Source organism: Lactuca virosa, chromosome 8, assembly GCF_052849685.1.
Source record: "Lactuca virosa cultivar CGN04683 chromosome 8, Lactuca_virosa_CGN04683_v6, whole genome shotgun sequence".
NCBI lineage: Eukaryota > Viridiplantae > Streptophyta > Magnoliopsida > Asterales > Asteraceae > Lactuca > Lactuca virosa.
This window is the reverse complement of record NC_136433.1, coordinates 159,932,242-160,004,330: the sequence shown is the minus strand read 5'-3', so window position 1 is coordinate 160,004,330 and position 72,089 is coordinate 159,932,242.

Sequence of the window (72,089 nt, the reverse complement as noted above, 5' to 3'; positions counted from 1 at the left end):
CCCCTCCACTACCTTCCTCTTCTGGATGTGCTCCAGATCAATCTCCCTCTCCCTAGCCCTGGCAATCATGGAATCCAAGGTAGGGCAAGCTGAAAAACTAACATGCTCCCGAATGTTAGCTCGTAGCATGTCATGGTAGCGGGTCCTCCTCATATCCTCATCTCCCGCATACTGGGGCACCAACAATGCCCTCTCCCGGAACTTGGCGGTGATCTCCGCCACAGTCTCCGTAGTCTGCCTCATGTCCAAAAACTCCCTAGCCAGATGTTGAAGCTCAACAGCTGGCGCAAACTCCGCCCTGAATCTAGTCACAAAGTCTGACCAGGTCATAGCCTCAATAGCCAAGGCTCCCAACGAGTCACCAACCGACTCCCACCAATCTCTGGCCCTGTCTCGCAAGCATCCTGCTGCATATCTCACCTTCGACCCCTCCGGGCAGAAGCTCGTCAGCTGCACAGACTCGATGTCTGCGATCCATCTCCTGGCAGCAATGGGGTCTTTCACCCCATGGAAATCTGGTGCACCACTCCCTCGAAAGTCCTTAAAGGACAGTGTGCATGTACCCACCTGGCTAGACGCCATATCACTCCTGAATGCTCGGAGGCGATCCTCCATCAGCTCAACAATCCCTTCCTTGATCGACCCGAAAATGACAGGGGTCGACTCAAGGATGCCTCTCGTGATCTCAGACGCGATGAACTCGCGCAGCCCGCCATCAACCTGCTCGGATCCTGCACCCGAGCCTGATCCTGATCCTGATCCGGAACCTCCTGCTCCATGTCGCGTGGTCACCATGCTGAAAACACACACATAAATGTCAGGATCATACATACTCCCGAGAGGTCTAACACACTCTCCAAGGTTCCCGGTTCCATCTAGGTCCTCCTTGATTCGAGTACGGGTCCTCTTCTTTCAGTAGTACGGGCCCATACTACCTTCCACATCTACCTGTACTTTCCTCAAGGATTGCTTCGACTTCACCAAGTCCCTTTTACCGACACCCTTTCCACTGACCTCATCCTAGGCTTCCCTAGGGCACTCTCCAACCTACCCTCCGCCATCAGCTGCACCAGGAGTCCCCACTACTTCCCCCTAACTAACTTGCAGATACTGTTACATATCTGCTCCTTAGTTAGTCGAAAATGGCCAGGACCCCCATAGCAAAAAGCAAGCAGCATTCGTGCATTGGGTAACCAAACCAGGCATAACCTATACAGGCCATCCTACTACTGACTAAACAGTCCTAGCATACAGCTCATACAACAGGCATATAAGGCATCCTCCCTAGACCCTTAGCCCTAACTAGCATGCAATTCTCAGAATCATATATCAGGCACACAAGGCATCTTCCTAGATCCTTAGTCCTATTCTAGCATGCAGTTTCTGAATCAAAACCATATAGCATAACATAGCAAGTATGGGTATCTTGGGGAAAACTTACTTGAGCCCGGCCGGTCGCATGCATCACACACCTCGTCTTTCTTAAAATCCTTCCATTTAGATTTTAGAAAACCATTTTTCTTTGTAAAAATCTTTTAGTCCCTCGGTTTGAGTCCAGACACCCCCGAGGGTGTGTCTGAATCCCTCAAACCAGGGCTCTGATACCAACTTGTAACAGCCCAAAATTCAAGCCCAAAAATTTCATTTTTATTTAAATAACTCATAAAAACATCCATTAGAAAATACTGTGAAAACACTTCGTCTCATAAAACAATGTATCATGTCTGAAACCCAAGTCATAAACTAATAACATATCAGAGTACAATCCCAGAAAACTTCTATGCGGAAATCATGTGTGTGTGTGATGCGATGCTACGCCGCCGGCTCCTTCCCCTTAGACGAAGAGGTACCTGAAACCAAAACTGAAACCGTAAGCACAAAGCTTAGTGAGTTCCCCCATCATACCACATACCATACAATATCATCGGTATCTTTCAACCGATAATCTTCGTCGGTATCTTTCAACCGGTAATCATCATCGGTATCTTTCAACCGGTAATCGTCATCGGTATCTTTCAACCGGTAACCATCATCGGAATCTTTCAACCGGTAACTGGGGACTATTCCACCCCTACCACTAGCATACAATAACAAGATATAAGCATACAGTCAGGCATATCCGGGTACTAACCTACCCTTTGGTCCTAAGGACCACTGTCAGGGAAACTATCCCTATCATGCACGTAACATATCATACATATATAACTCATAACCAAACACATAACCAGACCAATATAATTATCACAAAGACAATCATCTTCTAAATACTCCTCATTGGTGGGCCGGCATTGTGGCCTTAGACCCACCCCTACTGGAAGGTAACTCACCTCGTACAAGAAGCTGCTGATAATCTGTGCGGGAAACCTCCGTCCGCTGCTGCTCCAGAAATTCTCCGGCTACAATCCCCACAAACACTCAGTTAGAAACAGATAACTATTCTTAGGGTAAAATGACTATTTTACCCCCAACCAAGTCCAAGTCAAAGTTAACCTCCAGTTGACCCGACTCGCCGAGTTGGGCCGTCAACTCGCCGAGTCCCTCACCCTTTACTCGTCCTCATCCATGACCCCACTCGTCGAGTTGGGCCGTCAACTCGACGAGTTCTTCTCTCATATGAACATCACATGAAAACTCATCCGACTCGCCGAGTTGATGAACAACTCGTCGAGTTCACCTTCATCTGATGAACCAGTTTTGTCCATGACTCGCCGAGTTGATGAACAACTCGTCGAGTTCATCTTCATCCTTAAGAAGATTGCCTTGGACTCGCCGAGTCTGTTCATGCACTCGCCAAGTCCCATGAATTCCAGAACCATAGCTTAGTCCAGAACGTTGGGTCACTCCCCGGGACTCCCTAAAACCTTTCCACACTCAGCTGGGTCCTTTTGACCCTCAACTGATATGGGACAGAACCCCAGGACTCGCCGAGTCCAAGAATGGACTCGTCGAGTTGGTCACATCCTCTCACTAAATCTTCGATTTCTGATGTACAACCCTTGATCAAAAGATAGATCTATGCTTCTACAATCGATCTAGCACGTAAAGTTACAACCTTTACATGCTTGCATGGGACTTTTAGCTCAAAAGGTCCTAAAACAAGCTCTTACAATGCATGGGGCCTTCTTTGAGTGCAAAAGCCACTCCTTTCTGCCTTGTAACCCCTCTAAGGACCTAGATCCGAAACATCAACCCCAAACCATGCTTGCAATCATGGTTGGTGACCAAAATGGCTTAGAAAAGCCCTAGAACTCCACAAAATGGGATCTATCAAAAGAACAAACAAGGTATAGACTTTATACCTTCTGTAGACTGCAAATGATGCTCAAAATCGGATCCTTCTAGCCTCCTCTTGATCCTTCAAGCTTTTCCTTCCTTCCTTGGGTCACAAAAGCACCAAAATCACTCCAAATGCCTTAGATTGCTTCAATAACGGCTAGGGTTTCAATGAGAGGTGTTTGGGAGCATAAAGGGGCGATGGAGGCTGCATAAGGTCGTTTAAATAGGGTGCAAACCCTTGGATTAGGGTTTTTGTCCAGACAGCGTCTACTCGCCGAGTCCGGGACCCGACTCGTCGAGTCCATCACTTAAATCTCGCGTTCCGTCCCGCTTCTACTCGGCGAGTTGGTCCTTCAACTCGCCGAGTCCAAGGCCAAAAGTGCAAAAATATTTAAAGAATTAATAAAAGAATACGTACCAAGAACCATGTGCTACACATTATGACCATCATTACAACTCTGTCCAATCACATTTCACTAAGGAGGTTGGATGTTATAGCAAAAAAATTAATCACAATATCTTTCTATTTCTTGCATTTACCCAAACTTAAAAGGGTTAGGTTTGAGCTAAATGCAAGAAATAACAATGTAGTTTCACTAAATTATTTATTAAGCATTCTACTTTTAACTCTTCGTATCATGACATATTACCTCGAAATCCGCTACTAAAAGATTAAGTGATAAAAACATATATAATTGTGCAAGACCAATGATACATCCTTAATCCTCCACCATGATTGATAGATAAAAACAAACACTTTATGTAATTTGATAAGTTACTACTGATTTATAAAAACTAATTGACAGAAAAAGAAAAAAAATATTAATTTAACAAATAGAGCATGTCTGTAACACAAGATTCAATTGTTTAATTTAATCATATACGTCAAATAAATCATCTATGTATCTTGAATAGACACATTTTAAACTTAATTAATTAAAATCACAAACTTCCATTTCTAGGATTTATAACAATATACTTCCAAATTCATGAAAATGCTTGTTATTATCACTTTATACACTTAGAATAATGTAATTATCACTTTCAATTACTATTACACATGATAATTTCACTACAAACATCTTTTAACACAATTAGGGTTTCAAAACCCCAAATTCGTTTCTGCAATAAATCATAAATTGATTAACACATAGGATTTATTTTGATTCTAGAAGTGATAGATGATACCTTGTTAACCCTTTCTTAATCTCTTCTTGTTCAACCTTTACAACATAGCCAAAATCGCCCTTCTTTCGTGTTTTACAGCTCTGGAACGCAACATGAGAAAATTTAGAGCTGAAAGGAACTTTCGTTCCTTTTATCAGGTTTGAAGTTACCATGTCGCCACGTCGTAGTGATATACTTGCCACGTTGTGGAGTCATTAGCTCTCCACATTGTTGTATTCCAATTACTCGTGACACTTTTGTTTTGTCATCAAAAGTTTTGTCACGTAACAACATAACACTATACTTTCTCACGTCGTGGTATATCCTCACCACATCGTGGCAAACACACAATATATTGACCTCGCTATTCACCTTACGTCAACCAGATTATCGTAGGGCCACCTCGTGGCAACACCATTACCACGTCGTGGTTAGTGGAATTTATCAATTCTTCAAAATTTTCCTATTTTAACCTTATCCACCATATCTCACTCTCATTGAATTAACTCATTTCCATGAAGAACTTATTTACACTTCAGTATCGTATCACTCATTTATCATACCTTTAGAAATGTATTTCAAAGTTATAATTTACTCAAAATGACCAAAATATCCTTTTTGGCCTAAACATTTCTATTACAAAGTTACCTTTAACACATTCACATACAATATTTTACACTATTACTTAGTCATAAATTATAGTTTACTCTAACAAAACAAGTGTCACAATAACGTTAATGTTTAACCACTTCATCTACAAGGAACACATTAAAAGTTTACATACTATCTTCTTTTTTTTGAATAAAACGAATTAAGATGTTTTAGTCATTGAAAATACTATTATAATAACAATTATTTAATTCATCATGGTAAATTCGTAAAATTTAATGTCGTTAGGTCCCGATCAACAAAATTCTCATGGTTGTCCAAGCTGTATAGGTTGAACAATAATCCAACATGTTTATAATGATATTTTTATCCATAGTTTCATCATCATATTGGACTTTTGAAGGTCTTGTCTTCAATTTTAAAATAACTTCTATGCTTTTGGACTTTTGAAGACGTTGTCCTAAATTTGAAAAAATCTTCTATGTTTTTATGTTGTTATGTATGAAAAAAAAAATTATAATATTTTTAAAACATGTGTTGGAACTGCATTAACTTTTCGTTTTCTATTAAGAATAAACTTAATTTTGTTTTGGTTGTAGAGACAAAATTAAATTTCATGTGTTCTCAACTATCTAAATTTTCCGTTCATTTCAACTATATTCTATTGAAAATATTGTTTCACTCGTGATTAGTTACTTTATCTTAAGACATTTCCGGTGAAGACCTTTTTTTTATAGCTTATTACTATTATTTTTTTAATTATTCAATGTCACTGGAGCATATATTTTTATTTTTTTTATTGACCATTATTCTCTCTCTCTCTATATATATATATATATATATATATATATATATATATATATATATATATATATATATATATATATATATATATATATATATATATATATATATATATATATATATATATATATATATGTGTGTGTGTGTATTAAGTTGTCAATATACGTTTATTACTATTAAAAGATGACGCGTGTTTAAAAAAATATTAATTAAATGAGAGGTATTTTATAAAACATTTTATATAGATAATGATAAATTAGTTAAAGAAAATTAAAATCATTCAAAGAGTATATATATATATATATATATATATATATATATATATATATATATATATATATATATATATATATATATATATATTAGCGTGTGTCTAGATTTAGAGTCAGGTTTTTAGTGGCGATCATATTCATCTGAATATTGGAGGCATCAAATTGTATTCTTCTTCTAAGATCAGTCAAAACTTATCGTGTTATTTATGTTATTGTGTTATTAGTTCGTCCCGTATTACAATAATACAAATTGTCATTATTTTCTTGTTTAGTAACTTTTTTTTTCTTATTCTTTCATAATTTATTGAATGTATCTTCTCTTTATATCTTTCTTTTGTTATATTTTTTTTTGTGGAATGACAAGTATAAAATTAAAAATAAAAGAGAGCTAGCAAGGAACTAGCAATAGTATAAAACAAGTTACATTGACAAAGAAGCAATATGATTCCTACACCAATCATCCCAACTTAAATTACTCTTGCTAAACCAGTTCTTGATATATTTAATTAGAAAGATTGAAGATCATCAATTTCTTTTTCTTAGTAAGAATAGACCTTGTCGAAAACCCAAGAATTATGTGTGATCCACAACACCCAAAATGACAAATTTAACTTTAAACATTTGTTGGAAGATGCACACAATAACTTCTTTTGTTATATGCATTTACATTTTCAAAGTTAGTTGATATGAACTTAAATTTGAAACAAGGCCATATTTAATATTGTTAAAAAAAAATTACAATGCCAAAACTACATGAGTTTTAAAGGTGTTTTTCGATTTTGATGAGATAAAATAATAATAATAATAATAATAATAATAATAATAATTATTATTATTATTATTATTATAAGCTTTGTCTTAGTTATTTACTTTGTACAGTTAGATTTGTTCAATATTAATAATCCGATTTATCTGTATTTTACTTTAATTAAGCATTAATATCAAAGTGATATATTTGATTAACCTGCTAAACTTATAATCTAGTTTATTTATCCACCACCGCTGATCATTGTCCATTGAATATTCAAATACTCAAAAGAGAAATGGGATAAATTTGTATGACAAAGTATTATCTATATATTATATAAATATATATTTTGTATAATAAAATAAAATTAATGAGGTAACAATTATCAGCGGAAGGAAACCATAATCGCTAATTTCTGCCCTAACTTGCAATTTTTGTGTATGGTGCAGATGTGTTCGTGCTCGTGTTCGTAAGGTTAAATCTAGCGAGATTGGTGGTCTGGTGTGAGATTGGGTTCTCAGCATCACATTTGAGATATGCCTCCCTCGTCACTTCTGCGACGTCGTTGTTAGAAAGCTCGCCGGTGAAATTAAAGATGAGCACGTCATGAGGTTTGAAGATATGGTGATTTGACCACTTATCATAGAATTTGTGATTTTGTGGCACACCCCAACCGAAGGGACCACCCACCATGAAAATCCATGGATGCAACCACCATGCATGTCATAAGCACAACCAAACTTGACTTTACCTTCCTCATTTTATTTTCCGATCTACAAAAACCTTTTCTATGCCATTTGAGAATAAATTTGGGAATATTTATAGGAAAATATAGTTGATGGTATTTATTGCAGAGATTAATGGTAACTAATTTTAAGTATTCATAGTTTGACTTTCATTGGGTTTTGTAGTTGGAATTATTTATTGCATGATAATGATTTGGTTTCAATTTTTTCCGTTCAGATCTACTCTAATAAATAAATATATTTTTTTGTCACATGTCACATTCTTATTCATTTTGTCACATAATATTTTATGGTTTTTCTATTTTATTAAATTCCACAGTATTCAAATGTAATAATTACAATAAATGTAATAATAAATGAATAGTAATTTCATTAATGAATTTTTCTTTTAATTTCAAATGTAACGTCCCAAAAATTACGAGGTAAAAATTTCATTTTTAAACTTGATCAAAACACTAATTATCTTTTAGTCAAACATTCATTACCCTTTTTCTAATTATTCAAAAGTATTTCATGAGAAAACAATTATCAAAGTACAATCCCAAAATCATCATAATGTGGAAACATGGGTGGATGCGCTGCGATCAAGTCGGGCCTTTCCCTTTCGAACCGGAAGTACCTGAAAACATAACCATAAAACCGTAAGCACAAAGCTTAGTGAGTTCATCAAAATACAACATACCGTACATATCAAACATATAGTGCGCCCCGCTCATCATCGGGCCTCACCTAACATCGATCCCCCTCGGTATATAGATCTGTCAGTCATCAGGCCCCGCCTAGCATCGGCCCCGCCCGGTATACATATAATCATACAACACATGCGATAATCACAAAGATAATAGCATACAGAGTAGTCATCGGGCCCCGCTCGACATCGGGCCTTGCCTGGTAAACATACAAGCATATAACACATGCAAGAGGCACACATACATCTAGTACCCTAACATAATAAACCATGGGCCGGTATTGGTGTTTTCGAGCAGCTAAACACAATGAGGAAACTCACCTCACATTGCTGAATATCACCGATAATAGCTCGAACTACCGATCCGGAAATCCCTACGTTAACATCATCAAAATAATGCCAAATAAATAATTGGTTCTCAACCCAAAGGTGGAAACCTAGTTCGATTTTCCAATACTCAGGAAAAAGTCCAATTTACCCTTTCCCCACTTGACCCAAAAATCCGAAGTCCAAACTAATAACAACAAAATCCCAATATGGCCCAATCTTCCAAATTAGGCCCCAAACCCATCATGGGCCTAAGTCCTAAGGAGCCCAATATACTAGCAAAAGCCCAAAATAAGAAGTCTAATGGCCCAACAAGGCCCAGTCTTCAAAAGTCCAAGCATGGCCCAATAGCGAGAATCGCCAAGCCTAAAAGCCCATCTACTGAGTACGCGAGGCGTACTAAGCTCGTACGCTTAGCGTACTCCCTCCGGGGCCAGTACGCACAACGTACTAACTGGGTACACCCAACATACTCCCCAGATCACCAAACCACTTCATTAAGCACTTATCCGATTAAGACCTTAAGCCAAACTCTCCAGTCTTATTCTAAAGGGTAACTTATCACGCAAAGTTGGAAACTTTACACTCATACATGGCTTAAAGGGACTCAAAAGCTCAAAAAGAGCTTAATAAAGGTCTTAATGCTTGCATGGACCAATATCTTCCATAAAGTTGACATTTTTATGAACATGGGGACTAATTGGAGCCAAGATCAAGCATCCATAGCTTCTGGAGTAGATCAAAAGCTCACCTTTAACTCAAAAGTCTCGAAAAGTGCATAAAATACACCATAACTTGATCTAACACCAAAGACCATCAAGGTGAGAGCTTTTTACCTCAAAATGCTTGCAAAAGAGAAGAAGATCCTGGATCTACAAGCTCAAGCTATCCCCTCAAGTGCTCATCATCGTCATCATCTTCTTCTTCTTCTTCTTCTTTTTCTTTTTCTTCTTCTTCTTCTCCTTCTTCTTCTTCTTCACAATCCACCAACAAACACTCTTTCAAGCTCAAAACACACCAAATCAGTCTAGGGTTTCGATTTCAAGGTAATGGGAGATGGAGGCTGGTCTAAAATGTCCAAAAGATGATATTAATAATGCTTAAATATGGTGCAAACCCTAAAAATTAAGGTTTTCATCTGGCTGGAGTACGCCCCGCGTACTCCCAGTACACCCAACGTACTCCATGAAGTGTCGCAATCCCTTCTACCTGGTACGTCCAACGTACTCCCTTGTACACACTGCGTACACAGCTTAGCCTTTTAAACCATCAACCTCCGGAGGTCATAACTTCTTCGTTCTAAGTCCGATTTCGACGATCCTTATATCAACGGAAAGGTAACAAAAATCTCTACACTTCTATCAACTCATCCTTGACTTAAAACTTCCCGAACTAAAATCCAAAACTTATAAAAAGCCCGAACTGACACTTTACCGATATACCCCTTTTCTCCAGAACACAAACCGAACCCTTTGATCATCTAGATTACATTACCCACACCCAAATGGGTCTAAATCTCTCTTCCCCAAAGGCCCTAAGCCTTGTGATAACTGATCTTCGGGCCACAACCCCGAATTAGGAAACAATTTGGAATAGGGTGTTACATCAAAATTCCTAAATTAAAACCTCATTAGTTTTTTTTATCTAAATTATTTGTTTAAATTTAAAATAGAAAAAAATACTTCAATTTTATTTAATATTTTTTCTCACTTTTCTTATAAATTCAAGCTTTTCAAATGTTTAGACCTTCATATTTAACTTTTCTTTTAAATAAATCGATGTGATACACGGGTATTACAACTAATTTAACCAATAAAGTTACATTAAGTGTTTAAAAGTACCACATCAACGAAGATCACACCATCCTTGCTAAATCAAGAAATAAGATGTAACACCTGACAATCAATACAAAAATACACCAAAAAATTCCGTATTTTTTAATTTATATGTAACGTCCCAAATTCCAGAATAAAATTTTCATTTTTAAAATAGAATAAACACCTATTTTTATAAAAATCTTGGCTAAATGGGGTTCAATTGTTCATTTGGACGACAATATTGGAGAAGATGTGTACAAATCACGTGTTTGTATTCTCACCTCGTGTCTTGATATAATTTCTGAAGTCATCAAAGTTAGTGTTGATTTAGAAGTGTTTCCTATTCTTATTAAAGAAGCTCCAGGTTCGAATCCTTCTTTCACATGGGATTCTAATAATAATTACCAAGGAGGTGCTGAGGCTTTTGACCAATTTGAACAAGAGGGTAGTAATGATTCCATAGTTGGCAACTAAGAAGCTTCACAAGACCCTTTTCGAATTTATGATGCATTGGAAAAGCTGGATAATGAGGAAAAGTTGCATAAATCTCCCAATATGCCCAAGTCGTCTTCTCAGGGGCAATTTTGGAATTTACCTTCAGAAATTGACAAAAATGTGTTGCCATCTTCTCCTCCTGTTATCGTTTCTGTCCCAGTTCCAGCTCCCTCTTTCCATTCGATTCCTGATGGCTGTGTGCAACCCTTGCCGCGTCTTACAGTTCCAGCGACAGCAACCAATGATGCAACTGATTTGGCAGCAACATTGTTGGCTTCTTCAGCGGTTCCAGATGATGTTTTGACAGCTACACCTTTAGATGCGCCTACTCCTCTTGATAATCTATGTAATAAAAAAGAAAATTCAGGGACAAATAAGATTGCTAACAGTGAAGTTGCTCCTTCTAAGGCTCGGGTTCACAATAATATTCTTGGTTTTTCTGGGGGTTTTGGACGGGTATCGGGTATTAATCTTTCTGAAGAAGATCTCTCTCATCCTCCGGGTTTTTCAAATCAGGGTTTTACTGTTTTGGGGGATAATCAAAGTGTCTCAAAGGGTGTTACTAATAATAATTCATTTTTAAATGAATTACAAAAAAAACTATTGAAATGGGAGAATCGTTGGGGTACAATATGGAAGGTTGCTTGGATCGTGTTAGAGAAATCTTAAAAGGGCACGTTGAGTGGCAATTTCCTAAATGAATTGTCTCTCGATAAATATTCAAGGGGGGGCTCGTTAGATAAGAAGAGTTGGATCTGAAAATTATGTGTTCGCTACAAAGTTAATTTTTTGGCAATTCAAGAAAATAAGATGGATTGTGTTGACTTGGGTACGGTTAGATTGTTGTGGGGTGATTCTTCCTTTATGCATGCTTTTTCTCCTTCTCGTGGAGCTTCTGGTGGTATTATTGCTATATGGGACCTAGATTCTATTTCCTAAACGCGGGTTTCGATTCATGATTGGTTTGTGGCTATTCAGGCGGTTTGGGTTCGTTCGAGCCTAGAAGTGCTTTTTATTGTTGTGCAATCCCCTCAAGGATTAAACAATAAAATACTTCTTTGGGATGAAATTTATAATATTGTTTCTAGGTTCTCGGGAGAATGTATTGTTATGGGTGATTTTAATGAAGTTAGAGATGATTCAGAGAGATTAATTTTAATCTACCTTTATCAAGAGTCTTGAATGATTTTATCGAGTCTCTTGATCTTGTGGATATTCTAATGGGTGGTCCTCGTTTCACTTGGAGTGACAAATGGGGCTCCAAATTCAGCAAACTTAACAGATTTTTGGTTACATAGGGGTTGTTGGACTCTTTTCCTCATCTTTCGGGTCTTGTTTTGGAAAAGAATGACCATGATCATCGTCCTATCCTTCTGTTGGAGCACCGGGTTGATTATGGTCCGACACCTTTGTTGGATTAATGTCTAAGTCCATAACTATATTTGGTATGTACTTGACCCGACCCGGCATGGTCCATTTGGGTTGCACTTCACCGGCACAATTTATATGGATAGTCTTTTGAGAATAGTATATTTATGATTTATATTAATATATTATAAGTTCTAATATATTAATATGGAATCATATTATTTAATTAGTATTGATCAAGAATTAATTTAGAATTAATTAAGTGATCAAAAAGAACTAATTAAATATGGACTCTTATATATATGGAATGGGCCAAGTTCATTTAGGTTGGGCTAAGCTTTCATGGATGGTCCATGGAGCTTTTAACCCATGGATCCTATGTAAATGAAAGGTCATGGGTATTAGGGTTTACATGGATATAACCCTAATCCTCCATAATATATAAAGGGGTCCTTGGCTCACAAAATTGGCACAAGTGTGTGAAAATAAGAGTGGGCCGATTTTAGTGTGCATACATATTCTCTCAAGTTCTTCCAAGGTGTTTTGGTGATTTGTGATTCCATTTGAGGCTTCCACACTATTGGGGCTAAGCTCTTAAAGCTTGAAGACATCAAGCTACATCAAAAGGTATGTCATCTAACTAGAACTTTGTAGTATAGGTGCTTCATAATATGCTAGTTAGGATGAAACCTTGGAATAGTTAATATTTGCATGTATAATAGAGAAAACATAGATCCAAGGTTTATAGGGTTGCATGTACACCATAAGAGTGTTAGAATGCTCAAAACCCAACAGTGGTATCAGAGCCATGGGTTGTTTTCTGTTATATTGATGCAAATGTTTTATTTTCAAGTTGGAAAAAAAAAGAAAAAAAAACATGACGTTTGTCAAATTTTAAGATAATTACTTGTTTTGTGAAAAACGAATTATTTGTAAAATTTGAATCATTTGTTATATGAGTGAAATTAGGTCACATTTAGTAAAAGATAAAATGATATGATTATTTTATTAGTTTTAAAAGTTTGATCTAAATGTTTTAAGGAGTTACATATTTTGTCATAAAATTTTGGAGCTCAAAAGTTTTTTTTTAAAAGTTGTGATCTTAAGGGTTTTTGAAACTTCCATAAGTTATGGATATGAAAGTTTTTTTTTAAAAAAAAATAAATTTGTTTCAAAGTTTTTATGGAGTTACAAAATTTGGTGTTAATGCTTTAAAGAATTCCATAATTTGTTCTTAAGTTATGGAACATGGAAAGTTTCATCATAAAACACCATTAATTCCATAAGTTATGGAATCCAAGAATTATAAAACTTGCCCTCAAGTTTTGGAATTTGAGAAAAGTTTTTTTATGAAAAAAAAGAATTGAATTCTAAAACTCTTGGGTTCATAACTTAAACAATTAATTAAATGGTTTTAATTTTGAGTTTAATAATTGGAATTATGATGTTTTGTTGAATAGTTCAAATTAACTCTTATGGACTTTATTAATAGTTAATTAAAGCGTTTAATTAAAAGAGTATTATTAATCCATAAATATATGGTTTGAGTTTAATTAAATTAAAAGTCTAGTTTAATTAATAGATTAAACCACCAAGTATTTTAAATGTCTAAAATACACCCTTATACTATTATAATATTAAAAGTTTAATATATTATATGTATAAGAGCAAGTCGTCTTACCATTAGTAGGCCTCATTCACGAAGCCGGTCTATAAGGGGGGTATAAGGTTACTGCCTATAAAATGGCAGTTTAATGGGTGTCCACTCTCACTCACCGCTTCCTTGACCGGTGGAGGGTCGTTAGCCGAACAGGTAGGACAAAGACTATAATTCTCCCGTCATTATAAGTATAATGATAAATACTAAGTAACTAAACACTTATAAATTCCCAATCTTAGTTACTTAGGAAAATGTGAATAAGGTGCTAATCCATGAAATTACACTTTGCACTTTGTTTAAGCTGTTAGTGGAGCGTGTGTGGTTAACCGGCACACTAACCTGGACTTAACAAGGTAGGCAAAGGGTAACTTAATGTTTATCATAGTATCGTTGGAGTGTGTGTGGTTAACCGGCACATCGATTCAGGGGTAAATATTAAGGGTACCAAGTATATTTGCATGGTTACTTCACACCTTGTTTTATGATCCTCGGCATCCCAGTCACAAAACCTGAAGGGCACACTCGAGATTGAAACATGTCATTGAAAAGTTCAATGAATCTCAAAAGAATCTAGGAGTTTCAAAACCAATTAAAACCTAATAATACATTTCGTTTATCTTGGGGGAAATTGGTGAATCGTCATTCACCTACCTTCAAATATTTTATAGCTTGGATTACGGCATCCCTCTTCCAAGTTATAAAATAGTTTGTTGGGTCCTAGCCTTTATATCATATTGGGTGTTATATTAAGGACTTAAATCAACTTTACGTGAATTTCTCCCATTGTTGATGTCTGGTTTAGACAACAATGATCTTCCCAAACCAAGCTTTCCTAATGAATATGACTTCCCGAGTTTGGCTTATGGAAGTTATACTTCTCTTCCTCCACCTCCTCCAATTATTCTCCTTAACCCACAAGTTCAAGGTCACTCAAGCCCTAATGGCAAGCAAGGTCTATGTGTGATCACATCTTAGAGATGAAGTCACATATTGACAAGCCGAGAGAGTTGGGTGTCAAAGTCTTGAGAAAGTTGGATGTTCAATCACTTTCTAAGTCACATAGTGAGTTCCTTTGGGACTACTATGAAACAGACTATGACATGAACCTTAATGATCATATCTATTTGCTTGGTGCTGCTGAATCAGCAATGATTTGGAACGATAGTAAAGCAAATTTGATTAGAAGATCAACTTCCCGAAAACTTTATGGACAGTGACAATGGTGACACTGGAAATCCAGAAAAAGCATTCTCTTCCCAATGGAAAGGGATTGGCCATAGTCAACCCGGTTGACCAAATGGTAAAGAGAAAGGCTAAGTCTGAGATAGTCCCATTACCAAAGGGTCCATATGTTTATTTTGCCAAAGGAAGGGGCGTTGATTGCAAAGCTGCCAAATTTACCTAAGGATGTTAAAGTCAATAAGTTTGACTCTACATCAGGTAGAGCCCATTATCTAACTCTGTTAAGTTCTATTCTGAGATCCTCATTACATGATGTGACTGGGTCACATGTTGATGTTTTAAGAATCAAAGAATAGAGAGAAATCTTAAAGGAAGTATATGCTGATTCTGATCGCGAAGGTGGATTTCGATCGCATCAGAATTTTGAGCAGTTGCTTAAGAAGTTATGATATATTGCTAAGGAATAGATAACAACAATTTTCCATGTGGATTGTAAGGATAAGTTTTTCCGCAAAGTTTTAAAATAAAAGAAAATTGTTTAATTTTATTTATTTGAAGTATCCTTACAATGGCATTTGTGGAAAATTGTTGCTTATATGATTCCACTGACAGCAATATTGGAAAATGGATTTGATTCTTTCATTTGTGGTAGTGTCTAAATTTACCAAATCAGGAAAGTTCCTCATCACCCAAGTTTCAATTGGACCGAAACTTGGAATCATGCAAGTTGAATAGTATGATGAATGAGAACTTTCAAGCATTGGAAAATCAAGACTAATTACTTGTTCACATGGATGTGTGAGTCAAGTGAAGGACTAAAGGGATCGAGTACACATTCTTGTGCACTGGTCATGTCCACCACAAAGCTCGTTAAGACTATTTGATTTAATAAAGTTTAGTAAATATGGTTATACTTACAAGTTTAAGTATAATTCTGAAACATTGGAAAAGTCTCAATGTATGGCAGAACGAATGGGAAGAATCAAATTAGGCAGAAAGATAAAAGTTTCTCAAATCTGAAAAGATAGGAGAGTACTTTAGTATCATGTTTGTGATCATCTTAATGATTTAGAAATCATATCACAATTAGTCCTCTAAAGGTCATCTTAGTGCATTCTTATGACTAAGAAGAGGAGTCATGAGTTGTTGAAATGGTTAGATCAGGAAGATGAGTCATACTTCATTCCAAAACAATTCTTAGAGTCATACTCCAAGATTGTAACTTGAGTGACATATCTTAAAGAAAGGTTTAAAACACTTGTCAAATGTAAGAGTAAAAGTGTCCTACTCTTGTACATTTGAAATTGGTAAGTTGTGATGTTTTGGATAAAACAAAGACCAACTAAGGCCAATTGTGTGAAGTGTTTGTCTTGATAAAGAATCCGCACTATCTCTTGAATATTTGGCAAGATAGTCTTATATGTCAAGAGGATAGTGGGAGTATTAAAGATCCTAAAAAGAATTTCAAGAACTAATCAAGAATAAAACCTGAGGTTCTTCACTAGCACACGACTTGAGGTTTATAACCTATCGTGTTGACATATTCTGTGCCCATTCCAGTTAAAGTTGGCTTTGCATAGGAGTTCTGAAAGTTCTCAATTGGTTGCATAACAACTTGGAAGCAATGGCAGGCCCTGTACTGCCAGGTGGCAAGAAGTTAAGATTGCATAAGTTCAGTCCATATGAGTTTGGATTTGTCATTATCCTTGTCTTGTGACTATGGTTTTGACGATTCACATGGATAAGAACACATACACCATAAAATCTAAGGGTCATAAGGTTTCTCTCCGATTCATGAAAATGATGGTGAGGAAACACTTCCACCAAGTAGATTTGAAGCAGATGGCAAAAGGTCTAAACAATTGAGACTATGATTACGGCATCCCTTTTCATAGTTCTGAAATTGTTTAGACACACATGCATGCTATCTAAGGAAAGGTGTATGATTTTGATAAAGTTTTATCAAAGCATCTCGTATCAGAAATCTGAACTTTGGTAAGAAAGTCAATAAAGTATTGATTTCTAGAAGTCCAGCTGATTTCTGAGTACATGTCAAAGCTAGTGGGAGCATAAGTGTTATGCTAATAATCATCCTGTTAGTGGGAGCATGATAATTATTGTTAGTGTTGCAAGTTAGCAATGTTAATTATAGAAAACAAAAGTTTCAATTCGTGAGGCTGCAGGGATTGAAAAAGTTGTTTTGCTATAATTAAGGGAGAGGATATACTTCATTTCAGTTCTAAAGGCTTAGATTGAGACCTTAATCATCTTTAGTCAAGAATATATATATGAATTTCATGTGGGATTTGTTCAACTTAAGGAAATTCTATATATTGCGTTCTCAAAATTCGATTATGATTACGGCATCCCTCTTCATAGTCAAATTTTGAAAACATGGCAAATAAAAGTATTGTAGCAAAAGACTGGTCTAGAATCATGTCTTTATGTGAGACATCATGAATCGTGTACCATTTGCTTTGGGTACAGGATCGATTGCATGTGCTATAATATTTGTCATTTCTAAATTTTTCCAAATGCCCAGAGGCATTAAGAAGGGAAAAGGTCCAGAATTGGACATGACTAAAATGATTAAGCAATTGTCGAGGACAATCTGAGGTTTACCAAAGATTGGTTGCTCAGGGACAGTTGCCAGTTAGGTTTTGAAGTCATACTCAATAATAGTTTTAGACTTATCCAAGTGGGAGACTGTTGGATTAATGTCTAAGTCCATAACTATATTTGGTATGTACTTGACCCGACCCGGCATGGTCCATTTGGGTTGCACTTCACCGGCACAATTTATATGGATAGTCTTTTGAGAATAGTATATTTATGATTTATACTAATATATTTTAAGTTCTAATATATTAATATGGAATCATATTATTTAATTAGTATTGATCAAGAATTAATTTAGAATTAATTAAGTGATCAAAAAGAACTAATTAAATATGGACTCTTATATATATGGAATGGGCCAAGTTCATTTAGGTTGGGCTAAGCTTTCATGGATGGTCCATGGAGCTTTTAACCCATGGATCCTATGTAAATGAAAGGTCATGGGTATTAGGGTTTACATGGATGTAACCCTAATCCTCCATAATATATAAAGGGGTCCTTGGCTCACAAAATTGGGACAAGTGTGTGAAAATAAGAGTGGGCCGATTTTAGTGTGCATACATATTCTCTCAAGTTCTTCCAAGGTGTTTTGGTGATTTGTGATTCCATTTGAGGCTTCCACACTATTGGGGCTAAGCTCTTAAAGCTTGAAGACATCAAGCTACATCAAAAGGTATGCCATCTAACTAGAACTTTGTAGTATAGGTGCTTCATAATATGCTAGTTAGGATGAAACCTTGGAATAGTTAATATTTGCATGTATAATAGAGAAAACAGAGATCCAAGGTTTATAGGGTTGCATGTACACCATAAGAGTGTTAGAATGCTCAAAACCCAACAACCTTTTCGTATATTCCATTCGTGGTTTGATATGGATGGGTTTTGATAATGTTGTACGGGAGTCTTGGTCTAATGCTCTATTGGGGACAGATTTGTCTAATCCTTGGGTTAGATTTAAGAAAAAACTTCAGTTTCTTAAATCTAATCTCATGGAGTGGAATTCTAAGAATCCTGACACGATGGCTACTAAAAGAAAGAACCTCCAAATTTTGCTTGAGTCTATTGACAATAGTTTTATGGAGGATGGGTCAGCTACTTTGAGATAGCAGAGAGTTTCCTTATTGAAAGAGATGTTGGATCTTGATCACTTAATTCATATTGATCTTGCTCAGGAAGCTAAAATTCAGTAGAGCATTGAAGGGGATGAGAACTCTAGTTTTTTCCATGGGGTTCTTAACCGTAAAAGGAGACAAATTTCTATTCGAGGTCTCATGATTGATTGAGTGTGGGTGGATAACCCGGCTAGGGTTAAGGAGGGGTTTTATGAATATTATCAGTCTTTATTTTAGGAGTGTCCTTCTTGCAGACCTGCGAGAAATTCTGCTCGTTTTAATACTTTAACTCCCCTGCAAGTTGATTTTTTGTAGTCTCATTTTTCTTATGAGGAGATCAAAATGGCAGTTTGGGATTGTGGCTCTACAAAGGCTCCGGGACCTGATGGTTTTAGTTTTGGGTTTTTCAAGCGTTATTGGGATCTTGTTGCAGTAGATGTTGAAGCGTTTGTTAATCATTTTTTTCTTCACTCTTCTATTCCAAAGGGGTGTAATGCTTATTTTTTCACTATTATTCCAAAAATTAGAGACCCGAAAACCGCTAAATATTATAGACCCATTAGTCTTATCGGATGCCAATATAAAATTATTTTCAAACTCTTAGCTAATCGTCTGGTGGAGGTTATTTATAGTGTTGTCAGCCTTGAGCAATCCGCCTTTATTAAAGGCAGACAGATTCTGGACGGTCCCTTTCTCTTGAATGAAGTGGTTGCTTGGAGTAAGGATTCTAGAAATCCTATGATGCTATTTAAGGTGGATTTCGAGAAAGCCTATGATTCTTTATCATGGGATTATCTAATGGAAATCATGTTGATTATGGGATTTGGTTCCAAGTGGTGTGGGTGGATTAAGGAATCATTGGCCACCGATAGGGATTCAGTTTTGGTTAATAGTTCCCCGACAGATGAATTTCAAAAGCATCGTGGTTTGAGACAAGGTGATCTGTTGTCCCCTTTTCTCTTTATCTTGGCTATGGAAGGTTTACACGTTGCTTTGATGAGGGCCCGGATGGGGAATATTTTCAGGGGAATTTCTATTTCATGAATTGATAACTCTCACCTTCTTTACGTGGATGCGGATGATGTTATGTTGATATCTTCTTGGGATCCTGAAAATGCGAAACGACTTATTTGTATTCTCAGTTGTTTCTATTTGGCGTCAGGTCTGAAAATCAATTTGGAAAAAAGCTAATTGATAAGTGTGGGAGTTCCATATTCCCAAGTTCTTGATGTTGCAGACACTATTGGTTGTGCAACTTCAAATCTCCCATGTTTGCATCTCGGTATTCCTGTGGGTCAGATTATGACTCAGACTTCTGCTTGGGCCTCTGTGATTGATCAGTTTCGGTCTAAGCTTTCCATTTGGAAGACTAAGGTGTTGTTTTTTTTCTAAAAAACCACTTACTGTTGCGCCGTGCAGCACACGCACAACACTTGGCTTTTCACAACTGTTTGTTTTCAGAAGACTTCTGACTTAAAAACTGTTGTGCGTGTGTTGTGTGGCACAACACTTGACCCTCTGCTTCAAACCTCTTCACACCTTATTTTAACTTATTGCAGCAGTCTGCAGAGGTTAAAAAACAAACAAACTTTTTATTACATGCTGCACTCTTTTGGTCCTCCTCTTCTGCTACAGAGGGTTGCAGAGGTGGTCCGCAGACTTCAGACATTTTTGCTTCGAAAAAACAAACGACACCTAAGAGTCTTTCTTTTGGAGGTCGGATTACGCTGGTGAAGTCTGTGTTGGGTTCTTTAGGGAGCTACATGATGTCTTTTTTCCTTAACCCCCCCCCCCCTTGGGTTTTGGAGGATTTTGAGGGATTGAGGGCGAGATTCTTTTGGGGTGCAGATGGGAATGAACGTCGTGTGCATTGGGTTAGGTGGGATAGACTAATAGCTTCCAAGGATGAAGGAGGATTAGGGATTGGAAGTCTTTTCTCTTTCAATAGGGATATGATATTTCATTGGTTGTGGAGGTTTCATTAGAGCCCTGACCTTTTGTGGGTTAGAGTGATAAAAGCTATTTATGGTTCGGATGGTGCTTGTAGTAATTTGATCTCTCCTACCAGTGGACAAGGCCCTTGGGTTGGGGTTATTCGTATGTTCTCTCAGCTAAGACAGAAAGATATTGACCTTCAATATTTTTGCCCCATTAGAGTTGGATGTGGGACAAATACTTCTTTTTGGCATGATGTGTTCAGAGGTGACAAGCCTTTGTCTTCCATTTTCCCTAGAGTCTATCTTCTGGACTTGCACATACACGTTTCAATTAGCGACAGATTTGTTGGATTAATGTCTAAGTCCATAACTATATTTGGTATGTACTTGACCCGACCCGACATGGTCCATTTGGGTTGCACTTCACCGGCACAATTTATATGGATAGTCTTTTGAGAATAGTATATTTATGATTTATATTAATATATTATAAGTTCTAATATATTAATATGGAATCATATTATTTAATTAGTATTGATCAAGAATTAATTTAGAATTAATTAAGTGATCAAAAAGAACTAATTAAATATGGACTCTTATATATATATGGAATGGGCCAAGTTCATTTAGGTTGGGCTAAGCTTTCATGGATGGTCCATGGAGCTTTTAACCCATGGATCCTATGTAAATGAAAGGTCATGGGTATTAAGGTTTACATGGATGTAACCCTAATCCTCTATAATATATAAAGGGGTCCTTGGCTCACAAAATTGGGACAAGTGTGTGAAAATAAGAGTGGGCCGATTTTAGTGTGCATACATATTCTCTCAAGTTCTTCCAAGGTGTTTTGGTGATTTGTGATTCCATTTGAGGCTTCCACACTATTGGGGCTAAGCTCTTAAAGCTTGAAGACATCAAGCTACATCAAAAGGTATGTAATCTAACTAGAACTTTGTAGTATAGGTGCTTCATAATATGCTAGTTAGGATGAAACCTTGGAATAGTTAATATTTTCATGTATAATAGAGAAAACATAGATCCAAGGTTTATAGGGTTGCATGTACACCATAGGAGTGTTAGAATGCTCAAAACCCAACAGTGGTATCAGAGCCATGGGTTGTATTCTGTTATATTGATGCAAATGTTTTATTTTCAAGTTGGAAAAAAAAGGAAAAAAAACATGACGTTTGTCAAATTTTAAGATAATTACTTGTTTTGTGAAAAACGAATTATTTGTAAAATTTGAATCATTTGTTATATGAGTTGAATTAGGTCAAATTTAGTAAAAGATAAAATGATATGATTGTTTTATTAGTTTTAAAAGTTTGATCTAAATGTTTTAAGGAGTTACAAATTTGTCATAAAATTTTGGAGCTCAAAAGTTTTTTTTAAAGTTGTGATCTTAAGGGTTTTTGAAACTTCCATAAGTTATGGATATGAAAGTTTTTTTTTTAAAAAAATTTGATTCAAAGTTTTTATGGAGTTACAAAATTTTGTGTTAATGTTTTAAAGAATTCCATAACTTGTTCTTAAGTTATGGAACATGGAAAGTTTCATCATAAAACACCATTAATTCCATAAGTTATGGAATCCAAAGGTTTTCAAGAATTACAAAACTTGCCCTCAAGTTTTGGAATTTGAGAGAAGTTTTTTATGAAAAAAAGAATTGAATTCTAAAACTCTTGGGTTCATAACTTAAACAATTAATTAAATGGTTTTAATTTTGAGTTTAATAATTGGAATTATGATGTTTTGTTGAATAGTTCAAATTAACTCTTATGGACTTTATTAATAGTTAATTAAAGCGTTTAATTAAAAGAGTATTATTAAATCCATAAATATATGGTTTGAGTTTAATTAAATTAAAAGTCTAGTTTAATTAATAGATTAAACCATCAAGTATTTTAAATGTCTAAAATACACCCTTATACTATTATAATATTAAAAGTTTAATATATTATATGTATAAGAGCAAGTCGTCTTACCATTAGTAGGCCTCATTCACGAAGCCGGTCTATAAGTGGGGTATAAGGTTGTTGCCTATAAAATGGCAGCTTAAGGGGTGTCCACTCTCATCCACCGCTTCCTTGACTGGTGGAGGGTCGTTAGCCGAACAGGTAGGACAAGGACTATAATTCTCCCTTCATTAAAAGTATTAATGATAAATACTAAGTAACTGAACACTTATAAATTCCCAATCTTAGTTACTTAGGAAAATGTGAATAAGGTGCTAATCCATGAAATTACACTTTGCACTTTGCTTAAACCGTTAGTGGAGCGTGTGTGGTTAACCGGCATACTAACCTGGATTTAACAAGGCAGGCAAAGGGTAACTTAATATTTATCATAGTATTGGTGGAGCTCGTGTGGTTAACCGGCACATCGATTGTGGGGTAAATATTAAGGGTACCAAGTATATTTGCATGGTTACTTCACACCTTGTTTTGTGATCCTCGGCATCCCAGTCACAAAACCTGAAGGGCACACTCGAGATTGAAACATGCCATTGAAAAGTTCAATGAATCTCAAAAGATCTAGGAGTTTCAAATCCAATTAAAACTTAATTATATTTCGTTTTTCATGGTGGAAATTGGTAAATCGTCATTTACCTACCTTCAACTATTTTATAACTTGGATTACGGCATCCCTCTTCCAGTTATAAATAGGTTGTTGGATCCTAGCCTTAATATTTCATGTTGGGTGTTATATTAAGGACTTTAAATCAACTATCTTGAATATCTTCCAAAAGATGTCTAGCTCAAACATCTATGATCTTCCCAAATCTCTTGGAACTTCACTTTCTCCACCTCCTCCAATTATTCTCCCTAACCCACAAGTTCAAGGTCACTCAAGCCCTATTGGCAAGGCAAGGTCTAGGTGTGATCACATCTTGGAGATGAAGTCACATATTGACAAGCCGGGAGAGTTGGGTGTCAAAGTCTTGAGAAAGTTGGTGGTTCAATCACTTTCTAAGTCACATAGTGAGTTCCTTTGGGACTCCTAGGAAAAAGACTATGACAAGACCCTTAATGATCTTATCTATTTGCTTGGTACTGCTGAATCAGAAATGATTTGGAAGGCTAGTAAAGCAAATTTGATTAGAAGATCGACTTCCCAAAACTTTATGGACATTGACAATGATGACACTAGAAATCCAGAAAAAGCATTCTCTTCCCAATGGAAATGGATCGGCCATAGCCAACTCGGTTGACCAAATGGTAAAGAGAAAAGCTAAGTCTGTGATAGTCCCATGTACCATTACCAAAGGGTCCATTTGTTAAAATTGCCAAAGGAAGGGGCACTGGTTGCGGAGCTGCCAAATTTACCTAAGGATGTTAAAGTCAATAAGTTTGACTCTACTTCAGGTAAAGTCCATTGTCTAACTCTCTTAAGCTCCTATTTGGAGATTCTTATTACATAATGTGACTGAGTCACATGGTGATGTTATAATAATCAAAGAAAAGAGAGAAAGCTTAAAGGAAGTATATGCTGCTTCTGATCGCGAAGATGGATTTTGATCGCAACAGAATTTTGAAGCTGTTACTTAGGAGTTATGACACATTGCTTAGGAATATATAACAACAAGGTTTTCATATGGATTGTAAGGATAAGTTTTTCCACAAAGTTTTTAAAATAAAAGGAAATTTTTGATTTTATTTATTTTAAGTATCCTTACAATGGCATTTGTGAAAAAATTGTTGTTTACATGTTTCCATTGATAGCAATATTGGAAAATGGATTTGATTCTTTCATTTGTGGTAGTGTCTAAATTTACCAAATAAGGAAAGTTTCTCATCACCCAAGTTTCAATTGGACCGAAACTTGGAATCATGCAAGTTGTATAGTATGATGAATGAGAACTTTCAAGCATTGGAAAATTAAGACTAATTACTTGTTCACATGGATGTGTGAGTCAAGTAAAGGACTAAGGGATCAAGTACACATTCTTGTGCACTGATCAAGCCCACCACAAATAATCGTTAAGACTATTCGTCATGATTTACTAAAGTTTAGTAAATATGGTTATACTTACAGGCTTAAGTGTAATTCTGATACATTGGAAAATTTTATATTGTATAGCAGAACGAATGAGAAGAATCAAATTAGGCAGAAGGATAAAAGTTTCTCAAATCTGAAAAGATGGGAGAGTACTTTAGTATCATGTTATATGATCATCTTAATGATTAAGAGACCTTATCACAGTTCATCCTCTAAGTGCATTCTGATAGCTAAGAAGAGGAGCTATGAATTGTTGAAGTGGTCAAATCAAGAAGATGAGTCATACTTCGTTCCAAAACAAGTCTTAGAGTCATACTCCAAGACTGTAAGTTGAGTGACATATCCTAAAGAAAGGTTTAAAACACTTGTCAAATGTAAGAGTAAAAGTGTCCTACTCTTGTACATTTGAAATTGGCAAGTTGTGATGTTTTGGATAAAACAAAGACCAACTTAGGCCAATTGTGTGAAGCGTTTGTCTTGATAAAGAATCCGCACTATCACTTGAATATTTGACAAGGTAGTCTTATATGTCAAGAGGACAGTGGGAGTCTTAAAGATCCTGAAAAGTATTTCAAGATCTAATCAAGAATAAAAAACCTGTAGTTTAACACTAGCACACAACTTGAGGTTTGTAACCTATTGTGTTGACATATTTTTGTGATTAAGGTTATCACAAATTCACATGGATAGGAACACATACACCATCAAATCTAAGTGTCATAAGGTTTCTCTCCGATTCATGAAAATGATGGTGAGGAAACACTTCCACCAAGTAGATTTGAAGCAGATGGCAAAAGGTCTAAACAATTGAGACTATGATTACGGCATCCCTTTTCATAGTTCTGAAATTGTTTAGACACACATGCATGCTATCTAAGGAAAGGTGTATGATTTTGATAAAGTCTTATCAAGGCAATCTCGTCTCAGAAATCTGAACTTTGGTAAGAATGTCTGTAAAGTATTGACTTCTAGAAGTCCAGCTGATTTCTGACTACGTGTCAAAGCTAGTGGGAGCATAAGTGTTATGCTAATAATCATCATGTTAGTGGGAGCATGATAATTATTGTTAGTGTTGCAAGTTAGCAATGTTAATTATAGAAAACAAAAGTTTCAATTCGGGTTTGAAAAGTTGTTTTGCTATAATTAAGGGAGAGGATTTTATACTTCATTCCAATTCTACAAGCTTAGATTGAGATTTTAATCAACTTTAGTCAAGGATATATATGAATGTTATGTTGGAATGGTTCAACATAAGGAAATTCTATATATTGCATTCTCAAAATTCGATTATGATTACGGCATCCCTCTTCATAGTCAAATTTTGAAAACATGGCAAATAAAAATATTGTAGCAAAAGACTGGTCTAGAATCATGTCTTTATGTGAGACATCATGAATCGTGTACCATTTGCTTTGGGTACAGGATCGATTGCATGTGCTATAATATTTGTCATTTCTAAATTTTTCCAAATGCCCAGAGGCATTAAGAAGGGAAAAGGTCTAGAATTGGATATGACTAAAATGATTAAGCAATTGTCGAGGACAATCTGAGGTTTACCAAAGATTGGTTGCTCAGGGACAGTTGGAAGTATAGTGCTAATTTTGGAAGGACCATATTGACATATTCTGAAAAGAGGCATCTCTTATTCAGAAGTGACAGTCAAAATGAGAATATGGAGTTGTCTCCATAGGTGGAAGTTATCTGTGTAAGATTAGAAAACTTAATGCAAGAAGCATGTCCAAAGCAATGTACTTTGAATATGAGACTTAGTTTCCATGGAGTTGATCTCTATTGGAATACCTTATAATGACTGTTGACAAGTCTTTGTGACTTTGTACATATTCATTACAGGAGGGTCAGTGCATATAAGTTTAAAATCTAAACATATTTCGATAAATGATAGGAATTTGAAATTCTCACATTTTTCGATAAGGATTTGGGAGTGTGAAATTAGAATCATTGAAATTATGTTCAATTGGTTTATTTCACAAAGTAAGGATCATAGACAAACATAGAGTGCATACTTGGTGTATGGCAAAGCTATTGTTTAAGAAAAACATAGTGTACATGCTTGGAGCATGGGACAACTAGTGTTTTTAATTCAAGTATAAAGTTGATAAAACCGAAACAATGAATAATGAGTAATCAGTATGGTGATAAATAAAAGTGTTTATTTATATTCATAGGGTTTGATACCATATTTGATTCATTTATTCTTGTGTTTCACTTTGCATGTTTTGACTTCCAGAATAACTAAGTCGCTCTTCCTGAATGATTAAGTTATTCAAACCATCCACAGTCGGTCATATGTTGGAAGTAGATATGAATCAAGACTGTCATGGGTTGGTTTGTAGAGGTCCAAGTTGGTGGACAAAGTGGTGCTACAACACTCATGAGTGCTCATAAGTTCTGAGTATTGGATTCAACCCGCGCTCATTTGAATCACTTCATGGATTTTATCACGAGTGATCATGAGACGATAATATATTATATTCTTCAAACCTAGAGATATGAGTTGTTACTATGAGTTGGTTATACATTGATTGCACGAAAACGCATTTGGTAACTCGATGTTATAAAACGTGCCTTTGTGTATGATTCAACAAGTAGTATAACAAGCCATATGAGTCGAAGTTTATCCATTCCTTTTACCTTCGGGATAAAAGCGATATCTGTGGGCCCCTCGATGATTTAGCGATGACACATGTGAGTGCTTGGCCAAGCCAGGACTGATTTGATTTGTTCAATCAGTCAGTCATCATAAATCGAAAATTGGGAAACAACAAATGGACAGAGAGAATGATTATAATCCATGTCTCAGTCCATATGATATCTAGAATGGAGGAATATATGATCCCTTATCTAATGGACAAGTCATTGACAAGGTCAGAGTTCGACAACAGCTTTAAGAGCTACGATTGCCAGTTAGGTTTTGAAGTCATACTCAATAAGAGTTTTAGACTTATCCAAGTGGGAGACTGTTGGATTAATGTCTAAGTCCATAACTATATTTGGTATGTACTTGACCCGACCCGGCATGGTCCATTTGGGTTGCACTTCACCGGCACAATTTATATGGATAGTCTTTTGAGAATAGTATATTTATGATTTATATTAATATATTATAAGTTCTAATATATTAATATGGAATCATATTATTTAATTAGTATTGATCAAGAATTAATTTGGAATTAATTAAGTGATCAAAAAGAACTAATTAAATATGGACTCTTATATATATGGAATGGGCCAAGTTCATTTAGGTTGGGCTAAGCTTTCATGGATGGTCCATGGAGCTTTTAACCCATGGATCCTATGTAAATGAAAGGTCATGGGTATTAGGGTTTACATGGATGTAACCCTAATCCTCCATAATATATAAAGGGGTCCTTGGCTCACAAAATTGGCACAAGTGTGTGAAAATAAGAGTGGGCCGATTTTAGTGTGCATACATATTCTCTCAAGTTCTTCCAAGGTGTTTTGGTGATTTGTGATTCCATTTGAGGCTTCCACACTATTGGGGCTAAGCTCTTAAAGCTTGAAGACATCAAGCTACATCAAAAGGTATGTCATCTAACTAGAACTTTGTAGTATAGGTGCTTCATAATATGCTAGTTAGGATGAAACCTTGGAATAGTTAATATTTGCATGTATAATAGAGAAAACATAGATCCAAGGTTTATAGGGTTGCATGTACACCATAGGAGTGTTAGAATGCTCAAAACCCAACAAGATTATCTATGGGTTTGGGGTTTAATACCTTCAGATGTAATCCTAGAGGAGGAGTGGAGCAGGAACAATTGGACAACTTTATTTTACTTCTGTAGGACTTCCGTCTCCAGTTGAATCCAGATAGACTGGGTTGGGTTCTTGATACATCAGACACTTTTTCAGTTTCTTCAGCTCGGAGATATTTGGATGGTTTTATACTCGTGATAGGTGGTCCTGCTACTCGTTGGAATAATTGGATTCCAATTAAGATTAATATTCTTATTTGGAGGATTAGACTTTCTAGCCTCCCTACTAGAGAGCGATTATCTCATAGGGGTATATTAGTGGATTCCATTCTTTGTCCCATCTGTTCTTCTAGGGTGAAGACTATTGATTATATTTTTGCAGAGTGTTTTGATTTGATTGCTTTATGGTCTCGTATTGCTGTTCGGTGGGGTGTTAATCTTCCTTCTTAGATTACAGTGGATTCTCTTATCAACCGGGCGACGTATTTTTCTTGTAGAATCGGTCAGCGTAAAGCTTTCGATGCAGTGATTCTAATCTCGTTTTGGTCCATTTGGAATTTCAGAAATACAATGATTTTTGGAGCGGTTATTCCCAGGAAATCCTTGATTTTTGATGATGTTGTTTATAAGTCTTTTTATTGGATTTCGAATAGGTGTACAAAATCCAATTTTAGTTGGTATTATTGGCTTCATAACCCTATTTCAACAACTATTTTGATGTAATTCTGTTTCTAGCTTCTTGCTAGTTTTAATAATATTCTGCCGTTCCAAAAAAAAACACATATTTTTATAAAGTTACACTAGATGTAATGCATGTGTACTACACGAGTTTATTAAAAAAAAGTTTAATATAAAGGTGCAAGCACTAAGTATTTTTTGAAAGTAATACTTTTATATAAATACAAATTATATAATGAATAAAGTAAGTAATTCAATATAAACTAATAAAATAAATATTTACATATTTTAAAAAATGATGTTGAAAATTAATGTGTAAAAATTAATCATTTTTTAAAGTAAACTTTAGAAATAAATACAAACAAATGATGAATAAGTAGGTAACTAAATATATACTAATAAAAAAACTATTGACATATTTTAAATAATTGTTATGAATTACAAATTTCTTAAGACTTTTTTGAACAAAACATTAGATGTCGTATTGCTAAGTTTACCATCTTTGTCTAAAATTAATATTTTTAATCTATCTTTGCTTTTAACTCTCGACAGTGCAACATACAACTGCCCATGAGTAAACACTGGTTGTCTAAAAAAACTCTTACCTTTGATAATGATTGTCATTGACTCTTGTTTATTGTCATCGCAAAATATATAGCCAATGAAAATTGTGTTCTTTGAAAGGTGAAAGGAATCTTTTTGTCCGAAAGCGTCAAAGATATCCACTTCGTAGTTTGTTTGGCATAATTTTTGAAAATGGCCGAACTGACCAAATTGATACAAATACGTGGTTAACAACACAAAAAAGGAAAATAATGGTCAAAATGGAAATTATGAACATTTTTTTGTATTAAGTGTTTCATATATGCGCATTGTTTTTTTATGTTAAAGTGAGCAAATTACGAAAAATGAAAAAAAAAACGATTAGAATGACTAAATTGGATAAAAAGGTCAAAAAGATGATTTTGACTAAAAAAACTAATTTCTCTTTGTTCTTTCGAGACTGTACAAAAATAACTTGTGTTATTGGCATAGTAACTCATAGAAACTACAAATGGTGTTTGCAGTGACCATTTATGTAATCTTATTAGGCTTAACTTTAAAAAAATTTACAATTCTGCCGCTGCACTTTCAAACTTCAGAGATCAATTTGAATAGCCATCACATAAAACAAATGTACATTGCTAATATTTAATACAAAACAAAATAAAATGAATAAACTTTCAATAAAGTAAACAACCAAAGTTTTTTATTACGAAAATGTCGAATAATGATTAACATAAAAGGAAAGATAAGACAAATACCAAATCAAGAAACTGAATATGCTTGCAAAAAAAAAATCCCAATACGAGAAACATAAAATGATAAATTGTTGGTAATTTTAGAGATAGAATCAATGTTCGACTTTAGGAATCATGAGTTTTGTGGTCCCACCAACTTTTGAATCTCCGATGGAGCATGCAATAAGCTTTGTTGCTGACTCAGGACACGATATCATCGAAATTGTAATCTTCTACAAGTTTATGTTTGGAACTTTTAGGTGGTGAAATGAGCTCTTGGGTGGCATATGTGGTTGATGGACTTGTGTAAATGCTATTCAGAAACTAATTATGTGTATTTGGCTACTAACCAAACTTTAGAATGGAATCTTGGATTCAAGTCCTATCGGATTAACCCGCATGAACCAAACAAACACTCAAACATGCGACACAATTGAACTCTGTATATTTTGGCAGCCAAACATGCCAAGCAGTAGAATCTTGAATTCCGATTACATTGGATTGAGCAGGTATCCTAGAGCTAAACACATCCTTATGAATAGAAATCCATAAAAATATAATAACCAAAACACAATGGAATAGAATCCTTTATGTTTAATTCAATATTTTGTGTTTCTCATGCAAATTATATGAAATGTGTATTTGATACGAAAACTGTCAAATAGCATTTATATTTCAGTTTTTAATGAAATTACCATTTTACCCCTAAAGGAAAATTGTATTTATTAAAAAGAATCTATATATGTTTATATATATATATATATATATATATATATATATATATATATATATATATATATATATATATATATATATATATATATATATGTTATTCAAGACATAAAGACTCAAAATTACTTGACATCACTTAACCAAATACCCTATGCAATCATTCTATTTACCATCATACAAAATGCATAAAAGCTCAAAAGTTAACAAACAAAATTAACATAAATGGTCCCTGCAAGGTTTCAAGATTACCTTTCAAAGGTATAAACAATATGATTATGTAGGAATAAACAATCTAGAAGTAGAGTAAGAACAAAACAATCGGCAAATTAATGGAAAAAACATTCAGAACCACATTGGCATTACATCGAACATGTCGTGGACAAAAGGAAGCGTCTGAATAACATTATACCTCTTTTCCAGGGGTACGACCCCACGCTTAGCGAAAACCAGTCAACTGGAAAGAACTTTTGAAGCAGTGATTATAAACAATTCTATCAACATGCTTCATAAAAATTGGGAATCTATCAACCTAAATCTCCAGGAGCATACATACTGACTAAAGAGCTTCCATTCGTCATACCTACCCCTAGTTCCTGACTAGGGACGTCACTACACCGTGCAAAGCGAACACTCCATCCAGTCCGATCGTGAAGTGAGACCCATCCCAAATATCGAAATCATGCCTAGAAGTTCTCAAATATACACTTAACTTCACGACATGTCATCACCACCCACCGATCATATGGGTGTAATAGTGGTCAATCCAGAATCTCGCATGGCATCCAATATCCCCTAACAGCTTAGGTGCACAATCTTCTGACGATTCATCCATAAGACTTACAATGAGGCCCATCACTGGTAGCTTAACTCACTCGAAACCGCTCTCAAAAAAACCGAAAAAGCATCCACTAAAGAGAAGCTCGACAAGGAACCATTGCTATAAAACCATGACTTTTCCAACAAGTTCATTTCCTACTAAAGCCTGATCCAACCTATCAGATACTAGGCGACCAAGTATTTCCATATTGCTCGAACACTCGACTATGCCAAACAACTAACAACCTAACACACGGGTCTCCACGACACAACTGTCGACCCGACACACAAAAATGAAACCCACGATGGTTTACATCATGTTGTGACGCCATCCAACCATTGGAATGAGAAGCTTACAGTTCCTCACTGTTCTTTCCATCATCCAATCCACATGCATTAAAACTCCCGACCAGCACGCAGTCGGCCTATAGGTACACAACCATCATCCCACCGACCTACGAGAACCCAATCAAAATCCCACTCAACACTTGCCAATACAATAAGATCCATGTAATTCTATAACACACAATCCTCGCATGGTTCAGGATGCCATCGACGCATCCTTTGTAAAAAAAATGGTCATACACAACCATAAAATAAGGTAGACATTTGAATGTTTGTTCCAAATTAAAAGCAATTAATCAGACAAGAACCATCTGAATAAGTCGGACCAAGTGCTCTCATGTTATCCACTTACCCCTTCACAATAATATATGTTGAACTGCCAACATTTCACACTCCTGAGGAGAAAACACGACGCTCCCTAGGCCAACTATGTTCCTTCTACATCATAACCGTACCCAAAAGGTGAATTACTGTCAGATTTAACTAAATGAAAAAAATCAAATAATTAGAAGAAACATCCTTCTAATTTTGGATTATGTGTCTAAGCCCATAATTATAATTGGTATATATACTTGAATTGATAGTAGCACAGTCATTTTGGGTTGCCTTCACTCTTGCAACTTGACATGATGACTTTTGGAGAGAAGTTCAATTTATTATTTGGAATAATAAATTGATATAAATGATTTATTAATATATTATGAGAATGATATATTAATTAGAAGTTGTGACATCCCCATTTTCACGGACAGAAAAGATCGATTTTGTTTATGCTTTATAAAAATCAGAGTACTTCCTTTAATAAAAATGTTGCGGAATTTGTTCCCAGAAAAACATGATAAATGCATTATCAAAGCATTTCCGAAGAAATGTATCTTTATTCATTTTAAAACCTTGGGATGTCATCGTCAATACAGAAACATAAGCATAAACAGAACTTACATTCATTATCACTAGTGATTTATATCTTCTTAATCTCTCAGTGTAATGTGACTTCATATGAACACCTGTGATATAAATAAACTGAGTGGGTCAGGTTGGGAAACCTGGTGAGTACATAGGGTTTTCAACCCACAATAATATAATTATTATGTTTAATCATCAAACAGTTAACCCAATTACCCATCCCCATTATCTTCTTTACTCTTAAGGATCTACCCTAAGAATCAGCTATTTCTCATTCATTCATTACTAAGGATTATCCTAAGGAATAGGTACGAAGTCCATCGTTGCTAATGACACATCTGTCAAGCACAGCTGCTAATATTATCACTTAGGCGTAGCTGCCAGAATTGTGACATTCTTTATGGGGCGCATCTACCGATATAGTCCTTTAGGCGCATCTGCCGGGGTTATGAGGTTCTCTATTAGGCGCTTCTGCCGGTAGAGTCCTTTAGGCGCATCTGCCAGGGTTATCTCGTTTATTGACAGTATCGTTTTCGAGAGTCCACTCGCAATACAGGTCAATGGGTTTTTAGAGTACACCAGTGAACACATCGTTCACAACACCTACAGGTTGCGAGCCTGCTAGTGTTCCACTGGACTGTCTAGAATAGTCTGTGGTTGTCATCCATACTCTGCTAGATGACGGGGCCAACATTTGGAAAAAGGCTTCTCACATCGTCCACCTCTCACCCTTACCTCATGGTCTATATTACCTCTCAACTTATCGTCCAGCTCATATTTCATCTACCCATGTTTTACCCAAAATATTATGTAGATATAAATACATATATAGTTTAAATCATATAAAACTTGTATAAAATCGTTCATCCAGCATAGATAGCATATATACAGATAATATGCACACATAGCACGTAGTTTATATAAAATACTTCATATCTATGTCTAAGATGAAAGGGACTATGCACTCACTTGAAAAGGTGGCGATTCCAAACTCAGACAGTGCTTCGCTTCTTAAAAATAATTTCCTTCGACGAAACCTAGTATTATTACCACTAGAGTTTAGTCTATTATTCGCGGAGACTAATTAATAGTCTAGCTATTATTACTATTATATAAGCAGTAAACAATACTTATATAACCCATAATAATAGCCCAAGTACTCCTTATAAGGTCCTAATAACATTACTATATTGAAACATAAGCTATACTAAAGATAGGGTAGGCATAGGTCACTTACAGCGGGTTTTCTCGAAAACCGGGCTTCGTTGGAGCAGCGTTCCTGAGCCGAAAGGCTCTTTTCTCGGGGCTTCGGGAGCCTCGGGGCTTCCTTCGGGTCCTAGGGGGTTTACCTAGGCTTGGGGGGGGGGGGGGTTTGGGGCTAGAGAGAGAGAGTGTAGAGAGAGAAAGAAGGCTTGAGAGGTGTGAAGAAATGGCAAGACCCGACACATCTATTTATAGTGGAAATATCTGATGGAATCGCCGAGTCTTGACACAAACTTGCCGAGTTGGTGCATGTGGCAGCCTTCTGGTGGTGCCACGTGTCCTCTTTCTGGTGGTGCCACGTCACCCAAACTCGCGTATCAGCCTCCCGACTTAGAAAAATCACAACTCTCGCATACGAGCTCCGTTTTTGACGTTTTTTTTCCACGCGTAGGTAAAATCAAGATATACAACTTTCATTTAGACTCCGTCGGATAATTCTCGACCGATCTTAAATTTAACAGTAGGAGGAGTTTAGACTGTTAAATGACCGTGAAGAATTCGTAACTCCTTCATACAGACTCCGTTTTCGTCTGTCTTTTTACCGTTGAGTTCCTATTAATGAGATCTTCAAATCTCATTTAGGTTGCGTAAGCCAAAAACCGCTCGAACTAAAATTCGAGTTTCGGGTCGTGCACTGCTAAGCCGAATCTTAGAAAAATCATAACTTCCTCATACGAAGTCAGATTTGGGTGTTCTTTTTATGGATGCTCTCGGTTTAACGTATAGTACAACTTTTGTTTAGATCACTATGGCTAAAAAGTCCTTTATCGTAAATTCACTATTTACGTCTCCTGGTGCCGTGCCGGTTTTGCCGTAAAACTTCGATGGGCAATAACTTCTTCCTTATAACTCGGATTTCGGCGTTCTTTATATGTACGGAACCCTTGAGACATATTCTACAACTTGGTTAAGATTATTTATTCTAAATAATCGTTTGTCGAAAAGTCATTTTCGACCCCTATTATCTCTAAATTGACTAGCCCGGATCTGCGGGCGTTACAGAAATCATGTTGTTTAATTAATATTTAATCAAAAATTAATTTGGAATTAATTTTGGGATTAAAGGAATTAGTTAAAAGTATAAGGGGTTGTTTTATAATTTATTGATAGTTGTGAAATTGAGCTAATGGACTCCATGAAAGGAGTGGATGAAAATTATAGGGTAGCCCTATAAATTTCGTCCATGGGCTTAAGAATGGGGGACCATGGGCTGCTTAGGCCCTTAGCTGGAAATTAGGGTTTCTTCCAGCAAACCCTAGCTTTGGGACTAAGCAACCGACAGCTATATAAAGACCCCAACCCTTTGGATTTTCAGCCACTTGCATCTAAGCCTAGCATAGCTGAAATTCTGGTGTATCTCCTCCTCTCTCTTTCTCATCCTCTTGCAAAGAGTGTTTGTAAGCCATTAGAGGTGTCACATTTGAGGCACTTGCTTTCAAGAGTTCAAGATCTACAATGATTAATTGTTATTACTACATAACAATTGAGGTGTGAATCTAAGCCCTGTTATTATCTCGATTTCAATCATTATCGATGCATATTAGGGTTTCTCTTTTGTATTAAAGTTTGCATGTTCAACTAGTGAAAACCTAGATCCAAAGCATTAGGGTTGCGTGAACACATAGGATTTGTAGTTATGCTCAAAACCCATCAGTGGTATCAGTGCCTAGGATGTTTTTCAGTTGAATATGATGCAATTGTGAATCGTTCAAAGGAGAAGGGAACAAAATTGCCATTCTATTCATGGAACTCGACGAGTAGGCCCAAGTCGACGAGTGCATTGCACAGACTCGATGAGTTGGCCTGTTAGATCCCTGATTTTTCAGTTTTGATAATTGGTATCTTGGTTTGATTATGATAATTACCTTAATTCGTTTTTTTGCTTAAAATTGAATTTTTTTAAAAAGTTAATTGAATATCATTATCAATATTTATGATTTGGTTTAATTTTTAGATAAAGATAAAATTAATTTATTAATTTAATTATTTAAAAATTTGACCTAGTATTTTTGAAAAGTTTTAAAAATACACCCTTTGGTTTTATAAGTTAAAATTTAATTAAATAGTTTAATTTTGAAATCTTAAATTTTAGAACCCTAGTATTTTAAAAGTTTAAAATACACCCTTATACTATATATAAAATTAAAAGTCTAATATATATATATATATATATATATATATATATATATATATATATATATATATATATATATATATATATATATATATATAAGAAAAGTTAGTCTTACCGTTAGTAGGCCTCATTCACGAAGCTGGTCTATAAGGGGTGTTTAAGGAAGCGGCCTGTAAAATGACCGCCATTGGGTATCCATTCTTATCCACCGCACCCTTGACTAGTGGAGGGTCGTTAGCCGAACGAGTTTGATAGGATACTGAACTCTCATTAATAAGTATAATGAAATATATAAAGTAACTAGATGCTTTTTATAGAATTCTCAATCTTAGTTACTTTAGGAAAATATGAATTTGATGCTAATCCATGAAATTGCATATTGCACTTTATAAAACTCGTTAGTGGAGCGTGTGTGGTTAATCGACACACTAATATGGACTAATAAAGAGTGGCAATGGGTAGCTCGTAAATTATCATTCAATGGAGCGTGTGTGGTTAACCGGCACATTGATTAGGTGATAAATGACATCGAGAGTACCAAGCTAATTTGCATGGTTATTCACACCTTGTTTGTGATCCTCGGTATCCCACTCATAAATGGAAATGGAATAATTGAGATTAAACATGTCATTGAATAGTTCAATGAATCTCAAAAGATCTAGGAATTTTATTTAAAACCTAATTAGTTTAAATTTCGTTTTTCATGGTGAAACTGGTAAATCGTCATTTACCTACATTTAAATAATTACAATTGGATTACGACATCCCTTTTCTGAATTGTGAATTATTGTGTAGGATCCTAGCCTTAATATTTCATTTGGGTGTTATATTAAGGATTTCTTGTCTAATCAAAACTTGTTCTTCTTGTTTTTCAGATGTCTACCTCAAACAAAGCTTCTGGCTCTAACAACAACAACCACACCTCAAACTCCTTCTCGCTCTTGAGCATTTGTGCCAAGGTAATTTTTGATGGCTCCAACTTTAATAATTAGATGCACAACATTAGGATGGCCTTGCGATTCGAGGACAAGGAATATGTTCTCGACAAAGAGTTGAACGAGATAGATGAATCTAAAGCTACTCCTGAAGAAATACCTGAGTATAGGGTCCAATGCAAGGATGCTACAAAAGTGTCATGCATTATGGTGACAACTATGACTCCTGAGCTACAATAGTTTTATGAGGACTATTGGCCTTATGAGATGTGCAAGGACTTGATGGAGAAGTATCATCAAAGAGAACGTCAAGAAAGGTATGAGATAGTCAAGTCACTCATAACCACCAAGATGAAGGACAGAGAGTCTGTCACGAGCCACCTGCAATGTATGCGGCGCTATGTGGATCGTTTGTTGAAACTTAACGTGAATTTTGATGAGGAATTGGTTATCAATATAGTCTTGCACTCATTGCCTAGTTGTTATGATCAGTTCAAAATGACTTATCATTTGAACAAAGAGTAAGTCACATTGAGTCAACTTCAAGGCTAGCTGAGAACCGCTGAGAGTGGATTAAAGGGAAAAAGTGTTGAATCCACTCCCACTGCTGTTGCTCTAGTCCTAGCTATTGGACATGGGAATGGGAAAAAGAGGAAAGCTCCCTCAAAGCAAAACTGGAAGGGAAAGTCTCATGAAGGGTCTTCTAGTAGTGGACCCAAAGGAAAATCTAGTACTGCTCCCCCTCCTGCCTCGGATCCAAAGGAGGCAACGTGCTTCTACTACAAAGACAAGGGGCATTGGAAAAGAAGCTGCCCCAAATACTTGCAGGATATAAAGGATGGAAAAATCAAGCCTACCTCGGCAGGTATTTACACTATTCTGTCTAAAAACTCATCACCTTCTAATTCTTGGGTCCTTGATACAGGATGTGGTTTTCACATGTGCTCTGACTTGCAGGGACTAAAAGAAAGTAGGAATGTGGAGCTTGGGAAGATGAACCTAATAATGGGCAATAGGAGATTGTCACCTGTTACCAAGATCGACATTTATTGTTTAATGCTTAGTAGTGGGTTGTGTTTAGACTTAAATAATTGTTGCTACTCGTCAGAGATGACGAGGAATATTATTTCATTTCATGGTTTATACATACAAGGTTTTAGATATTCTTTCAATAATGAGAGTGGTTCTACTAATTCTTATTATAATGGTGTATTTTATTTTGAAACATTACCTTGTGATGGTGTATGTGAAACTGTGATGGTTGTAGACAATTTAGGAAATGGTGTGTTACAAATTGATGTGTCTAATGGTTTAGACAAAGCATGCTTGTGGATTTTTCGTCTTAGACATGTCAATAAGAAGCGCATTGCCCAAATCCAAAAGGATGGAGTGTTGGAATCAGTTGACATATGGTCGGATGATGCATGCGAGTCTTGTTTGCTTGGAAAGATGACTAAATCACCTTTCACTGGTTCTTGTGACAGAGGTGAATTCTTGGATCTCATACACACAGACGTGTGTGGACCCTTCAGATCCACCACAAGGGATGCAAATCGATTTTATGTGACTTTTACTGATGATTATAACAGATATGACTATATCTACTTGGTCAAGCATAAGTCAGAAACCTTTGAAAATTTCAAAGAGTTCAAACATAAAGTCGAATATCAATTGGGCAGGAAGATCAAGATGATCATATCTGATAGAGGTGGTGAGTATCTTAGTATCGAGTTCCACGACTATCTTAAGGAATGTCGAATTGTTTCACAATTGACACCTCCTAGGACACCACAACTTAATGGTGTGGCTAAGAGGCTTAATCGAACCTTGTTGGACGTGGTTCGTTCCATGATGAGTCGGGCTTCACTTCCAATCTCATTCTTGTGGTATGCCTTAGAGACTGCCGCTCATATCCTTAATCTAGTCCCAACAAATAAGGTTGCCAAAACACCTCACTGGATGTGGACAGGGAAGGTTCCCTCGTTGGCACATATCAAGGTTTGGGGTTGTGAAGCTTTCGTTAGACGAGAGACTCACGACAAGCTTGAACCTCGAAGTGAGCGATGTATTTTCATCGGCTATCCACAGAAGTCCTTTGGATACTTGTTCTACAGACCTAGTGAAAACGTGGTCTTCGTAGCATGAATGGGAGTCTTTCGCGAGAGAGAGCTCATATGCAAAGGGGACAGTGGGAGTACAATTGATCTTGAAGAAATTCAAGAGTCAAGCGATGAAGGAACCTCTAACACTAGCGATCAACCCGAGGAAGAGATTCCTGTTGAACCTATTGACGAGTCATTACCTCTTAGACGTTCCAATCGAGTTAGAATGGCACCTGAGTTTTATGGATTCCATATTACTACAGATGGTGATATGTTTATCAGTGATAGTACACTGGTAAATTTGGATGAGCCTTCTAACTACAAGGAAGCCATGACGGGCCCTGAGTCTGCTAAATGGAAGGAGCCAATAGACAACGAGATCCAGTCCATGTATGACAACCAAGTTTGGAATTTGGATGACAATGTACCATGTCGTAAGACAGTTGGGTGCAAATGGATCTTCAAGAAGAATACCGACATGGATGGAAAGGTACACACATTCAAGGCACGACTTGTTGTGAAGGGCTTTACTCAAACCCCAGGGGTTGACTATGATGATACCTTCTCACCAGTGGCTAAGATCAAATCTATTAGGGTTATGTTAGCCATAGCTCCGTTTCATGATTATGAAATTTGGCAGATGGATGTCAAAACCGCTTTCCCTAATAGAAAGTTGGCTGAGGATGTTTACATGAGGGTTTTGTCGATGCTAAATACCCTAATAGAGTGTGTAGGCATGAGATATCAATCTATGGATTGAAACAAGCTTCTTGCAAATGGAATCTTTGCTTCGATGAAAAATTCAAAGAGTTTGGTTTCTCTAGGAGTGAAGATGAGTTATGTGTATATGTCAAAGCTAGTGGGAGTATAGTTAGCTTTCTAGTATTGTATGTTGATGACATACTACTCATACGAAACGACGTTCCAACCTTGCAGGAAGTTAAATCCTACCTTGGAAAGTGTTTTGCTATGAAGGATCTGGGAGAGGCTGCCTATATTCTGGGAATAAGGATTTTGAGAAATAGGAGCAAAAGAATAATTGGACTTAGTCAAAGTACATATTTGGATAAGGTGCTAAAACATTTTAGCATGGAAAATTCAAAGAAGGGAGAGTTACCTATCCAGAGTAATACCAAGCTGAGTAAGACTCAGAGTCCGAGTACCGATGCAGAGATAGCAGAAATGAGTCAAGTTCTGTATGCTTCCGTCGTTGGCTCGATCATGTACGTTATGACATGTACTCGCCCTGACATGAATTTTGCTTTGAGCATGGTTAGTCGATATCAGGGAAATCCGGGTAAAGCTCATTGGATAGCGGTTAAGAACATTCTTAAGTATCTGCGAAGGACGAAGGACTGGGTCCTTGTGCTTGGTGGTAGTGATGACTTAAGAGTTGCAGGGTATAGCGACGCCAACTCTCAGACAGACATATACAACTTCCCTTCTCAGTCAAGTTGGGTGTTTACCCTTAATGGAGGAGCAGTGACTTGGAAAAGTTCCAAGTAAGAGACCGTAGCTGATTCAACATGTGAGTCAGAATATATAGTTGCGAGCGAAGCATCAAAGGAGGCTATATGGTTGAAGAACTTCGTTCGAGACCTTGGAGTTGTGCCAGCCATTAAGGAGCCATTGGAGATTTTCAGCGATAATAAAGGAGCGATTTCCTTAACCAAGGAACCAAGAGATCATGGATGATCTAGGCATATCAACATAAAATATCATTATATCAGACATCGAGTAGAAGAAGGACACCTCGTCGTTAAGAGGGTATCATCAGAAGAGAATCCTGTCGATCCCCTCACAAAGGGTCTAAGTAGGATTAAACACGTTTAGCATGCGAGGAGCATTGGTCTGAATGATGATATTAGTTTTAGTGATTAGATAGATATTTAGAAACTTGTAACAAATAAATGTAATTGACATTTGATGATTGAGTAAATGGAGATTTATTTATGAGTATTGTTTATCTTTTGTTAATTGTTTATCTTTGTGTTTCAACTTTGCATGTTTTACTTCCCGAATAATTGGATTATTCAAAACATCCACAGTCGATCATACTTTGGAAGTAAGTAGTGAATTAATACTGTCATGAATTGGATTGTAGACTGTCTAAGTGCTTAGACATAGCAATGGTTTGCTGCAACATTCATGAGTACTTCTGAAATGGAGATTTGAGTATTGGATTAACCCACACTTAGAGAATTACTTCATGGAATTTATCACGAGTAATTCTGAGACGATAATATCGTATAATCTTTAAACCAAGATATATGAGTTGTTGTTTACAAGTTGTTTGTGCATTGATAATGCGTAAACACATCAGTAACTTGATGTTATAAAACATATTGTTGTGTACGATTTGATGAGTAAATAGTATAAGCATATAAGCCAAAGTTTATCTGTTCCTTTTGCCCTAAAGGGAAAGCGATATCTTGGGCCCCTCGATGATTTGGTGTTGACTTATGTGTCGGGCCCGATCAGGACTGAATTGATGCGTTCAATCAAGTTCTTTGTCATTACAAATCAGAAATCGGGAAACAAATTGTTGGACAATGAGAATGATGTTGTTCCATGTCATTTGTCCACATGATATCTTGCAGAACGGAGGATTATATGATCCCTTATCTTAGGACACGTAACTGACTAGGTCAGAGTTCGACAGCAGCTTTTGAGAGCTACAACGTGCTGGTCAATTTTTGAAGTTGTACTTGCAATTATAGTTATTAGACTTATCCAAGTGGGAGACTGTTGGATTAGGTGTCTAAGCCCATAACTATAATTGGTATATACTTGAATTGATATTAGCACAATCCTTTTGGGTTGCCTTCACTCTTGCAACTTGACAGGATGACTTTTGGAGAGAAGTTAAATTTATTATTTGGAATTATAAATTGATATAAATGATTTATTAATATATTATGAGAATGATATATTAATTAGAAATCATGTTGTTTAATTAATATTTAATCAGAAATTAATTTGGAATTAATTTTAGGATTAAAGGAATTAGTTAAAAGTAGAAGGGGCTTTATAATTTATTGATAGTTGTGAAATTGGGCTAATGGACTCCATGAAAGGAGTGGATGAAAATTATAGGGTAGCCTTATAAATTTCGTCCATGGGCTTAAGAATGGGGGTCCATGGGCTGCTTAGGCCCTTAGCTGGAAATTATGGTTTCCTTCAGCAAACCCTAGCTTTGGGACTAAGAAACCGACAACTATATAAAGACCCCAACCCCTTTGGATTTTTGGCCACTTGCATCTAACCCTAGCATAGCCGAAATTCTGGTGTATCTCCTCCTCTCTCCTTCTCATCCTCTTGCAAAGTGTGTTTGTAAGCCATTAGAGGTGTCACATTTGAGGCACTTGCTTTCAAGAGTTCAAGATCTACAATGATTAATTGTTATTACTACATAACAATTGATGTATTAATCTAAACCCTATTATTAGGTCAATTTCGATCATTATAGATGCATATTAGGGTTTCTCTTTTGTATTCAAGTTTGCATGTTCAACTAGTGAAAATCTAGATCCAAAGCATTAGGGTTGCTTGAACACATAGAATTTGTAGTTATGCTTAAAACCCATCACTAAACATCTGACACAAGACCCAAACCTCGAATGGAACTGAACTGATGTCCTCGATATGCAACTAACCCGGTAAAACTCCCAAACTCGGAGGAAAATTCCAAAATCACCCACAATATGGTATAATCCCGATAGATTCGACCCTAATTTATAAATTCAAAGACGTGGCATCCCAAACAGGACTATGCATAGACTTGAGGGCACATCTGGAAGATTAACAACGAGAACGCTGAATCCAAACTTCCACCATCCAAGGAAATTGCCTAACTAGAGCTTACTAGACTCACAATTCCCAAACCAAGCATCGGGGGTACACATGCGCAAACCCTAGATACATCACCGACAATTTTTTATTAAAGGTTTACGCACCAATTGCACCTTCAACTAGTACTGCTCAGAAACCCTCGAACGATCCCCAAGTGTTGATGAGGGAATGAAATGACGTGTCGATCAGAAATGGGTCGACAACTAATCCTAATGATCCTACAGACACATTGAACAAAGCCCATGCCAAAATACTCTTACCAAACTCCGAAGCCGATCGAAAAATCAACGATTTCCCATCCCAAACAAAATAACCAACCCATACCGCAAGCTAACCATATTCTCTATATCCAATGCACAACTTGAGCGGTTCAAATGCTCTACTATCAAGATCCTCGACACTTCCGAAGGTAGCTACTGTCTACAACGAGATCCTTTCCCATCAACTTCTTGTTGTGAGGACAACACATGAGCCTTTGAAGACATAATCATGACAAATACTTGCTCTGCACTCGATTTAACCAATCCTTGAATTCTTCCTGACCAGGAAGGATTCCGGCGGATTCTTGAGAAATGCAACGAGAAAGCTTCATAACCACGAGTACCTCAATGGTAGCCTCGACCACGTCATGGTCTACCCTGTCCCAACAACTCTAAGAAAACTTAATCCATTAAGTCCAGACTTCCAACTATCGAATTTGATCCCTTTGGATGTCAAAACGGATAAAGTTTCCAACTTTATCCATTAGGAAACTTCAAACAAGCAAGAGCTAAATCCGTATATCACAAGATATCCAAACACACTTTTCTTCCTTCATGGAGTAAATAAAGCTCTTACACACTCTATCTACTCCACCAAACGACCATATCTAAACCCAACATCAATCAAAAGCTCAAAAGTTCTCCAAACCTTATGCAACAAGCTAGCTTCAAAATGACCGAAACTCATTAAAATGGACCATAACACTAAATACTCATCTATCTAAAGAGAAATGCAATAAAGCTTGGAAATTTATGACCTACAAAGGTCCAAAAGGTGGATGAAAATTTAGATCTTCAATTACCAAGCTTCAAGAAAAGGGATATGGTAGATTATTCCGATGCATAGCACTGAGACCATAAAATTGAGCTGGTCAATGATCCTCCAAGAAGACAATCCAATTCTCCCCCACTTAGGGTTCGAACCACCACCGACTTTCGTCTACAACCTCAAGGCCTCAGACCCGTTCAACCAAATACATACCAACCTTGACTCTTGGAATGCGCAACACAACACAAAATGATCCTCCGAAAAATAATCAGCCAAATCTCAAGGAAACTTTGCATCTCTGAAGGAGACGTCGGAACCTCCCATCACATTTCCACCTCAATCTTAGCAAAATCGATCCAAATACCATTTTATTGACGAGGCATCTTACGAACTGAACCCCGCACCATCAAAAATTTTATGATCCACAACCTCATCCTCCTCTGAAGCTTCAAGAATCCCTTGTACGTGCTCAAATAATAGCTCCGACAAACCCAACGTAAAAAATCCTCCACCCAAATCAAGAACATCTCAATGTCTCCTCGGACACACTCAATCTTCTAAAAAATGCGTCATATATCTGACCTGCGACATGGTCTTCACCTCAGCCACCAAACCAAAAGAATAGTCAAGTATTGAAAATTCCTTTGCTATAATACATAAACGATTTGCTACAACTAGACTTTCACTCCCCTTTCGGCAGAAACCGATGTGGAGAACAACATCCTTATGTTTATCTAACGACTGACAAACATCCGATATCTTTCTCCCTCGAGCACGGGAGGCTGGAAGAACATAACCCCATTGTAGAAAACCATATCTCAAGCCATCATCCGACCACTCAGCCTCAGGCTGCAATCTCTGAGGCGATCAACACAATCATTTCCTCTTAAGACATGCGTCTCGAACCAGGTCTTCGACACCTTCGGATCAACTAACTTGTACAGATCTGCACCATTCAGGCCCGAACTTCCATAGCCACTGTAACGCTCTAAATTTCCAAATAAAATTTTCATTTTTAAAACCTCACAAAACACAATTTCACATTTCTCAAAATAACATTTATAAGTTGTTCAAAACACAAGACAACAAAATGTTTAACAATATCCCAGAATCCTCAAAACAAAATCTCTAGCTGGTGTGTACAATCATGCCAGTGCCTTCCCGCGATCCTGAAAGGTACCTGAAACACATTTCACACAACACCGTAAGCACGAAGCTTAGTGAGTTAGCCAAAATACCATATACACAAATAATAAGCCTCTCATGGCTATAGCTCAGCATGGACCCTCCGGTCATGCATCTCGGTGAGGACCCTCCGGTCTCACGGCTCGGTGTCGAACCTCCGGTCATATGCCTCAGTGAAGACCCTCCGGTCTCACAGCTCAGGTCGGACCCTCCAGTCCTGTAAATCAGTGAAGACCCTCTGGTATCACAACTCGGTTTGGACCCTCCGGTCCTAACTCAGTAAGGCACAGAATAATATAGCATATATCACAAAGACACAACGCATAATATCAAATAAATCAATATAAGCACATAGGACCCTCCGGTCGATAACTCAAATAAGACCCTCCGGTCACACATTATTACCACTCAGGTAAGTATAGTGAGAAGACTCACCTCATAGAGTAAAGCAATATATCTCACACTCGAACTGCTGGTCTAGACTCCGCCTACACATATCACAATCATCTCTATTTAACAATTATATAAAACGTTAAGCTAACTCCTCTACTAAATCTCTGAAAAGGGTGAAAGACCATTTTACCCTTCCATGTTCTCCAAAGTCCACAACTTAACCCAACCCTAAAAGTCAACACTCAAGTCAATAGTCCATGTTGACTCAACTCGTCGAGTGCAGCTCATGAACTCGTCGAGTCCACAGTACTCAGAAATCACGAAAACCCGAGTCAACTCGTTGAGTTGCTAGCCAACTCGTCGAGTCCATGCAGAGTCTAGAAGACCAGGGAAAAACCCTAACCACTTGTCGAGTTGTCTCATCAACTCGTCGAGTTCACTCTGAATCCAGAAATGGGAAAACCCAACTCAACTCGTCGAGTTGGATGCCCAACTCGTCGAGTTCCTCAGCCCTTTCTCATTAAACTCATTCGAGTCGATTCCAATGCTCCAAACTCCAGATGCAACCTCCTAGGATGGAGTTACCACGTAAAGTTGCTAACTTTACGATCATGGAAGGCCTCACAAGGCTAAATCACCCAAAACTAAGCTCAAGAAGGGGTTTAGGACATGAAGACGGGTCAAAGCTTCATAAAGCTTGAAGCTTTATGTACATGGGACCTAGAGAAGTCCAGATCTAAAACTCGTACCCCCTGGGCAAGCTTAACTCGAGAATGGCCCTCAATTTGCACCAAAAGCCCATAAACTCACATAAGAAGAGTTCTATGGAATGGAAAGCCAAGGTAAGGACTTTTTACCTCCAATTAGATGCTACAACTATATGAATGTTGGATCTAAAGACTCCTCCTTGTTCCAAGCTCTTCACTCTTCAAGCTTCCTCCAAGAATGCACACTTTTGGCTTCACACACTCAAAATATGGGCTAGCTCACTAGGGTTTCTCTCTGGACGTGATAGGGTGATGAGGGAGGCGGGGTAAAGGAGTTAAAGTCCTTTAAATAGGGTGCAAACTCGAGTAATTAAGGTTTTCTCTAAACAACCTCAACTCGTCGAGTCCAGCTCTCCAACTCGACGAGTAGGCTTCATAACTCGCGCGTCCAGATTAACTCCTACACGACGAGTTGGGCCAACCAACTCGTCGAGTAGCCCCTTCAACTTGCACAAAATCCCTAAGTCCTACATCCGAGAATCGGGGTGTTACAGCCACGTAGACCCAAACAAGCATTAATTTTGTCCTCATCCAGAGTAACTATAACCGAACGACTGACAACATAAGGACAGGCTACAACCAACCCTAGTGTTATACCACACTTCCTACCAACAACTAGTTCCCTAGCAGTGTTTTTACTTTTCCCGATCCTCGTACGGATCCTGTGCTTCCATTAGTGCGAGCCCATACTACCTTCCACACATATCCGTATTTGTTTCAAGAATCTTCCCAAGGTTCTAGATCACTAAACTCGACCACAACCAAGTGTACTAGCACACACCTATATTCTTAAAAGAGCCAAAAGCTACACTTCCTGGATTTTTAATGGGTTTTCTAGGTTATAAAGAAAATTCATGTGGCGGAAAAACACTTAAACCCTTAAGTTCACATGAAACCTAGAATGGATCTATGTTTTCTCTTTTGATAGCAATAACCTATGAACATCAAGAAACCCTAGAGAGAGACTATGAAAATCAAAACTAACATAAAGATTAAGGTTACATACCTTTTGATTATAATAGAAAATAATCAAATCAAATCCTCTTGAAGTTCCTTAGAAAGCAAGCACCAAAAGGATGATGCCTCTAATGGCTCACACCCAAAACCAGAAACTGTAGTTGCAATGAAATCGAGAATGAATTACAAGATTAGAGTAAAGTATGATTGATAAACACAAGATCTAAATAATATCTGTTTGGCTCAATAAGCTTTCAACGAGTACAGAGTGTTTAGACAATTATAGCAAAGTTCTTAGCAAAATTTATCGTCTACTCTAGTACACTTCCCTATTTATAGGAAACATGAAAGCGAACAAAAAATACAAGGGACTAGACATGCTAAACTTCGAAACATAACATGTCCTTGTAATAAAATTACAAACTAACGAAACTAATGACATTCGACACCTCACAACTATTTTCGACATCTACATTCTCCTCCTTTGTGAGCAGTGACGAATCAGGTCATTAAAATCTTCGCAGCTTGATGGATAACCCTTCGGATCTCTGCATACCAGTTCACAATCTTTCGAATCCCAGCCTTCTCCTTGTCGTTGTTCTTGGAACAGCTGTTCATCCGAACTAAGAGATTTGTGTAATGAGGTGTTGTATACCTTTCGACATCACACACTTGAAACATGAATTTTGAATTATTGCCCTTTTGTTTTTTCCAACGAAAATGATTCCTAAAGGTTTCAAGGTAATCTCTCCATCTTCCAGATTTCTCAAACTAGCCTTAGACATAAGCATAGTTTGTGGAATTTCGACCTCTTTATCCAAGGACTTAGCCAATTCAACATCTGTTAAGGCTAATGCTCCATAGTATCCAACAATGAAAACTTTCAAGTGACTAAAACCATTCATAAAATCTTCTTTGCTTGTAACTTGTAGTTTAAACATCAACACTTTTAATTATCATGGCCACAACTAACAAATCATGTAGATTCATTAGAGGAAAGTCTGCAACCGAGAAGTCGAATGCTACGTTGTTTGCTCGGACTGCATGGTATAGATAATTCTGTAACATACCCTCGAATAAAACATCTTTGGATATGCCAAGAACCCGAACTATCTTGACCAATGACCATATATCTTCCTCCTTCTTTCCAAGTACAACATGGAAACAAAACTTCATGCGTTTGTACTCAACTTTATCTTTGTACTTGTCTACAAGTTCGAACTGTTCATCCAAGAACATCATTCTGTTCACTGGAAAATCTAACTGATTCATGTTAGTGTTCACAGTGTTGAAACTTTTCTTTGCAATCTTCTCAAAATCATTCATGGCTCCTGAAACAGTCAAAGCTTTGAGATACTCGTAATGATACAGCTTCGTACGATTACCTTTGTCAAGACCAGGAGGGTCATTTGCACGTTGTCGGAGAGGAATTTGTACATGCTTTTGTTTCTCCATTTCTGCTTCATAAGCAGCTTTCTTATCTTCTTTCGAAAGCTCAACAATAACACCTTTCCCTTTGCCTTTGTCTGCTTTAGTTGGCTTAGGTTTCGAAGATCCCGTTTCTCCACCACTAGATCCAATAACCATACCCTTTGTAATTGGCCTTGTTGTAGTTGTTGTTGATGATGTAACAGTTGAAGTTTTTGGTAAGGAAGTTGGAATTTGCGTAGTTAACACTTTTCCAACTACCTTTGCATCACCACCAACATTTCCAGATCCACCTTCGCCTTTATTACCACTGCCAACATTCCTCCCTTCTCCCCCTTGCACCCCTATGCTAGCAGGCGGGGCATTTCTTGGCATAAAATTCGCAAACTTCGCAACTGGAGCCAATTCCTTGTGAATTTTTGACTCTAACATACAAAATTTTTCATCGAAAAATTCAGGAGAAATAGATGAAGACTTTGAAGACTCATACTTTGACATGAGATTCTTTAAGTCTCCCAGCAGCTTATCAATATTCTTAAAACCTTTTGCCTCTTCTTCTGCTAGTTTATCAACCTTCAGAAGTAAAGTTGTATACCATTCCACAACTTTTGTGACCGCATCAGCAAGTATATCTACATTCTTGTGAAGAGTAGAATAGTTGTGATCCAAGGCTGCAACTTCTTTCGTCAAATCATCTCATAACTCTTGAAGCTTTAAATTGAAATTCTCACGAACCGTCTTAACTTCTTGAACATAAAGAACATGCCTTTGCTTGGCAACAACCTTCAATTCTTTAAGTTCACCATTGAAAGATACAGATTGTGCTTTAAACCGTGACTCAAATTCCCTGTTCATCTGATCAAGTTTGTTCTGAATCCGATGCTCCTGAGCATTCAACATCACATCTACTTTAATGCCTAATACCGAATGATTACCCCTGCATTTGCTTGAAATTGGAGTAATGAATTGAGCTTTCGATTCAGGATCTTACACTGTTTGCCTGACATTAACATGTGATCTGGGATATTTTCTTCCTTAGAATCAAACTCAATGTCTACAAAGGAACCCATAAATTCACCATCATCTGTTTCATCACCCTGAACTGATTTTAGTGTTTCGGTGGATTGAGAAGGGAATAAAGAAGTAATGGGTTGTTGCAGAATAGTTTCGAAAGTAGGCGAATGTGAGGTTGTAGGTGATGTGGTAGGAATAGGAATATGAAATGGAGGTAAGGAGATAGTAGGATCAACACCAGATTTTTCGAAAGTAGAGGATACAATAATTGACGAATTACCTTGGGCTTCATTTGTTGATACTCCATCACCCTTGTTGACATTTGCATCTGTATCAGATACGTTTGCAGTGATGCCTGAAGTTCGAACCTCCTCATGAAATGATTCGGTATTCAAAACTTCGGGTGGTATGACCGTTGTCTGCTCAGGAGTAGAAATCTTCGGTTGTTCACCTGGATTGATGGTTGTGTCCACTGTAGAAGTCTTCACGGTACCATCAGAATTTCCAGTCTCCTCGAAAGTCGACTTAACTGGAGAATCCCTCACAGGTGAAGAATTGCCCGTCTGATCAATTCTCAATGGAGATTTAGGTACAACTTCATCATCCATTGAGTCTTCTTGCAAAATTAACTTCCTCTGCTTCTTCTGTTTCTTGGTGATTTTCCTAGCCATATCCTCTGCACGTCATTTCTTCGATTGTGGAGAAACAGGTGTGGGTATTTCTCGAATTACAACACCCTTACGACCCAATTGAGGCTTTCGAACAAAAGATGGCGAAAAACTTCCTGATCTTTCAGGAGAATGTCGAGGTTGGTGAGCCATTTTCTTGAGTCTCTTCAATACGCCCGATTTCGAAGGTACCACCTCCTTCGAAGGAATAACAGTTTGTTGAACTACAGGCTTTGATATTTTCTTTGAAGGTTGTTATCCTACAACAACTTTCTTTGGAGACTTATCACCTTTGCCAGCTTTCTTCGGAGACTGAACCACTTTTTCAACTTCTTCAGGACTAGCTTTCGAAGGACTAGCCTGATCACTCTTCTTCGATCCTCTACGCTTCTTCGAAGAACCTTCATTAGATTTTGCAAATAACTTCCCAGTCTCAACTGATGGATTAATAGACTTCAAATATTCGACCAAAACTAGATTGGTTGGGTCGACTTTTTGAAGCATCGCATCAGGAATACGAGCCACAATAGGAAACACATCTAGGTCATCTTCTACAGTTTTGGGATAATGATATGTGGCGAATTCAGCAGTTTCTTCACCTTCAGGAACCATAATCCCTTCTTTCCCATAGATAAACTGTAAGATTAAGCTCCAGTAACGAGCACAAGAAATTCCATCAACAACGTTTGTATTCCCTATACTTTTCACAAACTCATTCCATAATTGAGTTGCATAATCAACAGATAAGTTGTAATAAAGACCAGCAACCATAACATAAACTTCCAAATGACCTTTATCTAATCCCACAGTTCGACCAGTTAAGCATCGAAGAAAAATACCAAATAAGAAGTTCCACAGACAAGGAAATGATGATTTCTTGAACTCACTGATCTTTGTAAGCATAGGTTGATAACCCATCTCATTGAACATATGAATAATTTGTTCATTGGTTACCTTATAGAATGGTTCAGCATTAGGAATACTGATAATTTGAGCAAAGACCTTCTTCGACAGCTTAAACTTCTTATCATTCATCAGTTGAAATGTGACAATGTTCATCGTCTGACTGCAAGTTGATGTAGACCCAGCAAGAGATAACCAAGAAAGTGGGACGGAGAAGGAATTGAACATTGCAGTCGACAAAACAGAATGTTTGAGAGCAACAATGAGCATCTGTAAACCCTCTGGATAGGCATCGACATCACCAAGAACTTGGTAGTTAGTGCTTTGGATCTTCATGATTGGTTGGGATGAAACATCTTCAGTGGTTTGAGATGGATTAGTTGCCATTGTTAGGGTTTTGAAGAACTTGAAGAAATCAGAGAGTAAAAGAGCACAAATCTTTGGAGAATTTTAATTGAGCGTAAAATTGGAATTGATCCCCCAAATCGATATCAGATACGAACAATCAACACCATATAAGGCAAATTCGATTTCAATTCTTCCTTCCTTGTGGATTCGAACATACATCCACCATTGAAGTCGAATTGTAACACTCAATTGAATCAGACGTATCAATCAACAATCAAAAGACGATGTTGACTTTTCGATCTTAAAAGTCAATAAACACAAAAATCGCAATTCTCACATAGATTTTCAAATCAAACTGAGAATATTTAATTGTTCTTGATCATATTCAACAGTTCTTGATCAATTTCATTCAAATCAAAGGATTGATGGACAATCACTTGATCATCATCTGCTCATTAATAGAAGAAATCATACACAACCGATTCACAAGTCCAACTCAACAATCAAAGCTGATCGAATGTTAGAGATGACGAAACGAAATCAAATCCATGAGAACAAGTTGAACAAAACGTGAATCAAGAACATGATGTACAACTGATAAAGCATATATGAGAACGAAGAGTGACGAACTGCGAATTACAGTCAAATATATATGTTGGATTTTGGGGTTAAACAGTAATATCGAATTATTAAAAGGAATGATTGGGCTTCCATTTATCGATCAATGAACAGTGACAACTTTATCAATTTGGGCTTCTAATCAGACTGGATGAACAATAATCAGAAGATAAATAAAATTTGAAAATCTAATTTTGATTTTTGGTTTGGGCTCGATCTATGAGAAAGATAATAATTGGATCAACAATTTGGTTGAAACGGATTAGATCCAATCGAGTCAAAACGATCAAAAATTAAAAACGAAACGCATGAATCAAAATCATGGACACTTTGGAATCCATTTGAGAATTTGTGATACATTTTTGACGAATCGAGTTCCATTTTCAATGAACGAATCAAATTTAGAAGATCTTGGTTCTTTTGTTGGAACGAGAAAATCTCCAATTTGAATATTGTACCACCCACGATGCGTGTTGTACAACTCGTTCTTCGTGTTCTTCAACGATCCAAGAACATCTTCATAAGAACCATCAACACTTTTGGGTTTTGACTTCAAATTCAAAGCAACACTTGGAGATTGTTGCTTTGGAACCCAAATTTGCTTCATGGATTTCAGATTCATAACAACATTTGACGATTTTTGTGAATAAACCTGCTTGTTCTTCCGTTTAATCTTCTTCTTCTTTTTCTTTCTCATCTTTTTGCCTCTTGAAGATTTGATTTCAAGAACCACTTCATTCTTGACAACTTCAATTTTGCATGTTTGAATCAAAATCTTTTGGAGTTTGATAGTTGTGAATATCTTGGATTAACGACTTTCGGTAAGGAATCATTCCTTCAAACGAATCACAAGAACACAAAATATCATCAGTCAAATATATATGTTGGATTTTCGGTAAGGAATCATTCCTTCAAACGAATCGTAGTACTCCTTAAAATAGGAATGATTGGATTTTCTTTTTGGTCTCAAAATCGTAGTACTCCTTAAAAAAGAACATGATGTACAACTGATAAAGCATATATGAGAACGAAGAGTGACGAACTGCGAATTACAGTCAAATATATATGTTGGATTTTGGGGTTAAACAGTAATATCGAATTACAGTCAAATCATCAGTTTGAACTCCAATCGAGCAAAAAAATTTTGTATCTTAATGAGAATCAACTTGAATCTTTTTGTCATGTGTAACAATTGCGTTTCTGGCTAAGCATTATTATGATGATGTAATAGTTAGGGTCAACAATTGTAACATATTTGACATAATAAAGAAGAATTATGTGAATATTGTGTGTTTCATGATTATTATAATATAATAAAATAGGAAAAAATTAGTCGAATCGTCCGTAAATCGTAAAAATAAGAGCGCAAAAACATATATATATATATATATATATATATATATATATATATATATATAGAAAGTGCACGTCGTCCCGATCCCGATAATATAAATTTCGTCAAAATCCAAATCCGTATGAATTAGATATGATTTTTATAAGATATAAAAGTCAGCCGCGCATAAGGAATGTGTGACGTAAAAAACTACGAAGAGAATGGTTGACTTTTTGCTAATGCGACCAAAAAGAAAATCGTAGTACTCCTTAAAATAGGAATTTTGAGAAAAAGAATGCCAAAAACGGAGTTCGTACAAGAGAGTTATGATTTTAGAAAAATCATTTAATTTTATAAAAAATGGACAAAAATATAAATTCAAAATTACCCAACGGAGTCTAAACGAAAGTCATAGATCTCGTCGATAGCTACGCGTGGATATAAAAAACGTCAAAAACGGAGTTGGTATGAACGAGTTATAAGTTTTAATAGCACATTTATGTATTAAAATAAAATATAAATCATATATATATATATATATATATATATATATATATATATATATATATATATATATACATATGTATATATCATTAGAAAGGTATTGACGATGTGGTCGTTATAAGACTAGTGTTGAGTACTTTCGACATTAGTTTAGTACAAATATCATTAAATCTATTTAAAATAGTATTATAAAGGGGTGTTTAGCCATTTAAGTAAATATAGATGGTGGTTTTTGAAAATTCAATTACTATAAATAAGAGCCTCTAGACTCTTATATTTCTTGCACCATTCTCTTGATTCAAGAGTCTTTCTCTTCTTATCCCCCGATCATTTCGGTTCCTCGTGATTCGACTTCTCTTTCTTTAGTTTTTAGTATAGTAAGGTGAGCGTTGAAGCGCTGCAAGAATCTTTCTTAGAAAGACTCAGCGACGAAGTTCTGCCCCTGCAGAGCCCGGCTCCTAGCTAAAACCCCTCTTCTAAGTAAGTTATGCATACCTTATTTTAAATATAGCTTATATTTAAATATAATATCGTTATTATGAACCTATAAATAAGATTTATCAGTGATTCAAAGTCGTTATACTGATTGATCTACTTACGGGGATGATGTCTAGGCTGTGATTTAGTGAGGTGTTTAAAGTGAAATTTCCAAACAGTATATTTCGTATACCAAACGGACCCTACCTCCGATATGATCCTACCTGGTTATTCCTTACTTGATAGATCATGAAGTAGACTCTGAGTTAATGACGAATCTAGACTAATAATTAGTCGCAATAAATACTAGACTAAAATCTAGTGGTAATAATACTAGGTTTCGTCGAAGGAAATCATATTGTTAAAAAGCGAAGCGCTGCTCGAATTTTCAGTCGTCACTTTAACAAGTGAGTGCATAGTTACTTTTATCTTACACGTAGATATGAAGTATTTTATATAAATTGCATGCTATGTGTGCATATTATCTGTTTACTTGATATTTATGCTGGATGAACATTTTTATACAAGTTTTAAATGATTTAAATTGTATATGTATTTTATATCTACAAAAATGTTGGGGTAAAACATGGGTAGATGAAATAGATGATGTGTGATAAAATGATGAGAGATCTCGATGTTGACGATGATCCAGTCATCTAGCGGAGTATAGATGACGACCACAGACTATTCTAGACAGTCCAGTGGAACGCTAGCAGGCTCACAACCTGTAGGTGTTTGTGAACGATGTGTTCACCGGTGTACTCCAATCCCCTCATGGTTGCCTTACGGACATTTATTGCTGAGGAACCCCCTTAGCAGTAGTGTCCATCTCGATGATAATCCTTAGGCTAGGTCCCTTATGATAGGCGTTTTAGGGACGTAAAGTGAGGATAATGGGAAGGGGTAATCGGGTTGCTTGGTTTGATGAAATTAATAAACTTATTTATTGTGGGTTGAAAACCCTATGTGCTTACCAGACTCCCAAGCCCGACCCACTCAGTTTCTTGTATTACAGGAAGTGGCACAAGAGCATAGTTGGAAACCCTATGTTTATTATAAATGTCACTTCAATGGCTAAAGGCAAAGAAAAATGTAATGATTCTCATGTTAAAATTGACATTGACAAACCTTCAACTTCGAAAGTTCATGATCATAACAATGTGACTATCGAAGATTGTCAAACAGACAGTGATAACGATAATGAAGATGTTTCGAAAGACACAACAATTGCAAGGGTTGTAGTTGATCAAGTTTTTGACGAAACAGAGAAATTCGACACAATTATGAAGGAAAAAGGTTCTCATTACCTTGAAACAAACACAGTTGTGTATCCGAATTTCATATGCTCAAATGAGGTTATCTTTCCAAATCAGGTTTTTGTCACAAAAGGAAATAGTGATAGCATTAAACCTGAGATGCATAAATTGGTTGAAGAAGATAACAAGAAAGCATCAAAAGAAGGATTTTTCTCAAACCAAAGTACTGTCGAAAACAATTTAACAAAGAATTCCTACACTTTTCAAAGGCAAAAACCACAACGAGTTTGGGTTGAGAAATCTGAAAAATCAACTGATGTTTCAAAGAAAGATGATTATGTTTCTCAAAATGTCAAAATTAATTCTCAAGAGCTTAAGGAAAAAATTGAAAAGATTTCGAAAGATAGTGGTATTTCAAAAAGACAAGCACGAAAGAAAGTTTATCCATTATCATTAATTTTCACTATACCATATGCATATCTATTATCTAGAACCTTATCGAATTCAGCAATGGTTTGTTCACAATCATAGGAAATAGAGTCAATTTTCTCCCTTTCGAATGCTAAAAAGGGCAAAAGTTTCCTATATAGTTCTTTGCTAATATCCGAAGAATGATGCAATGCAGTTAATTTGCTATATAATCTTTTGGCAGAGTTACAGTAAATATTTCGTTGTTTTAACAAAAGCTTAACATCTACACTAAGACTATCTTTATCACACATTAAGTTTGTTATCTGTATGTCTAACTACTCTACTTTTATTTTCTTCGAATCCAACATCCTATGAGTTTCTAAAAGAGATGTGTTTGACTTCTTAGCATCATTACTAGCTGAAATAAGTAGATCGTTAACATAAGTAATAGCTGCATCAAAATCAGAAAGAATCGAATCATATGCACTAGAAGGAATATTAAAAGATTGTCAAAGAGAACGTACCTGAGAAGTCATTGGGGATTTGTGTCAAGATGTCGAAACAAAACACTTCCCAGTTATCTTCTCTTCCTCTTCTTCCTCATGCACAACAAACATAGCTCCGTGTGTAGGGTTGCACATCTCTTCGTCGTCAGACCCCGATGACCATATCTGGTATGAACCATCATCTTCATCCACACCCTTGGCCACTAGTGACAAACCCTTTGCTTTTGCACGAACCTCTTCCAGCCTTTCAACGTAATAAGCTTCATCCTTTACCTTATTCTTCTTCTCATCATCTTCCGAAGCATACAGTCATTTTCCATATGATTCGACCCATTGCAGTAATGGCAGTCGAATCCAAAATCGCCTTTTAACTTTTTCTCCTTCTTCTCTTCCTCAGCACGAACCTCCTTTTTCTCAACCTTCTTCTCATCACTCCTAGCTTTCCCAGCAGAACTTCCCCTCACTTCATTTGTTTTCGACCTTGCATTGAATGGTTTCTTGAAAAACTTATTTACTCGATTGTTAGAGCAAAATGCAACAGCCTCATCATCAGAGTATACAATCAGTCCCTCATCATCCGAATCTTCCTTCTCAGTAGCCTCTTTCTCAGCTTCCCTTCCTGTAACCTTCTAAACTAAAGCAAGAGGACCACCCAGACTGATTTTCGCTTCTTCAACTATATCATTAACTTTGGATTCATGAGTTTTCAATAGATTGTAAAGATCATTCAAGGTGAAATAATCAAAACTCTGTTGAGTCTTCACCATCAAGCTAACATTTCGCCACTCCTTGCGAAGCCCCATTATGAATGTAAGATTAAACTCCATTGTTGACCTGGTGATTCCAAATCAATTGCACGTGTAGATAAGCTCATTCAGACGATCATAGTACAATTCGATAGATTCACCTTCTTTTTGTTTGAATTCTCTTAAATCAACCAGATTATTCTTCACTGAATTGATTTTTGTCTTTTCACTCCGTTGATACTTTTCCTTCAGAGTATTCCAGATGTCTTTTGCAGTTTTACAACTACGAACGTAATTGTAAACAACAGGATGTAGTGCACCTCTGAGTTCTCTCATACACTTCTTTTCGTTCTTCAGCAACCTTTCAGTTTGTTCGTTAACATTTTGATTGTTTGAAGAAGTTCCAATACTCTGAACAGCAGGAGGTTGACGAACATCACCGAGAATACACTTCCACAACTCTTCATCGATTCTGTTCAAGTAATCGTCCATACGACCAGCCCACTAATCATAATACTCGGGAATCAGCATCATAATCTTCGTTGATGAACCAAAGAGATGAGATTAAGACGTCATCATGTTCATGTTGAAGTTCGCCATTGTTGTACGGAAAGTTTTTGAGAAAAGATTAAATTGGAATGAGATCAAACAGCTAAATCACTCAGAAAACACCAATCGAACAGTCGATTTAACAACTAGAATGTAGAATCGATTCACAACAGAAGATCTAAGAAGATTTTCTGAAGCAAAAGAGCGAAAAATTGAGATCTAACACGAGACTCAAAACTTTTGCTAAAAGTTAGAAAATTAGAGAAATTATGTATGAATCCTGCTCTGATACCAAATGTAGTTGCAATGAAATCGAGAATGAATTACAAGACCAGAGTAAAGTATGATTGATGAACACAAGATCTAAATAATATTTGTTTGGCTCAATAAGCTTTCAACGAGTACAGAGTGTTTAGACAATTACAGGAAAGTTCTTAGCAAAAGTTCTCGTCTACTCTAGTATACTTCCCTATTTATAGGAAACATGAAAGCGAACAAAAAAATACAAGGGACTAGACACACTAAACTTCGAAACATAACATGTCCTTGTAATAAAGTTACAAACTAACAATACTAATGACATGCGACACCTCACAACTATTTTCGACATCTACAGAAACCCTAAATGAGGAGAAGAAAGGAGATATGAAGGGAAATTCTATCATATGCCTTTAGGTAATGTGGTGAACGAAAACTACAAGCCAAGGGGTCCTATTTATAGTTTAGGTAACTTGCAGGCAAAACAAGATTTGATTTAATTAAATAATAGATTTAATCCTATTTCAAATCATTTCCTATTATACAACCACGAGGCTTCCAGAAACCCTAGGAAACCCTCCAAAACCGTCCATACCATGGAGGGTTCTAGAATTGATTCTTTTGTTCTACTATTGAACAATTACAATTCACCCATTGCACCTTTAATTAATTCGAATTAATCCCGAACTAATTCCAGATTAATTCTGATTAATACTTAATCAAATCTAATTGATTTCATATTAATTTATTAATCATATAAATTAACAAATAATTTTATTTAATAATTGATCTCATATTAAATTATTAATCACATAATAAATCAACAAATCTATTGTCTATTTCCAATTAATATATTAATCACATAATATATTAACAAATCATTTTCACATAATTTCCAATTAGTGTATTAATAAATTATACATCTCTCTCCTAATATCATTTTTAGCTATTTCTGGTCATGAGGGCAACCCAAAAAGGATTTCGCTTCTAATTACAAGAATAGACCAATTTAGTTACTGACTTAGACACCTTAATCCAGTAGTCTCCTACTTGAATAAGTATGTAGCTACAGTTTCAAGTATAGACCTTGAACTAAACAACAAATAGTGCTTTCCAAAGCCACTGTCGAATTCTGATTAAAATTAAACGTTGGCCCTAAGATAAGTGATCAACTATTCCTTCGTTCTGCAAGATTTCATATGAACTGAGTCATGGAATAAATGATCAACCTCATGTTCACTTATTTTTTTCCCGATTTCCCAATTTGTGATCGATTTAGACTACAAAATCGAACACATCAATTCGGTCCGAACCAAGCGCATGGTTTTCATAGATCAACTCAAATCACCGAGGGGCCGATGGATATCGCTTTTCCTTATTCCGCAGAAGGAACATATTACATTGACTATATAGTCATACAATTTACATATCAAATCACACATGGAATAACCCTTTATAACATCCAGTTGCGAGATGCATTTGAGCAAACCAATGCACAACTGATATGTAAACTATGAACTACACATCTCTGCTTTAAGAATATAAGATATTATCGTCTTAGAATTACTTGTGATTAAATCCATGAAGTAATCTCTAAGTGTGGGTTTATCTAATACTTAAAATCTCGATTTTCAAAGTACTCATTAATAATATAGCAATTCCAATTGCAAAGTCTTAACCTCTATCGACAATCTGCAATCAATTCATGACAGTCTTAATTCACTACTTACTTCCAAAAGTATGAACGACTGTGGAATTTTGAATAATATTAAAATTACACAGGGAAGTAAAACATGCAAAGTGAAACAGAATAATAAACTGATTAACTATGGCCTCATACCTATTGATTGTGAATAAATCCTTATTATTTAATCACCATAAAAGTTATGAATTTATTCATTGTATAATGTTTCGAGTAATTAACTAACCACTTGAATTAAACAACATCAGTCATGCCATGTTATGAACATGCATATTATGCCTATCAATGGTCCTTCCCTTGTGAACAGATCAAATGGACATTACTCCAATGATGCTCATTCCACAACTCCAAATTCTTGTCCTTATTTAAGATGTAGTGGAATTTCATCTTTATATTCATTTTCCTTTTGTGACGTCGAGGTTCTAAAGTCACGGAGACTAAGCCTTCTACATTACAAAATGTTCCACTAGAACTTGTTACTACAAACAATTCCATGGTTATGAAGTCTCAAATTCAAGATACACTCATTGAAAACTTCTTTTGCATTAAAGTTTCCAACTCACATGTAGATTTTGCAAACATATCCCATTATGGAAACATTTCCATATTCCCATATTACCATCAATTCTGACCAAGAATCATCTCAATCCAAAACGTGTCACTATGGTCCTTCTAAATAATGCCATACTTCTAACTGTCCACAAGTAACCAATCTTCAGTAAAACCTCATAATGTTCTTGATAGTTTGTTTAATAAATCTAGTCACATGAAATTCTAATCCTTTTCACACAATGCTAAAAGCAGTTGAAAATAGAATAATCTAATATTATAGCATATGAAATCGATCCTATATCCAAAGCATATGAGACTCGACTCAATATTACAAGGGTGCAATATCTGTTCAATTCCTTTCTATAATATTTCCATACATACAATATCCAATGTCGAAACATTTCAACATGTTATTCATATATGCCTTTGACTAAGTTTTATTAAACTATAAAATTTAAACCTTTAGACTCGTAACGAAGTATGAGTGCCCTCTCCCCTGTGTCCACTTATAACGAAACAAATCACTACTTTTGAAACTTTCAAATTAGAGACATTGTTCCCTATGGATAGTATTGTTAACATGTAATACCATGCATAACAGTTATGCTCCCACTAGCTTTGACATGTACCCAAAAATCAACTGGACTTCTAGAAATCAATACCCTTTGACTTTCTCATGAAAGTGCATATTCCTATTTCGCGATGCTTCATCAAGCCTCTAATTAGGATGCTTAAGTTTATGTACTTTATTCGGATAGTGTATATGTTCAAACTCTTTCAAGACATGATAAACATATCTCTTGAAAGTTAAAACAATCCCTTGCCATTCCTTATAATTTGAAATATGAAGAGGGATGTCTTAATCATATTGTGAATTTGGGAATGCAGTTTACACAACTAATATCCATATAGATCATATCTTCAAAATCTATTAGCAAAAGTATTTCCTCATAACCAAATTCATGAATTATAGTGAAACCTTTTTCCATTTAGATTTCAAGGTGCATATGTTCCCATCCATATGAATCTTTTAATTCCAACCTACAGTCATAAGACAAGGTTTAGGACAAACCAAAATCACGTTTAGTTCTCCTTCATGGACTGAACTTCGCTTAATCTGAATTTCTTCTCTTATGGCAGCTCAAAAGGCCCACCAGTGCTTCCATGTTGTTAGCAACTCACCCATATTAATTAGTGTACTTTTATTGACCAACGTGCTTAGCCTTTTGCAGTTAAATGAAGAGCATATAACTCATAGGCGTTGCCAACTCAACTGGAAGTGCACAGAAATTAGAATGTGCCGATAAGCACAACAAGTTATCAACCTCAGGTCGCGTGCTAGTGATAACTAAAATGATCATTGTTGGTTGACTCTTGAAACTCTCAAGATCAATAAGACTCCCACTGACTTCTTGACATATAAGTTTTCTCTAAAAAAATTCTTTGACGAGCTAAAACCAATATTTAAAAGTCTGTGCGGATTTCCGACAAGAATACACTTCATAAAATGGGTCTCAATTTATCTTTTGTTTGTCGATCAACGAAAACATCACAACTCCAATTCCAAATGTGCTACAGTAAGAAAACATTATTACTCCACATACTATGAGGTGTTACTAGAGCATGGCTCTAAAACTTTGATTGAAACAAAGTATGACTTATCTATGATCGAACTGTTGGATTTGGTGTCTAAGCCCATAACTATAACTGGAATGTACTTGACCCGATTGTAGCATGGTCCTTTTTGGGTTGCCTTCACCAGTGCAATTTGATAGGATGGATTTTGAGAATAAGGTTATTTATGGTTTATTAATATATTACAAGTATAATATATTAATATGAAATCATATTATTTAATTAGTATTGATCAAGAATTAATTTGGAATTAATTTTATGGTCAAAAGAGACTAATTAAATATATGGGGATTGATTATGTAAATCAATGATTCTTGTAGTGTGGGCCAATGATCCATGATTATGTAGATGGGCTAAACTAATCCATGAATAGTCCATGGAGGTTAAATCCATGGAGCATGAGAATGTGGAAAGTCATGGGTCATTAGGCTTTACAAAGTGTAACCCTAGCATGTGCAACACTATAAATAATCCCCTCCTAGAGCCAAAATCGGTTGCCACTTACTTACCAAGAGGGTGAAGTTGATTTTGTGCTAGTAGCCTATTCTCTCAAGCCTCCTCTTGCATATTGGTGTTTGTGAACCAATAGAGGCATTACACTTGAGGTGCTCAAGCTTTCAAAGGTCAAGAACTACAAGTCCTTCTAAGAGGTAAGTCATCTAACTAGTTGTATCATTCAATTGTTCAAATGTATGCTAGTTAGGACAATGCTTTGGAAAATTGAAAATATGCATGTATAATTAGAGAAAACATAGATCCAAAGCATTTAGGGCTACATGTGCACCATAGGAGTGTTATAGTGCTCAAAACCCAACAAGAACCATTTCCAACAATGTTCAATTCCTCTTCTTAGTCATACAATTGCACTAAGATGTTCTTTGAGGATTAATTGTGATACAATTTCATAATTACTAAGATGATCATAAAACATGATACTAAAGCACTCTCCTTTCTTTGCAGATTGGAGAATCTCTTATCTTTCTGATTAATTGATTCTTCTATTTGTTCTACTGCTCGTTGAATCTTTTCAAAGTATCAGAATTTTGTTTAATATTATAAGCACAATCATATTTACTAAAACGTCAATAAATCATGACGAATAGAGTTATCGTCCCTTGTGGTGGATCAGAAGAGTCCATATCAATATGTACTAGATCCATTAGTCTTTCACTTGCCTCACATAAACATGTGAACAATGATTTAAGTCATAATTTTCCAATGAACAAGATTCTCATATATAATACAATTCGAATTGAACGACACCAAGTATTTGTCCTGTTGGTGATGAGATTTCTTTTCACTTGGTCAATTATGACAATACAACAAGTGATATCATAAGAATCAAATCCACAATTAATATTTCTATTATTAGAAACATAACCAACATTTTCATTAATGTCATTGTAAGGAAATAAGATAATGCAACTATGTAAACCAAAACTTCATTTTATTGCTTAAAAGAAAATTGAAACTTGTACTTACAATGCATAAATAAAAAAAAGCTATATTTCTAGACATCTATGAAGAGTAATAGCAATCTATTAAATTATCCTAACTCCCTAAAAATAGCTCCAAATTCTGACTAGAGTCCATTCCCCATGATCAGATTTAACTCACTTCTCATAAGCTTCCCTGTTTCTTTTAGATCCTACACTACCATCAAAATGTGATCATCACATTATGTATTAAGAGTCTAAGAATAGGAACTTATGGAGTTAGATAATGGATGTACCTGAAGTAGTGTCACACAACTTGACGTTACTATCTTTAAGATATTTCAGGTAGTTTGGGTAGCTTCGTTTCCAATGTCCCTTCAATTGGCAGTAGAAACAAATGGACTCATTGGGGTCAACATGTGGAATGATCTCAGAACGAGCCTTTCTCTTTACCATATGATCAAACGGTTTGACCTTGGCCGATCCCTTTCGATTGGGAAGAGAAAAGACTTGGTGTACCTCAGAACATGACTGAAAGCCATCTTTTCTAGATCACTAATGTTACCAATGTCAATGTCCATGGAATTCTTGGAAGTAGACCATATAAGCATTTCTACTTTAGTTGTGTTCTTAAGCATTTCTGCTTCAACAACCATCAACATATAGGTTAAATCAATTAGGGTCACATCGAGATTCCTCATATGAAAGTTCTTAACGAACTGACCATATGACTCCGAAAGAGAAAGAAGAACCAAATCATTGGATTGTTCCTTTAGGAATACGACGCCCATCCTTTCCAACTTTTCAATGTACGACTTCATTTTCAGAACATGCGCACACACATAATTTCCATCTTCATGCTTACATGCCAACAGGGCTTGAGTTGTTTCATATCTTTCAACTCGTGACATTGGGTGAGTCATAGGAGGAGGCGGTGGAAGATTTGACGAAGGACGATGTCCAATTCCACCATTAGCCAAAGAAGGGAAGACATTTTCACCTTGATTAGAATGTGGAAGACCATCTCCAGATGATTGAGGAAAAACATTTCCCAAAGAATGAGGAAGACCATCATTGACTTGATTTGACATCTAATATTAAGAGAGGAGAGAATTCAAGTTAGTTGATTTTAATCCTTAATTATTAACCCAAATTTCATATTAAGGGTAGGATCCATATTTTCGATTCGAACTTTGAAAAGGAATGTCGTAATCAGATTCAAATCTATTTTAGGTAGGTAAGGCTTTTACCGATTTCAATCTTATGAAACTCCTAGATCTTTTGAGATTCATTGAATCTTATCAATGACATGTTTAATCTCGGATTATGCTCTCACCTTTTGTGACTGAGATGTTGACGATCACAAACGATATGTGAATAACCATGCAAAACCGCTTGACAACCTTGAGGTCATTTATAATCTCAAATTGATGTGTCGTTAAACCACACACTCTCCATCAATAATGATAATTTTCGATTTGTCCATCACTTAACTTTATAGTCCTAAATTAGTGTGCCGATTAACCATGTGCGATCCACTAATGCCATATAAAGAGTGATGTGCATTTTCATGGCTTAGCATACACTTCACATTTTTCGTAATGTATCTAGAGTGAGATTTTAAAGTGGGTTCTAGTACTTTATAGTATCATACTTTTAATGAGGTTATGTCCTATCAAATCCGTTCGGGTAACGACCCTCCACCATACAAGGGAGCGGTAGGTGAGAGTGTACACCCAATGACGGTCATTTTATGTCGTTTCCTTATACCCCCGTTAGAGTATGGCTTCGTGAATGTGGCATATTATTGATTTGACTGACTCGTCTTATACATATAATATATTAAAATTTTAATCATATATAGTATAAGGTGTATTTTAAAACCTTTCAAAATACTAGGGTTTAAAATTAATTTTCGAATTAAACTTTTAATAATTAATTAATTTTAAACAATTAATGATTTACCAATTATCCTTTAATAAACCAATTAAATAAATTTAAATCATTAGGGATTTAAATAATTATCCTCAATTAAACAATTAATAAAATAATTCAAATTTAAATCATTATGGATTAAATAATTATTTTTAATTAACAATTAATAAATGATTCAAATTTATTAATTGTTATCTCAGTAAATAAATGATTCAAATTTGATCCTTATCTCAATAACCCTTCAAAATTTTGAAAATAAGGGATAAGGGTTACTAGGTTTTAATTATCCAAATTTTAAGGTATTTAAATTATAATTAAAGAAACTAGAAACCCTAAGGGAACCTACAAATTTTCGAAAATAATGGTGGAGGCTAGGGTTTTAAGAAACCTAGCCATCATCGAAATTTTTTTAAGCCTTTAGGGTTTAATTTTCATAAACCCTAATCTTGATCAATTCATTTATATGCACAATCAAATAGAAAACTTAGGCTCTGATACCACTTATGGGTTTTCTAGGTTATGAAGAAAATTCATGTGGTGGAAAAACACTTAAACCCTTAAGTTCACATGCAACCTAGAAAGGAACTATGTTTCTTCCATTGATAGCAATAACATATGAACATCAAGAAACCCTAGAGAGGGACTATGAAAATTGAAATTAACATAAAGATTAGAGTTACATATATTTTGATTATTATAGAAAATAATCAAATCAAATAATTTTGAAGTTCCGTGAAAAGCAAGCACCAAAAGGATGGTGCCTCTAATGGCTCACACTCAAAACCATAAACCCTAGAATGAGGAGGGGAGTGGAGATATGAAGGGAATTTCGTTCCTATTCCTTTAGGTAATGTGGTGAACGAAAATCGCAAGCGAAGGGGTCCTATTTATAGTTCAGGTAACTTGCAGGCAAAACAAGATTTGAATTAATTAAATAATAGATTTAATCCTAATTCAAATCATTTCCTTTTATGCAACCAGGAGACTTCCAGAAACCCTATGAAACCCTCCAAAAATTGTTTCTTTTGTTCAACTATTGACCAATTACAATTCACCATTTGCACCTTTAATTAATTTCGATTAATCCCGAACTAATTCCAGATTAATTCTGATTAATAATTAATTAATTCTAATTGATTTTATATTAATTTATTAATCAAATAAATTAACAAATCAATTATTTAACAATTGGTCTCATATTAATTTATTAATCACATAATAAATCAACGAATCAACTGTCAATTTCCAATTAATATATTAATCATATATTATATTAACAAATCATTTTCCCATAATTTCTAATTAGTTTATTAATCATATAATAATCTAATAAATTATACTTTTATATCATAATATCACTTCTAACTATTTCTTGTAACATCTCAAAAATTACAACCAATTTAAACTTTTCAAAACAACCCATTTACTAATAAAAGTGTTTACAAAACCATTGTTTCCAAAACATTATTTAAAATCAGTCTCCCAAGATCAACAACATAAAAATCAGGATGTGTACGGCCATGCCTTCGCCTTGCCACGGTCCTCTGAAGTACCTGAAACCATAAACTAAAATTGTAAGCACAAAACTTAGTGAGTTCCCCCAAAGTACCACCACATAAACATAACAAATAACAACATGTGATGGGTCCACATCTACGAGACTGGATTACCCCTGAGCCCACAGTATGAGTCTGGCCTGTCTATCGAGCCCACAAATCATATATGGCTTGCTCCTATGCCCACAACATAAGGCTGGCTTGCCCTCGGGGCTCACAGCTTATGTCTGGCTTACTCCTGGCCCAATCAGTCATCGGACTGGAATGCCAATATACAACAGGTCCACTCAGTCATCAGATTGGAATACCCTCAGGACCTCAGTACGAGTCTGGCATACCAACCGGCCCTCAGCTCGTATCTGGAATGCTCCCGAGCCCTCAGTTTGAGTTTGGCATGCCGACCGACCCTCGACTCATATCTGGAATGCTCTCGGGTTTGTTGGATATAGCACAAAGCAGTACAACCTCAACCCAACTCAATATGTCGACATATAATAGATAACAAACATATTCAACAGGCAAATAATCATGTAGACAGAAATCACAGGTAGTCCTACAGATCTACCGGTCTACGCATATCAGCAACTAGCATATATTCATACAAATCTATCTCATACTCAGCATATCAATGTATAGCAGGATATCAATCCAATGGGTCGGCCTTGGTGCCTTCGACCCGTAAGTACAGTGAGGAAAACTCATCTCTCAGTCTGAACGATAGCTGATAAGGTCCCGACTCCGAATCTCAGCTCTAACTGTCACCTATCCATCCAAATGACCAATTCTCAAACACAATCCAAAATACCCAAAATACCTCTAGGTCAAACTTGGTCAACCCTGGTCAATGTCAAAGTCAACGGTCAAGGTTTCAAAATTCAATATCCCTTCCGAGCGGAGTACGCCCTGCGTACCAAGAGAGTACGCCCATCGTACTCTAATGTTGACCAAAAAGCGGAGCTCTGACCGCCTACGCGCAGCGTACCTCCACGTACGCCCATCGTACGCATCCCAGTCCCAAAACTCAATTAAGAGCTTATTCCATTAATCCCTTACGTCCAAAACTTAGATCCAAACCCAAAATGATGTCCTAAGTCATAAAGTTTCCAACTTTATGAATTTTCATGGCTATAAAGTGCTTAATGTCCATAACCCTAAGTTCTTAACCCAATAAGACATCACAACGCTTGTATGGAAGGGATGGAAGGGCCAAGATCACAATTTTATGGTTCATAATAGATCCATAGTGGATAAAGTTTCCAACTTTATCCATTAGAATGGTCCCAACAAACAAGATCTAGTCTTTAGGTCTCAAAGGGACCCAAAAATGAATCTTTTCAACTTAATCCATTAAGTCCAAGTCTCCAATACTTTAGATCTGAATCAAAATGATGTTTATATGGATAAAGTTTCCAACTTTATCCATAACAAGGTCACAAACTTTCAAGATCTAAACTTTATGCACTTAAAGTGACCAAAAGCTCATAACACTCAAAACTAGCTAGATCTAACAATTTCATCATCAAAATTCAAACTTTATACCTTTAGAAGAAAGATCAAGGTGTACAAAGTCTGGATCTACAAGCTCCAATGCAACCAAAACTTCTTCAAGGAATTCTATCTTCTCCAAGGTGCACCAAGAACACTCCAAAGCACTAAAAATCACATTCTTTTTGCTCACAAGGCTCAATCTAGGGTTAGGGTTTCAAGAGAGCGTGTTGGAGAGGTGGAGGCTGAGAATGAAATGGGTGTGGGGAAGTTAAGGAACTTAAATAGGACTCAACCCACGAAAATAAGGTTTGGGCACTGATCGCGTACGCCCAACGTACTAGGAATGACCTAGTACGCCCAGGGTACACGTTTGAGTACGCCCAACATACGCGGTTTAACCCAAAACCTCCCTAACTTCAAACGGTCATAACTTCTTCGTTCCAACTCCGTTTTTAACGTTCTTTATATCCACATAAAGGTGTTGAAGAGCTCTACAATATTATCTTAATATATTGGATTAAAAACTTCTCGAACAAAAATCCATATTTAATGCAAGAACCCGACCTATGACTTTTCCCTTTCTACCCTTCGGCCCAAAAGACAAATTCAAGGGTAAAATCTCTTAACTATCATTACCTCCTTCCATAAGGGCTAAACCTGTCCTCCTTAAGGCCCAAAACCTTACACAATCGACTTTCGGTTCATGGTTCAGAAATGGCAGGAAACAAGATGTTACAACTCTCCCCCGCTTAAATTAGATTTCGTCCTCGAAATCAGCTCTCGCTTCCGCTTCACGACGGAACCCCAAGCTGAAAACCTGCAGATTTGATCGACTCTAAACCTCCTCGGCCAATCCTCTCCATGCTAATCCCGCATATAAGTGCACAATCGCAACGAGAACCAACTGGAAAATAGAACCCCTGACTATTTACTACTGTTGAAACCTCCAGTTAAAAAACAAGGCGACTCCCAACGCGAGTCTCATATATATAACCGATGCAGAGAAGCACGTACAACGCCAACATCTTCCACAACTTTCTAGCTATAAGACCGAATTTTAGTGAGAATCACAGAGCCGTGAACTCTCAAAACCACAATCATCGAATCAACTCTATCAATATGCTTCCCAAGACCGGGAACCCATCAAATCTAAACTTCAGAAACTATATTCCAGGACTGATATTCATCCATTCGTTAAACCCACCCCTTTTCTTTGACTAAGAACATCACCAAACACGCAGAATGAAGTACTCAAAACACATCGATTGTGAATTTCAACCAATTCCAAATCGATAAGATATACCAAAACCTTAAATAAACCCTTGACCCCCTGACATGTCATTACCAATCCACTGCTCTTACGAGCAAAGATGATCGATCCAAGAATTTTCACGTTGCATCCAACCTTTATCAGCTCAGGTGTACCCCCACCTGGAAAACCACTCAAGACATTTACAATGAACTTCATGACTTGAGACTCCATAACTAATACCCAACCTTGGTAACCAAACCCTTAATTAAAGATCGCGAACAAACGAGATTTATAATGCAAACACTCCGCAAGAGACTTTCTGATGGACGACTGATACTCCCAGCAACCCTTAACTACTCACTTTATTCAAACCAACTGGTTCGTGAGTCTCTCGACTTTACACAATGCACAAACACTGAAAGTACTACAAGCAAAAAAAAATAAAGAATCATGATCATTGGGCCCACAACCTATGTCTGGAATACCCCTATTAGGTCCTCAACATAGGTCTGGATTGCCTCCGAGCCCACAACATGAGTCAGGAATGCCTTCCCGGCCCTCAGCCCATGTATGGAATGCTCTCGGTATTACACCGATCTTGTCGACATTCCATCATTCGCCTAGAAACTCACGACCAACACCACGGGGGCCTAAAGAGACTCAACCTCATTCCACCGCCTTGCTGGAACCCAATCAACGTCCTATCAACGCTAACCGATCGCAACGATTTTATACTCTTTTACCACGCACAATTCCTTTCATAGTACAAGCTGCCACCAATGCAAAATCCAACGAAAACATGGTCGCACACGACCCGAGAATAGGATAAACGGTCGTACTCTTGTTCCAATTCAAAGGCTATATCCTAAATAAGAACCATGCATATAATTCAAACCGAGTGCTCCATTTCTATCTTTTCCAGCCCACATACATCCCTCACGACAATATTTAATGAACTTACTCCAATACACACCCTTAGGGAACCCATAACCTTACCCAAAAAGGGGCAAAGTACCCAAGTTCAAACGAAATGACGAACCTCAATCATTAACAGAAGACATCCTCATGAACGATCGGAACAAGATCCCATACATTGACTAAGACCAAACAGACCCCATCAATACGTAACTATCTCGATAAAACTTTGAAGGTTATCCAGAAATGCTGCTAAAACTCTAGTTGGATTCGTCCAAATACCAACCCTGCCACCACGACATGCAAAAAATTAGATTCCACACAGATCTAATGTCCTTATTGGAAAACTGAGCAACACTGTCCCAAATTCTAGACTCCCAAAAACCAAGGACATCTTCCAAACTTGATTCGTACTTGACGATAGATCGATGAATCCGTTCAAATCCAACTGATACAGCCCAAAACTTTTGAAGAATCTTTGCGTTGTTGATGTATGAAATGACCATTGATCGAGAACACATTGACACCTAATCAAGTGAACCAAAACCCTCGCAGAGCTAAACATACCAAACTCTAAAACTGATTTCCTGATCGTCATCTATCCAAGCTAGACGATAAATAGCAATCCATCCAACGAGCTGACCATTCCCTCAACAACCGAT